Consider the following 72,089-nt stretch of genomic DNA (forward strand, 5'->3'; position numbering starts at 1 on the left):
TTTGGATTAATTGAAGTTCCTCTCCTCCCTTTTTAATTACTTGAGATGTGTACAAAGCCTTTAAAAAACAAAAGAGGGGAGGGGAAATAAAAATAGGGCCTTGAACAATGGGAGGAGTAGGAATACCTTGCATAAATCATTTGTTTGCTAAATTTATATCTCACATTTCTTCCCGAAGCTCAAGGTGGCATTCAGAATATTGCCTTCTCAGCTTTCCCCACAACAAAATCCCTGTGAAGTAGGTTAAAATGAGTGGGTGTGACTGGCCTAAAGTCACCCAGGCAGCTTCCAAGGGTGGATTGAAATCTGTGTCTCCCCAGTCCTGTTTCACATTGGTAGGTTATTTAAATGTTCATTGGCCATTAGATTCCCACCATTAGATTGGCTCATGTGCTAATGTTCTGTGGTGGGAACTTGGATCTTGAGACTGGAATTCATTAGAGGACTTTCCCAAGTAACTGTAAAGTGACTACCTCACAAAGACCAATCATATTCCTTTGTGTTCCCATCCAAAAATGCATGACAATTAAATAAAGAAGGTAAGGAACTTCTATAAGATACACAATTTCTGCCAGCTCCAAAACCATTTATGTTACCAGTACTATGAGTGCAAAAAGGCAAATCGAGGACTGTAAATAATAATTGCCTGTTACTGCTTTCAGAAGAAGGAAATGCAATAGCCATACAGCTGAAGCAGGATGGATTGAGAAAGGTATTTAATTACTCAGTTATCACATTTCTAAGGCCACCTGACTCAGTAACAACCCTGGACAGGGTACAATATTTAAAACAGGTGAAAATATTTTTAACTAGTTTTGATTTTTAAAAAATTGTAATTTTTATTTTTTAAAAAATTACAAAATAAAAGCAGTACAAATTTTAAAAAAAGAAAATAAAAGTAAAGTAAATGAAAAGTGATAAGAAAAAAAGAAAAAGAAAAAAAAGACAGAAAACAAAGAGACAAAAAAGAAAAAGAAAGATATAAAGGAGTGGCTTCCAGTCTTCTTTACAGCAGTTATAAATACATTTATATTTTATCCTCTCTGTCTAAGGTTACATTGTGGCTCCCTTCTTTCCATATTCTACCCTTCCTAATCATTAAACCCGTAATCACAAGTTCATTTTTTTCCATTTTCAGCAAAAAGTCCATAAAGGGTTTCTGGTCACTAACAAATGTAGTTGTTGTCTTTTCCTTAATCAAACAAGTCAGTGTTGCCATCTCAGCAAATTCTGTCATCTTCACCAACCATTCCTCCACTGTGGGTATTTCAGAGTCTTTCCATTTTTGTGCATACAACAATTGTGCCGCAGGTACCATGTACAAAAACAATCTTCCACAAGTCTTTTCTAGTTGTCTGTCCATTAGTCCCAGCAAGAAATGTTCTGATTTCAGTTGAATATTAGTATTCAAAATTCTCTGAATTGCTATAGTTTTGAAAATTTTGAACCCAAACATTTTTAGCTTTTTTACAAGTCTACCAAGCATGGTAAAATGACCCTTCCTGTTTTCCACATTTCCAACATAAATTTGAAGTACCTTTATACATGCTAGATAGTTTTTCTGGTGTCATATGCCAGTGGTACATCATTTTATAAAAGCTCTCTTTTAAATTGTAACATAATGTGAATTTCAGTTTTCCCATCTGTATATTATAACCAAAATTCTTAGCCCATTTTATCATACACGTTTTAACTTCTTCTTCTTCTTTTCAGATTTCAGTAAAAGCTTCTACATTTTAGCAATTACATGTTCATCATTTGCACATAATTCAGTTTCAGATTCTATCTTATGTTGTTCAATTCCAAATGTCCTTCTGTCTATTTTAAATCTTTCTCTTAACTGTACATATGAAAACTGTTGAAAACTAAGTGCGGTCAATTAATCTTTTGACCTCATCTTATATTCTCCATGTTCTTGTTCTGACAACTCTTGATATGTTAACCATTTCAAAAACAGTTGAAAACATTATAACCAGCAAAAAGGAATGGTAGACATCCATAACTAGCACCCATTTTTCATGAAATATAAGACATTCAGAGTTATAGATCTTTAATGAAAACTTGTGGTTTCCACTACTGTGAAGGGGATAAATTTCTTTTGGAATAATTTAGAATTGAGCTAGAATAAGTTTCAGAATTATAGTTACAGCATAGTATTATTACAATTTAAGGGGATGGGGTGGGGTGGGGTAACAGTTTAAGCAGTTTTTTTTTCCCCCTTCCTGCACCATCACTACAATCATTTCATGACATTCTGATGAGATAAGAGATTAAATGCCTATCCTGACCAAAGATTTTGAAAGTTATTCAATCATAGGCTCAAAGCAAAACTGGACTTCAAAAGAGCCTGACTGATTTTGGAAAAACAGAAGAATTTCAATATACCTATTCAATTTTGGCTACTATTGAGCCAACAAAGACTATAATTACCTGGTGAGTTTAGGGGTAGGAAATGCACTGATTCTTAACAGTCAGTTGCAACCTTGCTAACAGGAAACACCAGATATCCTTCAAAGAATGCAATTATGAACTACTGTATTGTGCACTGGAAAAATCCAGAGTAGAAAAATTTGCCTATTACTTAATGAAGAACTACAATTATAGAATTGAAGGGCATCTTAAAGGCCATCTAATCCAACCCCCTGCTCTGTGCAATATTCATTAGAACATTTCTGACAAATGACTATCCAGCCTCAGTTTGAAGACCTTTAATGAAGAATTCACAATTGTAGATGGCAACCTATTTCCCTGGTTCACAGTTCATACAGCCAGGAAGTTCCTTTTGATCTTGAGTTTAAACCTCCTTCCTTGTAGTTTTATGTCATTGGTTCTGATCCTGCCCTACGAGCAATACAGAATAAGTCCACTCCCTATTTTATGTGACAGTCCTTCAGATATTTGAAGACTGTTATCATTTATTCACCCAGTTGTCTCTTCAGTAAACTAAGCAAACCCTTTAAATAATTTCTTGTGGGCTTGGTTTCCTGTCCCTTGACCGTCTTGGTAGCCTCCTCTGGACTTGTTCCAATTTGCGACTGTCCTGTAGATCTGTGGTGCCCAGAACTGGATACATTACTCCAAATGGGTCTGACCAGGGCAGAGTAGAGTAGAACAATTACTTCCAGTTAATCTGAACTCTATTAATGCACCCAAGATAGTCTTTGTCTTTTAGCAGCTGCATCACACTTTTGGCTCTTATTTAACTTGTGGTCAACAAGGGTGTGAGATTTGCCCCGTTCGACAGAGAAACTCTCGTGACACGTGTGGTTCACAAAGAAGGTTTACTCATGCGTAACGTAGTAGTCACAAGCAAAGCCAGGACTGGCTTGGTACAATTGCATCACTTGTTATATTCCCCCCTTCCCGCGCTTTTTCCCGCCTCGTGATCGCGTTGCGGCTGTGGGCAATTAGGCCCCCCAATGTCCCCCCTGATCGTTCATGATGGCAGGGTCGGTCAGAGTCCATTGTCCTTGATTGCCAGTCCCCCTCCGGCTGGGTTGGCCCCTCCCTGCTACGTGCAGACCCGCGGGTTCTGTGCTGCGTTGCGATCTTGTTTCGCTGCCCTGCGGCCCCGTTCCTTGCTTGCTCGCGCCGTTATCAGTTCGTAATTAAAAGCTTCCGCTGCGGTTTTCCTGTTTAGCTGGCCGCAGGTGGCTCGTTAATTAGCGGCGCTTTCGGTTCCTCTTTTCCCCGCTAGCTACCGCCGGTGGATTCCGCGTGGTCTGGTTGCGAGCTTCCCTGCAGCCCCGTGCTTCCCTGAAACCTCGTGCTGACCGAACCTGACATGCCGCCCCCCTGACGACAACTCCCCCCCTCGGTCCTATTTCGGCTTCCCGGGGTATTTACTGTAAAAGTCCCGCACTAGGTCCGGCGCCCTTATGTGGGCTTTACTCACCCATTCGCTGTGGGACTTGGGGAAATGTTTCCATTGCACTAGGAGCTGGGTCTGCCCCTTGTGCCTCCGGGCGTCCAGTATCCGGTTGATTTCGAAATGCTGCTCAACCCCGACCATGATGGGTGGTGGTACTCCCTCCGCCTTGTGCCAGGCGTTCCCCGGCTGGTGCAACTTTAGCAGGCTGCAATGGAACACCGGGTGGATCTTCCCGAGGCTTTTCGGGAGCGTCAGCCTGACGGTCACCGGATTGATGATCTCCGAAATGGGGAACGGCCCCACAAACCTCGGGCTGAGTTTTTTCGATGCCTGGTGCGTCTTTAGGTTTTTGGTTGACAGATACACCTGGTCCCCCACTTTCCACTTTTCCTCGGGGAGCCTCTTGCGGTCCGCGTGCTTCTTGTAGTCGGCTTTGGCTCTTTGCAATGCCGCGTGCGCCGCTCGCCGGGTCTCGTCGATTTGGGCGAACCAGGCGTCCAGGGAGTTGATCTGGGATTCCGGCTGAGGCAGCTCCGGCATGGGGACGAATTCTCTCCCGGTGGCTACTTTGAACGGAGAGAACCCGGTGCTCTTGTGGACGGCGTTGTTGTATGCCACCTCCGCGAATGGTAGTAGCTCCGCCCAATCGTCCTGTTGGTGCCCCACGTAGCAGCGCAGGTACTGTTCGAGCCCCCCGTTCAGGCGTTCCGTGGCTCCGTCCGTCTGCGGGTGCGCCGCGGAGGATAGGGCTTGTTTCGTCCCCACCCGCTTCAGGAACTCCCGCCAGAACCGCGCGATGAAGTTGCCGCCCCGATCGCTGACGATACGTCGAGGTGCGCCGTGGAGTCGGTAGACATGTTGCACGAACAGTTTCGCCAGCCCCTCGGCCGTGGGGACTCGCCGGCACGCTACAAAGTGCGCTTGTTTGGAGAATAAGTCCGTGACCACCCAAATGGCGGTCTTCCCCTTACTCTCCGGGAGCTCCACTATGAAGTCCATGGCGACCTCTTGCCAAGGGCCGTCGGGTTCCGCTACCGGCTGGAGTAGGCCTCTAGGTTTGCCTTTGGCTCCTTTCGCCGTTGCGCACACCGGGCAACCCCCTGAGTACGCCTCCACGTCCTTCCGGAGCGTGGGCCACCAAAACTGCCGCCGGATTAAGTGGAGTGTCTTTACGAAGCCGTAATGCCCCGCGCTCCGGCTGTCGTGGGCTCTCTCCATGACCTCCCGTCGGCAACCCTCGGGCACGTACAGCTTTCCTTCGTGCCACCACAACCCCTCTTGGCCGGTTAGCGCCTCTCGGTTCTGCTTGAGCCAACCGTCCCGCTCCGCTGCCTCCGCGAACCCTTGCCTTACTTCAGACGCCGCGTCCCGTCGCTCCCCCTTGGTCTGGCTTCGGGTCACCGCCTTTGCAGCCAGCCTGCTGGCGGGGATGACGGAGTCCACGATCTCCTCCCGTAGGCTGGCGTGTTGGGGCATGCGAGACAGTCCATCCGCTAAGAAGTTGCGCTTCCCGGGGATGTGTTTCAGTGTGAACCTGAACCTCCCGAAGTATTGGGACCACCGTGCCTGTTTGGGGGATAGCTTACGCGGGGTCTTCAGGGCCTCGAGGTTCTTATGGTCCGTCCACACCTCGAACGGTTCAGTTGCCCCCTCCAGTAGATGCCTCCACGTGGCCAGCGCCCACTTGACCGCGTACGCCTCTTTCTCCCACACCATCCACCTCCTCTCCGTCTCGGTGAATTTGCGGGAGGCGTAGGCGCACGGGTGGATGGCCCCCTCCGGGCTGGGTTGGAGCAGGACTGCTCCCGTTGCCACGTCTGATGCATCCACTTGGATTATAAACCGCCGGTCTGGGTCGGGATGGCGCAGGATCGGCTCCGCGGTGAACCGCTGTTTTAGTTCCTCAAACGCCCCCTGGCATTCTGCAGTCCACGCGAGTGCCATGCTGGGCTTGGAGGGTTTCCCAGTGCCCTTGGTTTTTAGCAGGTCGGTTAGGGGAAGGGCGATTTGGGCGAAGTTCGGGATGAACTGACGATAGAAGTTCGCAAACCCTAGGAAGCTTTGGAGTTGCCTCCGGGTTCGCGGCGCTTCCCAGCCCAGGACATCCCTTACTTTCGCCGGGTCCATCTCAATTCCCCGGCTGGATATTCGGTAGCCGAGGTAGTCTAGTTGCTCTCGATGGAACTCGCATTTTGAGAGCTTTGCGTACAGCTGTGCCTTCAGCAGTCTCTGGAGCACCGTGCGCACCAGGCTCACGTGCTCCGCCAGGGTCTCGGTGTAGATGAGGATGTCGTCCAGGTAGACCAGGACGCCCCGGTAGAGTAGGTCGTGCAGCACCTCATTAATTAGCTGCATAAATACCCCGGGGCCCCTTTTAATCCGAACGGCATCACGGAAAACTGGTAGCTTCCGAGCGGGGTGTTGAATGCCGTCTTCCACTCATCTTTTGCGCGGATCCTAACTCTGAAGTAGGCTTCGCGCAAGTCCAGTTTTGTGAACACCCTCCCCTTCGACAGATGCGACATCAAGTCCTTCATCAGGGGAGGGGGTATTTGTACTCCGTGCTGATTGCGTTCAGCCCCCGGTAGTCTACGCACATACGGAGCGAGCCGTCCTTCTTCTCCCGGAATAACACCGGGGCCGCTAATGGTGACTTCGCGGGTTGGATGAATCCCCGTGCTAGGTTCTTGTCTATGAACTCGCGCAGGGCTCCCATCTCCCTCCTCGACAGGGAGTACATTTTTGGCTTAGGCAGGGTCGCTCCTGGCTCTAGCTCGATGGCGCAATCACTGGGCCGGTGTGGTGGGAGCTGGTCAGACTCCTTCTCCCCGAACGCTGCCGCCAGGTCTCGATACTGCCTCGGGATTCCGCCGCCCGTCGGGGTTCCCCGGGTCCGGCCCCTCGCTTTGCGGTTGCCTCGCCAGTCGCCGCTGCCTCCCTCGCCTCGGGATCGTGGCGGGTCTCCGGGGTCCCGGCGCTGCTGCTGCTGCTGCTGCTGTTGCTGTCGCCGCCCGGGTCTCGGGCCCCATCTGCTCTCGTCCCGTCTCCCGGTGTCCCGGACCCTCCGCTTGTCCGCCGGTGGTTGCGGCTGCCTCCGTCTCCGCGGCTCGGTCCCCTCTGCTCTCGCCCCTCGCCGGTCTGTCGACCCCGAACCGCACTGCCTCCGCCGTCCAGTCGACTCGTGGGTTCCGCCGCCGCAGCCACGCCAAGCCGAGTACCACCGCGTAGTCGGCCACCGGGACCACCACGAACCTCAGTTCTTCCCGGTGACTCCCGATCGTCATCTGGACCGGCTCGGTGTAATACTGAGCTGGTCCCCCCCCTGCCAGCGTGCCATCTAACTGGCTGAATGAAATGGGCTCCCGGAGGCGCCTCAGCTGTAGCCCGAGCCCCGAGACCACCGCTGGGTGCATCAAGCAGTGGGTGCAGCCCGAGTCCAGTAGCGCCCGTAGCTGCGCCTCCCCTCCGGATCTCACCCCCCGGACGTGTATCCTCACCCGGAACGGTGGGCAGTCCTCGTCTCCTATTGGGTCCGCGCGCCTCGACTCCCTTGCTCGCACTGGGACGCCGTTCAGTGCGAGCGCGCCTCGTTTCCCGCCGGCTCCGAGTCCTCTCCGGAGGATGCTGTCTCTGGGGTCGACCACCCCCCGCGTCCTTTCTCGGTCACCGCCGCCACTGCCCCCTTCCGCGGTCGGTCACCGGTCCTTTTCCCGTTCGCACGCGGGGTTTTGACTTCGGGCCGTGGTGGGGCGCCTTCCCGCTCCGTCGGGCACTGCGCCGCTCGGTGGCCTCTGCCTCCGCATCGGAAACACAGATTCGGGGCTCTGGTCGCCTCTCGCCTCCCGGTGGACTGCCGTCGACCGCTCCGTCTCTCCTCGGGGTCCTCTCCCTCGGCCGGTCCCTCGTCTGGTCCCGTCGTCTTGTGCTCTGTTGGATCTGCCGCCACGCCGATTCCGCCGTTCCGGCCAGCCAGATCCAATCCTTCACTGTGGCCGGGTCGTCCCGCCCCAGTGCCCGTTCCAGGATCTCTGGGTTGAGTCCCCTCTTAAAATACTTCACCTTCAGGGACTCCGGCCAGTCCGCGAGCTTCTCGGCCAACCCCCGGAACTCCAGGGCATATTCCGATACCGATTTGCCCCGCTGCCTGAATTGTAGGATGTCGTCCTCCGCCCGCTTGGCGCTCAATGTGTCCTCGAATCTGTCCCGGAGCGCCTGCATGAAGTCCGGGAAACTCCGTAGTTCCGCCGCGTTGGCATCGTACAGCCCGATCACCCAGCTGGCGGCTTGGCCATCTAGCAGCTCGGCCACGTAGGATACCCTGTCCTCGTCTCTAGCGAATAGGTGACCACCCCTCTGCATGAACCCCCTGACGTGCGTCAGAAAGTGCGGCAGCTGTTCGGGGTCCCCTGAGAACTTCCCAGTGATACCTCGAAGTCTCAGGGCGTCTGCCGCCCGTTGGTCCTCCGACCGGGGCGCCGTGGGTGGTGCCGGCGGGGGTGTCGGACCGCCCCCCTGTCGCTCGCCTCCTCGTTTACCGCCGGTGGCCCCACTCTCTGCAGTAGGGTCTGGAGCATCGCCTCCACGGCGTCTAGGCGTCGCTCGACTCTCTCCTCTAGTCGGGCGAATTTCTCGCTCCACTCTCGGTCCCGGAACCCCGAACCCCGGGTCATCGTAACGCCCGAATCGTCTGGTCCTTGATTCACGCCCATCGACCACCGCTCGGATGGAGTGCGCCCGGCCCTGGCCGCTGCCCCGTCGCTCCCGGGCGGCTCCGACCGCCCTTCCGCGAGCCTGGATCCCTCGCGCTCCAGCTGACCCACGGATTCCTCGTCGCTGGTCATGCCTGTATTGAGGAAGAAAACGCTCCTCGGTGGTACCGGGTAGCGCTGACGGGGAGTCCTGGCTTTATGTGAGATTTGCCCCGTTCGACAGAGAAACTCTCGTGACACGTGTGGTTCACAAAGAAGGTTTACTCATGCGTAACGTAGTAGTCACAAGCAAAGCCAGGACTGGCTTGGTACAATTGCATCACTTGTTATATTCCCCCCTTCCCGCGCTTTTTCCCGCCTCGTGATCGCGTTGCGGCTGTGGGCAATTAGGCCCCCCAATGTCCCCCCTGATCGTTCATGATGGCAGGGTCGGTCAGAGTCCATTGTCCTTGATTGCCAGTCCCCCTCCGGCTGGGTTGGCCCCTCCCTGCTACGTGCAGACCCGCGGGTTCTGTGCTGCGTTGCGATCTTGTTTCGCTGCCCTGCGGCCCCGTTCCTTGCTTGCTCGCGCCGTTATCAGTTCGTAATTAAAAGCTTCCGCTGCGGTTTTCCTGTTTAGCTGGCCGCAGGTGGCTCGTTAATTAGCGGCGCTTTCGGTTCCTCTTTTCCCCGCTAGCTACCGCCGGTGGATTCCGCGTGGTCTGGTTGCGAGCTTCCCTGCAGCCCCGTGCTTCCCTGAAACCTCGTGCTGACCGAACCTGACAAAGGGGACCTAGATCCCTTTTGCTTGTATTTGTGCCAAGGCTGGTCTTCCCCAACCTTTTCTTATGGTCATGTTTCTCCTACAGAACTTTACATTTCTCCCTGCTAAATTCCATCCTATTAATTTCAGTCCAACGCTCAAGCATGTCTACATCTTTTTAATGTTCTTTTTTTCTCCCCGCAGTTCCCCAGTTCCTTCATCCAAGTTGAGTAAAAATGTTGAGTAGCATATAGCCCAGGGCAGAGCCTCATGGGACTCCACTCAATGCTTCCATTCAAGCTGAAAAAAAGCCATTAATGAGCACTCTTTGGGTATGGTCATTCAGCCAACTGTGAGTCCATTTAAGAGTAGTATCATCTACCCTAAACTTTACTACTTCATGCAGGGCAATATCAGGAAGCACTCTTCCAAAGCTTTACTGAGCTCGGGTATACTATACCTATGGCTTTCCCCTGATCTACAGAGCAGTCTGTCTACCAAAGATGGAGATAAGGTTAGTCTGGAACACTTTGTTTGTGATCATGATTTGTTTAAATTTGAATTAAATTAAAATGAAATAATTTCATTTACTTTAAACATATTATTTTATAGTTAATATATCTTGGATAACATCTTGAATAAAATTCTTCAGAACCCTTCCAAAAACTCCCAACAGATTGTAATTTTTTAACATGACAGAAGAAGACATTCTTAAATATATGTGAGGTATTCATATTTATTGTCTGATTTAATGATGTCCTATTTAATTGAAATCAAATTTAATGCTTGTTCCTGATGCCACCTGTGTTTTGGAATGGAGCTGCTGACATGCCACTCAAAAGCCAAGTGTGGTGGCCCTTAGACCAAGATTGTGCATCTCTGATCTAGGCCCATAGATGCTTTGGCCTTTCAGCATTGTTCAGACCCAGCTACCCATACTGAATTTTGCTACAAAAATCCAGTTCTTCTTCTACAGCCTTCCAGAATACTATCCTGCATTTTCCCCTACTGGTTCTTATTCAGTCTGAAGAAAGAACATTTATCCAATGTTGTCTATTTGTGGTGTTCTTGTACTTATTGTAGTTACAAAGTGGCTAAGGTGGCTATCTAGATATTCCATCTTTCATTGCACAGTCATCTCTCCAAAAGTCTGCAGCCTTCCTGGTTCCTGATGTGCCAATTAAATTCCAAGTAAAAACTTAATGGGGGAACTTCTCACATTTTGTCCTTTCAAATTGAGTAATGTGGGCAACCAGGCAGTTTTAAACTGATGGAAAGATGAGTAATAGAAGACAATACCAGCAATAGCAGTCTCAGTTATCTCCAGCAATAACGGTAAAAAATACTGCCGTGAGAAATTTAAAAGAAATTCTCAAGTACACTAAGAATAAGGTTGGTTTTGTTTTTTTAAAAAGCATGTTTTTTGTTTTTTGCAGAGAAACAACAGTTTTAAGAAATTGCAAAGCAGAGTTCTTCAAGTAATGTTTTTTTTCCCCCTCAGTTCACTCCCATTATGAAGCCATCTGAGATGAACCATATTATCTAAACAATTCTTCTCCAGCTTTCCCTCCAATCAAAGCTGGAAAAGATGCATTCTTCTCTCAGCTACGCTCAATGCTTCCTCTCTCCTAACCTGCAATATTTTCGTCGTCTTTCCTGGATCTGCCATAATTAGTTTGGGGTTTTGTTTTGAAAATCCTGATGGGTTTTCTGACCTTTTAAGAAACTGTATCCTGGTGAGGTGAGCCTATTTCTTAATGAAGACCAGGTTATTTCAGCCATCACAACTTGTTATCAAATTCACTCCAAATAATAAAGGTTATTTTTTTTCCCACTAAACCAATTAAATTCAAGGTAATTTATCAAAGATAGCCCTTTCTAGTGAACTGTTGTCAAAACTGAGTAACTGATTTTGAATGTCATATTAGAACCTTCTTATTTGTACTTGAAAGTTCAGATTAAATCCTTACATTTCAGTCAGGTTTTGGCCAACCTGCAAATTTGCTTCAAATTCAGTCCTTGGGAGTTGTCTTGCTTTGAAGGACAGGTTACACAGACACTTAACTGGAGGCAGTATATTACAGAGGGAGGCATAAATTCACTGACTCATAACAAGAACAGATCTTTACTGATCTGTCCCAATGGCCTAGTGATAAATGATGAAACTAATGATTAAGCAAGCCATCATAATACCAATAACAGCATATGCAGGACATAAGAGGAAATTACTCTGCTTCATTTATTTAACAAGTAAAGTTTACTTTTAATGACCTGAAATCATTAACATCTAGTTAAATGGTCAAGGTTCTGATAGATCTTCATATACTACATCAAAGCTACGTCAAAAAAGCCTGTCCCAGATTAAATCAATATAACAGTTTTGCAGATTCCTTACAGCCGCTGAGGAAATAATTATGACCATTACTTTAGGGAAAAAGAGAATGTGTGTTTCACTTTTATTATTATTCACATTCATTTTTTTTTTTTTTTACTTTGGCTGAAAAGCAATGTCATCTAAAGATTATAGTAGCAAAATACCCATCATAATAGAGTTCAGAGTGGAATTAGGGTTTAAAATCTAAGGGGAAGAATTTGAATGACACAGCGTATTACCAATTCATTAAGGCCATGTCAGTGGTCACTCAGCGTCAGGAACAGAAACTAAGCTTTAATTCAGGGTTCCACAAAAAGTTGGTGGAGTTCCATGGGTGAATAAGGGTAAAAGAGTGGACTCAAATTCAGCCAATTCTCTATCACTAGAGCTTTGCCTCTTGATCAGAGGTTCCGGGAAATGTGCTTTTAGCTAACAAAATTGGTGACCTGAAAAAGTTTGAAAAACCCTGGTCTAAGCAATCATTGACCCATTACCTTAATTCAGAAAATCTATCATGTATATTATGCACAAATTAATTTAATGCCAATGTTATATGCATGTATGTTAAAGTTAATATTACTCCTTATGTATTTAATCATTTTCCCTTTCTGTAACATTAACAACTATACAGGTAGTCCTTGTTAGCGACCACAGTTGGGACCTGCAGCTCTGTCATTAAGCAAAATGGTCACTAAGTGGGAAATCACTTGACCATGGCTGTGCTTTCCTTTTTCCCACTCCCCTGCCCTTTGGAATGCTCACCCCAGTGCTGGGATAGCCTGCTCGAAACTGACAGGACTAATGAGTTTCACACCTTCCATTTTTGTTTGCCTGCTATCATCCCCTGCCCTTTGTAATGCTCATCGCAGCTAGATGCTGGGATAATTAACAAGGGAATTAATGTTTGTATTTACATTCATTGCGGAGGACGGGATTGCAAGAGAGTAAGCAGGCACCCAATGGGGTATACACTGGGCTGTTTGCATAGCATTGTAGTGGCTGTCAACCCCAGAGCATTGCTTTCAATGTGTATTCTCCACTGGGTGCCTACTTACTCTCTTCTAATCCCTTCCTCTCTAATCTCTCCACTCTGCAAGGGGGGGAAAAAACAGGTCAGGCACAGGACATGCATACTGACTATAATGGTGATCATGTGACTGAGAGATGCTGCAAAAGTCAGAAACACAGGATTGGTCATAAAGCTATTTTCCAGCACCACCATAACTTTGAACAGTTGCTGGACAAAGCAGTTGGTAAATGAGGACTACCTGTAAATTGACAGCAATATTTCAAGAAACTGTTGGAAATGCATTCTAGCCTTGACAAGGCATAGGTTGTGGGTAGCCTTGCAGTAAATACTAATGACAGATCGATGATAGATAGATAGATAGATAGATAGATAGATAGATAGATAGATAGATAGATAGATAGATATGCTTAATCAAGAGAGCAAAGGGAGGGAGGAAAAAATTATCTAAGGGATATCCTCAAAGTAGACCATAAATGACTAAACTCAGCAGGAATGAACTATTGATTGATATTGGGGGGAGGAAGGAGAGGATGAATTTGTATATCCTGGAAGATGGCATGTTTGTGGTTGAGCTGAATATTCAGTGTTATTCAGTTTGAGGAGTTTGAGTTAAATTTTCAATTGTCCTGACAGAGGATGGAGACTAAACTTTTTCTGAAATTAAAAAAGAAGAAAGGAAAAAAGAAGAAAAAGCTTTTTCTTCTTTTCACACCCCCATACTATTATCTGACTAATTTCATCCTAAATATTAGCTCACTGGTTGTCACCAGTGGGAATTAGACATAATAATAGATACGTATTTGAGGCATTTTTTTTCTCAGTTTCCCACTACTGCAAATTCCCAAAAATAATTCCGTTTTTCAGTGGTGAAATATGTAGTAAACCCAGCTGAATCCATCAGCTTTTGTCCTTGCTCTTGTCTGAGTGCTAAGTATTGGCAATCTCAAATAGGTAATATCAATGTTTTAGATATAAGGTGAATCTGTCAAACATTCCCTTCCCTTTTCTTAAAAAGCTGATTTTGCATGATATATATTCACTTAGCTTATTTTACTGACTAAGGATTAAAAACTCAGCTGATAGTTTGATCCCAGGAGCTATTATCTAATTGGATCTTCAATATTGACAAAAGAAAGTACTTTTTCCTGCATAACTGATGTATGGAATTCATTTCTACAAGATGATATAGTGTCCATTAGCAGAAATGGCATCTTGAAAAGCTAAGTTTATATAGGATAGGTGTATTTTTGACTATTATCCATGACATTTAGGAAAAGTTAGGGGCTGAATCACCATATATTGGGAACAAAGAGCAAATTATTTTAGTGTTGTATATTGAGAGAAATTAGCCCATGTGGTTAGTTCTTGGTTCAAATGTGTCACGGGTCATGTGAATCCAGAACATTATGTAGAATAAACCATCATTCAGCTAATCATGGTTAAGCATATTGTGCAAGCACAGCCAGAGAGTTCACAAATTAATACACACATACACATGTATAATTTCACTCCATATTTCAATATTTAAGCTTCAAGCAATTAAGCAAAAGCCTCTAATTGGGGCATCTGTTGCTAGATAGATCCATTCTAGAATTCAGATGAGAGCTTAAAAGCCAGTTAAGCCTTCCCTGGATCAGGTTCTTCCAGATGCAAAAGCTTTTGCCATCTAAATTCCCATAAATTCTAGCCTTGCTGATGATACATCCAAAGTATAGCAAATCCAAAATGCAAAACATTTCAGGGAAGGCTGAAATTCACATAGAAAACCAGCATGTCAGGGACAACATTCCACTATTTTCTCTCATAAGGAAGTGTTTTATTTGCTGGATTTATTTATTCTTCACTAGGGAGATGCAGAGATTGCCAAATTTTAAAGTGGTATTACTTACCAGCAGATACATCAGATACCAGTTTATTGGCTGTAACTCTCAACTACTCAACATACAGTGAAAGATAACTGAATGGGTGAAGGTTTTCATTCCCTGGAATGATGTTGACGTTCGTGTTGAGAAGGTATTGTTGAGGTTCGTTCTGTAATGGCTGTTTTCCCACACAAGTTGCCATTAAGGATTAGCTAACTCAAGAAGCTCCTGTATGTTAGCTGCATGAATAAATGGCCCCACCTTTCTGTTCTTCCTTAAGGCCTTGAAAAACTGATACTTCCTCTGAGCTTTAGGCCAGAATGCAGGAGGAGCCTATATAGAACGAACAATCTGAGGTTGTCCTCTGTTCATTCTGTTGTGTTGGTTATTTCTGTTACTCTGTTGTTCTCTTGCCTGTTTGTTGTATTCTCTTTTCTATTCTTTGGTTTTATGCTCTTATAAATGGTAAGCTGCCCAGAGCTGATTTTTGTGAATTGGGTGGCCGTATAAATCCAACCAACAAATAAAATACAAATAAGTCTTACTTATCAAAATCTGAACCAGCTTGTCAGCCTTTGACAAACCAATAATTTTTCACAGTAGGATCAGTGAGTAAAGAGGCAAGGACTTGTTTGAAGTACATGATTAGTGGATTCTTCTCTTACACAGACCTCAGGATGTTGTAGGCAGCGGAGGCTCGGCATCACAATCCAATTCATAAAAAGCAAAATCTGTTTACTCTTCTGTTCCACATAGATAAAAGGGGAAATTTGTCAAATAAATTATTCACACACAAAAAAAATCCAGCCCGCTTTTGTAGTAAATAGCCTAGAGGAACTGAAAAGGCAAGGAAAGCAGTCAAGCCACAAAACCTAATTTGAAATATGCTTTGAAGTCTGGAATCTCATGCCATAAAGCACCAAAAATGGCTGATATGGATCTGTGCAAAATAAAAATTAACTAAAATGTTAATAAGCAACAGATCCACATGAATTACTAGTACTGGAACATTGTACTACTGTGTCAACAGAAGGATGTAGGTATTAAGTAGGTCTCCATCCAATTGTGAGTTTTAGTGTAAATATTCAGTATTAATAACAGAGTATTTGTACAACAAAGAACATGCATTCACAATGCATTCATGTTTGGAAAAAAATATAGCCTTCTAAATATATTTTCATTCAGCTAATTTTCTCTACCTGCATTCAGCAACTCTCTCACTCTCTCTCTCACACACACACACATGGTTTTCCAAACTTTGCTTCCAAATTATCTTCCACATCCCCTTTCCATTTGCCTTAGCATTTCATACTTTGAGTGATCTCCACTTGCTCTCCCCTCCAGATTACACCAACTTTTTTATGGACTCCAATGAAGTAGTAATAAGAATAACAGCCAGTTGGTGTAGTGGTCTGACACCAGGGTAGAAACTGGGAGACTGTGAGTTCTAGTCCTTCCTTAGGCATAAAGGTGGGTGAACCTGGGCCAGCCACTCTCTCTCACCCCTAAGAAAGAGGTAATGGCAACCCACTTCTGAAAATGCTGCCAAGAAAACTGCAGGGACTAGTCCAGGCAGTCTCCAGGAGTCAACACTGACTTGAAGACACAAATAAATAGGTAAAATAAAGTAATAAGACTATGCCGGTTTTAAGATTATTCACTTCTGTGAAAAAAGAATGTGAAAGAATTAAGGGGTAATATTTTCATTCTTTTTTTTTTTTCATTCTGTCTTTCTCATTAAGGAAAACTCTTGCTCCCCCTCCTCCAATTTTAATGATGGGTTCTGTGAAATGTAAGCTTAATGAGAGAAGGATGAAATATTTCCAGAAGGAAGGTTTCATTAGCCATCATTATATATTTGAGTACTTTGAGTGGTAGGCTACCTCAGGTCCTCCCCGGGTGTTAGACCTCATCACAGCGCGAAAGCACCAGGATCACTAAGGTGGTTCTAATGTGATCAGAAATCAAAAGTGATTATAAACATGCACAGGAAAAAAAAAAAAACAAGAGTTGCAATGACTACAGGTAAACAGGAAATATTTAATAGAATACCGTTTGCTGGAACACATCAACCAAGGATGCTATTTTCTTCATATTTTATTTGTTGCTTTCCTTTAAGCAGAATGCTGGACTACAGAAGCCTACAGAAGTTCCAGTTAGGCTGCTGCTATATTCTGAAGCATATGATTCCCTAGTCTGGCTTAAAGCTTGGGTGGGTTTCATGAGGCCCTCAAGCCTGGGGCCCTTGGACTATTATATTCCAATAGTTCCAATAGAAGAGAATATATGTAGCTCAGGATTGAACTGTGGAGTTCTTGATGCTCTCTGAGCTTGGTTGTTTGCTTGTGGACATTTCATTACCCAACAAGATAACATCATCAGTGAAAATACTGAGGATGTTACCTAGTGGGGTAATGAAATGTTTGCAAGCAAACAACCAAGCTCAGATAGCATCAAGAGCTCCAAGTTCCGACAGTTGGCAGCAAAACATTGGCAGTTTCTGTTAAATGTTGGCAGCAAAGAGAAATCATTGTGTTAAGCTCTAGTTAGGTATGACTTACCCACAGTAATAAAAATTCTCCCCAGGCATGTCACCTTTCCTCTTCAAAACAAACATGGGGCAAAACAATCTGATCTTGTTGTCCCTCCCTGGTGTTGGATATATCATTTCCATCCACCAGATTGTTTCCCACATGATGCAGAATAGAGAAAGGATAATCTGTTGTCTTCTATTTTCCATCTCTATTCTATTGCCATTATGAGAGGGTTAAGGCTGGAATAAGCAAGAGCACCCCTCCTGGGACTATCCAGGCTAATTATCCACAGTATTATTTCCAGTGGCTCTGGAAAATTATGTGTCCTTTGATACAGATACATAAATGATGTAGCTTGTCATTATTAAGCCCTCTGCCCTTTTTATCTCTTGCCTGTAGTTCAGGTCTCTGTCTCCTTGCTTGTGCCCATTTTTGATAATTAACTGATTTTTGATGTTTGCTGATGTTTAATACATAAACTTCAAGCTATGTATTTTTGCTAGCTACAGTATATTGACTGGTGCAGTTGCTTGCTCTGATCTGGATATAGGGATTGATTGGGAGTGTTCTGGGGGCAAGCAAAACTGGAGATTACCCACCGTCTTTTTCCCAACACCTGGCACTAGGGCCTTCCATCCCAAGTAAAAGTGTGATCTTTGCCATCCCTGGGCTAAATGGAAATGGTGTACTTTAGATCTGTGGTGTGGGTTCACCCAACATATTGTTTGCGCTGGCATAAAGCTAAGAAGTGAATATGGCTGCCCCCATCCCACCTTTCATATTTAAGAGCCAGTAACTGGATTCATACAACGTAGTAATCCTGGACACAGGTTAACTAGACTGATCTGTTATGATCTCATAACAGTATCCAAACCAAATAACTATAATATTGTTTGAGTTACTATATGCCCATAAGGCTAAAATAATGGCTATGTTTCCACAGCATGGTAAACCAACAAACTACTCAAGCACATTTTAGAACAGGTGCCAAAATTTGGAATAGCAATGTGTGACCTTGGAACTTATCTACAATGTTTGTGTGAACCAGCCAGTTTCTATTTCTTTCAATATTTTAGGATTTTTTTTTTTTAATAGAACTATGGTGAATGTCATCTCAAGAATGAGGAAAACATCTGATTCTACATAGGCCAAAATGGGAAGGCCTATGTCTGGAACAGCTGAAAATCAATAGAAGCGAATATGTGTAGCTCAGGGTTGAACTGTGGAGGACAGACAAGCAGAAGACTAGGAGAGTGCATCCATGAGCACCAACTAGCAGTCAGAAGACATGATGAAAACTCCTTAATCTCACAACACATGGTCAGACAGAACCATAGTTTTAACTGGAAAACTGTCAGCATTTTAGACCAAGCTAAATCCAAAAATGCAAGAGAATTCTCGGAAGCTTGGTATTCAGACAAGGCAGCAGTTAACAGATGCATAGAGATAAACAACATCTACATACTATTCAAAAGAGACAAAAGGCCAGAAGATCGCCTCACCAGCAATCATCACCCAGATAAGCAAAGGTTGCCACCAGGCACACAATCAAGCAGTAAACAAATGCTAATCAAGGAACTACCAGAGGAGCAAAGGAAAACCCCTACCCCCACCAGCACTGACAAGGCAGGCCACAGCAGATAAATAGAGAGAAAACCCCATCCCATTTTAGCATTGAAGACGTTACCTAGCTGGGTAATGAAATGTTTGCAAGAAAACAACCAAGCTCAGAGAACCCCAAGGACTCCACAGCTGAAAATGATTGTTTCCCTCATAGGATATCTTCCAAGGGACTGGACATTTTGTTAACCAGGATTCATTATGTACTTTCAGAGATTCTAAGTTGATCTTAATATATCTTAATATTCTTGTTCACAGAAGCAAGCATAAGATATGGCATCTGTGCATTTGGAGTACTGTAAATTCTTAGCCAAAATGAGCTGATATTCTCTGCTAAATCCTTTTTTACAACTGTATTATACTGAGCTTTTCATAACTGCAAATCTGATAGGAAGGATGAGAAAGGAGTCACAAAATCTGGGACCTCTGTAGGAAATATGGCTGTGAAAAGCGAAAATGCAGCTTAATATGGCATATTCAGCCACCAGATTTTGAATCCTTTCACTGACACGTTTTTTTTTTTCAATCTCCAGCTTTCATTTGTACTATTTTTATATTCCAATGGGATCCAAACCCTGCTTCTTTACTCTCTTGCCCATTTCCCATCTTAATAGTTTATCCGGTCATATTGATTTTAAAATGTTCAGCTTGAATAGGTAAGATTTTATATTTCTGTAATATGAAAGAATGTGCTATAGGCCAAAGAACACAGTATCTATCTATCTATCTATCTATCTATCTATCTATCTATCTATCTATCTATCTATCTATCTATCTATCATCTCCCCTTTAACTTCGGTGGGCAACAATATTTACTTCACTGATTAAGCTTTCTGATTGTATATTTTCTTTTCTTTTGATTACTTACTTCATCATTGCCAATGCACTGGATATATGTAGGTGTGCGTGTGCACACACACACATTGTCTAATTTTCTTTAAAGACTCTGTGCATTTTTATCTTTAGTTTTAGAATATTTACATTCATATCAGATAATTTTTTTTTAGTTCCAGTACTTACTTCCTGAAGGATTATTCATTATTTTGGCATTCCAAATGTGAACATTGCACAGCCTTTCTCCCCCACAGACACAGCATACTCTTGAACTGCAGTGTTTAATCTTTAGATCTCCTGAACAGCCCACAAAAAACTGAGATATTCCTCTGACCACATGCAAAGTGTTTCTTTCCTCAGTGCTGAGAATCAAACCCAGAGCTAATGTATCCATGAGCTAACTCAGAAAGTGTGGCAGAAATCCTGTCTTGACTCCTAGAGCCCCTCTTTTCTATATCAATTATTGCATCCCTGTCTAACATTACTGTACCTCCTGACCATTCTATGATTTAAGATTAAAAGCGCCACTGTTTCTTGATGGAAGACAAAATGTTTTCATCTACCTTCAGTGTAATTGTTTTCTGTAGCTTACAGCTAACTAAGTGAGAAAAGACAGTGTGGTCACAAATCACAGGAGTAAAGTTTCAAGAGGACCAATGAGGCAACTTTGTTTTTTGCTTTACGGGCTGTTGATAAATCTGCCGGATATTTTCTCTGCACAAAACCATTTGGTTGAGGTAATAAATGCTCCTGGACTTGGACAAATTTCAAGGGCAGACAGAGAGATCTGAAACAGCTATAAAAGCTCCTCCACTTGCTATATTATTGCCATCAGCCAAGCCCAACCAAAAACAAGAAAACTCAGAACACTTTTTAAAATAATGTGTTTAAAATCTTGATATGGTAGAACAGACATTCTCTGTCAGAGAGAGAACAGGGTTGTGGGCAGAATTATAAGCTGCTTCTTGATAGACTAACTTCCTGCTTGTAGAGAATAGATTTTGAAATGAAGTGAAATTTCTTTGTTATGGTCTTTGACCAACATTACAAATGAAAGAGATACACTGGGTTAAAGGGGAAAAAAAATCAGGATATTCAGATATCTCTGTTAGAAATATATATGTATTTGAATAATATTTGTATTAGATAAGCATATATAGAATTGTAACGGTGGGCTATTATAATGGTATATTAACTTTTTTGTTGTGTTTTTTTCACTTTTATGTTAAAGCACTTTTATGTATTTTTTCCTCTTTTTTTGGTAATTAAAAAAATAATAACAAGTAATTAAAAAAAACAAAAAAGAAAGAAAATAGAATCCTGCAGCAAACCCATTACCAGGAAATTATCATAAAACAGCAGAACAACACATCTGAGTCAAAGTTTTGCACAATTGTAGGGCCTTGTATATTTGGAAACTGGGAACGTGAGTGAGGAGTTCACATTGCTTACAAAATAATGAATATAAAATTTATCTGTATAACCCTCAGATATGGAAATAACTGGGAACAGCAAACTGTATCTTGGGATATCATATAAGGGTCACCATCAGAAGTTGTGAGCAAGAGTTTCTATCTTGCTAGAACCATAAGGGCAAAGTCTCATAAAAGGAGTCTCATAAAAACTACCCACCAATAGTGTGGAAAGAAGAGGCTCTAGAAAAGAAAAAAAACCATCTCTATTTACTCAGGGTTAGAGTGTGCAAAAACACTGCAACAGAGGGCTTGCAAGGGTCTCACAATTGGTGATAAAATTCAGGAAGAGTGGTGAGATCATTCTGACAATCCATATCCCCAGATCTGTTGCTTTACCATTGATTTGGCCTCCATATGGGTTAATTGGCCTATATACTCAGGAGAAGGGGCAAGACTACATAATTCTTCTAGACACTTGGCTCAGACCAAGCGTAAAGGTTTGTGGGTTTATCTTATGTTGCTGCGGATGGCATCCAGGCTTGAAAAAGCAAAATGGAATACATATTCTCTATTTAAAAATAGTTTTTTAAAATTATTGACAGTGTGGACAAAAGCTTTTATCAACTGCTTGTAACAGAGGACTCACATTCCGGGGGGGGGGGAATCTCCATAGTAGCATTTCTTAACCTTTCTAAGATCACAGACAATTAAACATACTTATGTCTGCTTCTTTTTAAACATTTAAGGAGATCCTGCAGAGCTTGGTTTGTTCATTCTTCCCAGGCGTATTCCCACCAGAAGCTATAGGCGGGGTCTGTATTTTCTTCAGTGTAACAAAGGAATATGTTGCATCTAAGTGTGTTTCTGCTTCCCCCTTTCCCTGGTTGTCTCTGGGGGTGTTTGTGTGTATGTGTGCAGTGGGAAGTACCAGGCAAGCTGTTTATTATTCATGTTTCTACTCATGTTTCCATGTGACCTGGAAAGAGAAAAGGGGGCTTTGAATGGGGCAGCTGGAAACATTCCAAGTGGCTGTCAGCTCCCTTTCTCATAAGGTTGCAGTGGGATATAATTTTATGGATTTTTTCTTCCACAGCCCCAAGCCAGATTTGGCCATTTTTGGACTCACTCTTTCTTTTGCCAGCAATCCCCCTCCCCTCCACAAACCACATTTGGTCTTACTCTGTTGTCTGGAAAGTTGTATTGCTGATGGACAAAGACTTGATTCCTTGTACATAATTTATTTCCAGCAATTTGTGGGGTTGGAAAGAATAAAAAGAGGAGTAAAAAAGGAAAATGGAAATAAAGCATGTTTTAATAATACCCTCTATTTTCCTTTACAGGTAATATATTGATTATACATCTTAATGGGATGTATGAGCATGCATATTTCATCAATGGCTGGAATAAGATTTGTTAAAGAAATCTTAAAGTCAGCATAACATTCAGCCTGTTTCAATATTTAGTCTTCGTAGTTATGAGTGCTGAAAAGACAACTCAGAAAAAGGATATCAATACCTACAACATCTTTTCACTTAAAAGCTCATATTCTGTGCTAACTTTTAATTCAAGCCTCTTCTAATAATATCTATCTATCTATCTATCTATCTATCTATCTATCTATCTATCTATCTATCTATCTATCTGTAGTATTTCAATGTGGCATTGGAGAAATGATCTGTCAACATCTCCACTTATTTGGCGAATGAAGTTGAACAGATTCCAAACTTGGAACAGTTCATGGAACCCCGACATCTATAATTGCTTGGATACCACTGAAATACAGTTTCAGAAGCCATGCCATACAATTAATTTGTGAAACTTCAGGCTGAAAGATGGCCACTAGCATAAGAGCTTTAAAAAGGCAATTAGATGATTGTTCTTTTGGTTCTTACTCAGAATTATATGCAATCTCCAGTTTTTAAAGGCCTGATATCACTGAATCTTCAGCTGCTTGGAAGGCAAGTTGTGGACACTCCTGTTGGAGGCATCTGATTGGCCAATGCAGGAAATGGAAGATGGGCCACATGGATCAGTGGTGTGATTCATTAGTATTCTTTATATGGATTTTATAAGTTTCTCTTAGGTGAAAAACATCTTTTTTCCATACTTCTTCCACCCGTTTGAATTTCTGCAAAATGTTACAGATTGGGTTGTTCTCCCAAGCCTTGGGCTAAAATATGATTGAACCCCTTTCCTTTTTGGTTATGTGTTTTGGTCAGCTATTTTCTTTTTTATATATATGTTGTTTTCTTTTAAATTTTTTAATTGTAAGGTGCCCAGAGAGCCAGTTTGGTGTAGTGGTTAAGGTACCAGGCTAGAAACAGGGAAACTGTGAGTTCTAGTCCTGCCTTAGGCACAAAGCCAGCTGGGTGACCTTGGGCCAGTCACTCTCTCTTAGCCCTAGGAAGCAGGCAATGGCAAACCATTTCCAAAATCTTGCCAAGAAAACTGCAGTGGCCAGAAGTCAATGCTGACTGAAAGGCACAAATACTGTATATGTTATCCCCTGCCACCCCTATGGGTGATACATGTCTTCCTCAATCTCAGGTCTTCTACCAGAGGCCTGGGAGTTTGAGGGTTCTGCACAGTATCTTAGCTGTTCCTAGCACTGCACTCTTCTGGACAGAGAGCTCTGATGTTCCTGGGATCTGTTAGAGCCCCTCTCCCAGCTTAGGAGTCACAGCCCCGAGTGCTCCCACCACCACTGGGACCACTTTGGCCTTTACTTTCCACATCCTGTCTAGATCTTCCTTCAGGCCCTGGTACTTCTCCTGCCTGTCTGTCTGGATCTGGAAGTCCCACAAGATCTTAGTCCTGTTATTCTCCATGACCTTCTGTGGAATCTTCCATCTGGACTTGGGAGGGTCTAGCCCATACACTGTGCATCTGTTCTGTATACAATGTCAGCTACTTGGTTGTGCCGTTTCAGTATATGTTGTTCCTGCCTGCATCTTACACCCTGCCACCATGTGTTGGACTGTCTCTGAGGCGTCAATACACAGTCTGCACCTTGGGTCCTGTTTAGTGTGGTAGATTCCTGCTTTTATGGATCTGGTGCTCAGTGTCTGTTCTTGTGCTGCTATGATCAGTGCCTCAGTGCTGTCTTTTAGTCCAGCCCTTTCCAGCCTCTGATAGGATTTCCCAATGTCAGCCACCTCAGCTATCTGTTGATGGTACATCCCATGCAGGGTCTTGTCTTGCCATGGCACTTCCTCCACTTGAACTTCCTCCCATGTCTTCCTCAGGCATTCTCTCAGCAGCTCATCTTTGGGTGCCATCTTACTGATATACTCCTGGATGCTCTGGGTTTCATCCAGGACAGTGGCTTTGTCACTCACAAGAGCTTACCTGCCCTCTTTTTGGCTGGTGTACAGTCTCTGGGTGTTGGACTTCAGGTGGAAACCTCCGTACATTGCAAGAAGCTTCCGAGTCTTCACACTGGCAGCTTCCATTTCCTCCTTTGGCCAGCTCACTGGTATCTAATGATTGGCAGGGTGTACATGTTGATGGCATGGATCTTGTTCTTTCCATTGAACTGGCTCTTCAGGACCTGCCTTATTCTTTGGTGGTACTTGGATGTTGCTGTCTTCCTTGCCTCCTCATTATGATTCCCATGCAACTGTGGGATACCAAGGAACTTGTAGGTGGTCTGCATGTCTGCTATGTGGTCCTCTAGTAGTTCCACCCCATCAGTCTTAACTACCTTCCCTCTCTTTATTACCATCCAGCCACACTTCTCAAGTCCAAATCACTTCCCAATGTCCTCACTGTAGATCCGTGTCAAGAGGATCAGCAAGTTGATGTCTCATTCACTCTTAGCATAGAGTTTGATGTCATCCATGTAGAGGAGGTGGCTGATGGTAGTTCCACTCTTGAACTTGTATCTGTATCCAGTCTTTGTGATTATCTGGCTGAAGGGGTTCAAGCCTATGCAGAACAGCAGTGGGGACAGTGCATCACCTTGGTATATGCCATACTTGATGGCAACTTGTTCGAGCTGTCTTGACTTGACTTCCTGTGTTGTTTTCCATAGCCCCATTGAGTTCTTGAGAAAGGTCTTTAGTATCCTGTTGACTTTGTATAGTGGCAGGCATTCACAGATTCATATGTGTGGCATTGAGTCATAGGCTGTCCGGTAGTTAATCCAGGCTGTGCTCAGATTGGTCTGTCTAGACCCTGAGTCTCGGGCAACTGCTCTATCTATGAGCAACTGCTGTTTTGAGCCTCTAGTGTTGTTCCCAATGCCCTAGAAATTGTCCATCTATTTTCCTATCTTTAATAAATTTTCTACAATGGTTCACAAATTCATCTATTTACTCTAGTTTGAATATAAGAACAGAATTTCCCCTTCTCCAGTCCTCTGGCTCCATGGTTTCTCAAACAGCACAGAAAGGGGCTTGGAGATAACATCCTCAAGGTCCTTCAAAACGCTTGAATGTAATTGGTCAAGTCTCCTTAAATTTCCATCACCTTGGTTTATGTCTCCAACCTTTGGTCACCTGTTTTTCTCATGGCCCTTTGAACAGAGTTCCCTTTGAGAGAGAAATCCAAAGCAAAGGAGGACTTAAGTTCTGCCCTTTTCCCATCACCTAGTACCATTCCACCATTTTCTCTAAGCAGCAGGCTTACTCTTTTCTTTTTCTTCCTCTTAGTAGAGACATTTTTGGTGTGTTTGGTGTGAATGCAAGGCTAAGTTCATTTTGTGATTTAGCCTTTCTGATTGTTTTTCTGCAGATATTAGCTACTTTCTCATATGCTTCCTTGGGGATTACACTCATCTTTAATTTATTATGCATGTCTCTTTTAACTCTTAGTTCAGTCAAAAGCCCCCCGTGGTTTCCTCTGTTGCTCTCCATTTTTTTTTCCTTCTCACTGGATTGATATGCAGTTGTACTTCCAGTATTTTCTTTTTGAGAAGGTCCAAATTCTGCTTTCTGTAAATCAACAAGTGTACAACGAACTTTATTTCTCATATTCATAGATTTCTGAATGACTTGCTAAAGAGAAAAAATCAGGTTTGCACAGCATATTCATGTTTTAAATTCAGTTTTCAATCTATATGCCATGGTCATCAACAGATGTACCCATATATATTGACCTCTGCCAGCCATTACAGTTGGAGTCAGTTTTGTCTTTCATATAATGCTTCTTAGCAAGATAGAGAAAGAGTAAAGTATAAGCCTTAGTCACATCCATGCATCATGCACCATTCCCTGCTAACAATAAGGACAGCATTGTGGCCAGTATGCCAGAAACACAATGAAAGTCAGTTTTATTCCTCTTGATTGACTGATTGATTGATTGATTTGATTTATTAGTTTCTCAATCACTAAAACAGTCATAGGCAATGTACAACAATATACAGTAATAGAAATAAAAACAAATCCCACAAAAAAACAATCCAACAATAGAACAGAAAAATGAGTCATGTCACTACTCTATGCAAGCTTGGATCTACAATCTAGAGGCACACTGTTTGTCTGCATCCTACCAGTTAGGAGGTACATATGGTCTACTGACACAGGATGCTTTCAAAAAATTCATATTTAAAAATATAAATTTCAAAGAAGTAATTACCTTTTTGTTAGCGTTAAATTGTTTCTTTCATCTAGAAGTACAAAAGTCTTAATATTGCTTGGCTGGGTCTTATAAGCATAACACAGAAGAAAGACCTAATGCTATCAAGCCTCCTAAAGTTCAGGCTACAGAATAATGGAGTTAAGTTACAGAAGGCAGATTCTGAATGAAAGAAGGAATCCTCCAAATTAATATTATTCAGATGGATCCATTTGAATGAGAACTTTTAGATTTATCTTCTCATCACTGTTTACTTATGCACAAGAGTCCATATCCACATCTACTCGGCTTTTGTCCTGCACTGATAATAGTTTGCTCCCATCTTTAGATGCCATGTACAAAATCTCAGCTGTTTTTACCTCTTTAGTTATGCCACTCTATCACTCAACCATCTTGTGATATCACTGCAATGCCATGCTGGGCTTGGACAATGGGTGAGCAATTGTTACCGTATCTTCTCTGCTTGTACATATCAATGGATAATTAAAACTCAACAAGGTTGAATAAAGTTTCACAATTATAAAGCTGCCCTTAACATGTAAGTCCCATTTCTGTTGTTCCATGTGTTCCTTGTGATGTTAGATAGTTATTTTTAATTCATAATAAATAGAACATGTTTCTATTATCAGTTCAAAAATAACTCCTAACGCTAGGAAGTAACTTTGGTGTGAACCTTAAGACATTTAACACTTTAAACACATTCCAGAAAATAAAGTAGAACTATCACTCATAAAAATAGAAGAGACTATGAACAATTAATAATTTTGCTGCCACAGGTGAAAACTTTGGAAGCAGCATTAGTGATGAAAATGTTTCAAAGAGAATTAAAAGAAAATGTTTCAGGAAAATAAATGATTTGTAAATACTGAAATTAATTAAACTGAGATGACTATCAAAGGCTATTTCTAATGTGATATTACTAGCTGACAAAATGAAAATTTCCAAATGTTAGGTCATATGATATTTTAATCCGGATTAAGGAATTGTTTCAGTATTAGAAAGCAATATGGTTTCTAATCACAAGGTATTTTTTAAAACACATTAAGTTGTTGTTGTAGTTGACAATGATGATATGTATTCTCTTCTGAAGAATGTTCAGCAAATGGTGGTAGTTTAGGATCAATTCAAGCTTTATCCAAAAGCCTAAGAACTATTCAAATATCTCTGTCATATTGATATAGTTTCAAAGAAAGTTGTTTTTTATAAACGGAATGTCATGAGTACAAATAATCCTAATTTTTTCAGCTGTTTTTACATTTCTACTTTTTAGCTCCTAATACTCCAATATCTACGGGAAAAACGTTTGCCAGTTTATTCCATAATCTCACTATTATGGAATACAAAGATTAAATTCTGATAAATTACAGTCTTTTCCAGTTCCTTTTCAGCTACTCTACTGACATTTTCTATTGCCACATCTATCACTAAAAATTGGTTTTCTTCAACCGTTGTGATGTCTGATGTGTTGCATTCTTGTTGTCAGTCCATCTGAATTTGAAAGTCCCATAGCATTTTTACATCATCTTTCTGGAGCACTTTTTCAATGTTATAGTTATACTTTGAAGTATTAAATCTATACTTTTTGCCTAAGTTCCAATGTATCATTATACCACACAATCATGTTTTGTCTTATAATATGCCTGGGCAATTCTTCCACAGCTGTTTATTGGGTGATCAACAGTTTCATCTTTCTGTCCACATTATTTAAATTAGCTTTCATTTCCAGTGTTTTGGATTTTCATTTTTATGGCATTTGCTGCTAGTGCTTTTTCCCATAACATAAATATTCACTTTCTGTTTTCTTCTGGATGGATCCAAACTTAAGCCATTGCCAAGTTTTGTTACTGTTCACCTTGCCTTCAATTTCTTTCAGATATTGACGACACAGAGGTTGGCCATCATTCTATTTTTTCATTTCCTGTTGTAATTGTTCAGTTTTGTTTGTCCCATTATGTTGCATTTAAAATGTTTTCCTTGCAGACATTTAGTAGGATTTTCTTTTTGCTTGCTTTTATGTAATTAAATTGTTTGATTTTATCTTCCACTGTCTGCTTCACTTGGAACAAACTATGACCACTAATTTTCCTTGGTAAATACAAATTAATTTTTGGGTGTAATACATGATGGGTTCTGGAAAGCTTTTGGTTCTTGTGGCCTTAAGCATCTACTCCTACTTATATCTGGTCAACAATATTTTCTGTGTAGTGTATGACAAGAACAATCTAAGTGTTAATAGCTTAGATGATATTATTGCTATTCAGCTTTGATTTTAAAGCTCCTTCTCCTTCTTGCTGCTGCTGCTGTATTGTTTTTCCTGAAGAAGCCCACTGTGGAGTACAAATAACAATAAAAAAAACCTGGTAAAAAACAATCAAGCCATAAAACAATAAAATGATGAGAGTATAACAATTAAATCAGAATTCATCTGTAAAGGCAATCTGGTCTGGAGCAAGTTTTATCCTTCACAGCTACCCTTTTATAAGTATCTTCTTATAAAATAATCTCTTCTTCTGCAAATAAACCTTATTTATTATGTCTTTCATTTTCATTCACTGAAAAGATTCCAGTCAGGTTCATACATACAGTAAATAACCACGTGTTTTAGCTTTTTACCTCACTCAAGTTGAGCATCTCTTCCGAAAGCAATAACATTATGTCTTTCCTCACTCCTTGCTTTCAGAATTATTATTTTTAAATGATGTATAATTAATTAAGAGTGATGACAGAACATTTGCTGGACATTTTCCTTGCTACCACATATTTTGTTCTTGCTATATGAACTTTTGAGAAAACAACCTTGCAACTTGAGCATACAGTAGAGAGCAGTTCTACATAAAACCTATTTAATTCCTTTTCAAAATCCTCAAATAATAAGCACTGTAATTATGCAGAAAAATCCTGTGACCATAATTTGAACATGAAAAAAGAAAAATAGGATTGTCAACATATTTAAAAGTCAGCAAAGAAAAAACACACATGGCAATCATCAACTGCATCGTATAAAAATGTGCCTGAATCCATAGTTGCCCCAAAAGGTAGGAATGTGCATGAAATAAGAAATGTATTTGGTTTCGAGCTAAGGAAAAAAAAAAAGTCTCAAACAAAAGTTTCAGACCATTCCAAATTGATTGTATTTCAGTGGAACAAAATGCAAGACGATTCAAGTTTTCAAGCCATCGGAAACAATGGGAAGCTGCTTCTCCTCATTTTTTATGGTAAGACCACAAAAGTAAGTAGGAGGGTGATCCATGCTGATATTTTAAAAAAGTTTTGAAACCATTAAAAAAGTCCCCATAGGAAAGGATGGGGGCAATTCTTCCATTTTTCTCTCTCCATAAAGGTTTTATTATATTTTCTTAAAAGGGGGGGGGGGAAATCCTTCTGGCCATTTTTAGAGCAGATTAGATGGTAGATAGTAGTCAACAAAGGTAACCACTCAGCAGCTTAGCAAGTTCAAGCAGTATTTTTAGCACACCTTTTTTGCAATCTGTCTAAGTAGTATAAACTCAGCAACATTTTATTGTGTTCATCGTTTGGCAGGGGGAAAATCAGGGCTCCTCCTGGTACCAAACAACTGCTTCTCTTGCTGCTAATCCTGCCAGTTCTGAAAGCAGATTCCCAGGTTGGCAGTGGGATGGCAAGAAACATGTGTCTGTGTTTGTGTAGAGGAAATGGAAGGAACTGTTCAGCTACTACTTTTCCTATCCCATGGGTACTGTCAGAGGAGAAGAAATAGGGGGAAATAGCTGCTACCCTTCATGGTAAATCTGCCCACTTAGCCCCAGTGGAATAGTTATAGCTCAATTCACTGAACTTCTTGGAAGACTACTGGGCATACATCAAAATTGTATCCCACCTGCCAGTTAGGTTCAGCATCTGATGTGAATCAGGGCGGCAAGGGGGGAAATAAGTCTTTGTCTACTCAGTTCTCTAAACCCCCTTCTCTAACTTCACCCTCTTTTCTTGCTGGGGGTGTGTGGATTAAATGGCAGAAGGGAAGAGAACCAGGGAACAGCTCCTTTAATACCAGTCCTCTGATCTTCCCACCAAGTGCTCACTTCATGGGATTGAAGACCTGGTGCCAAAGAAGCCATTCATCACAATTTCTCCTTTATTTAATTTTTTGAGTTATATAGATGCCCATCTCACATATGTGACTCTGGGTGGCTTACAGTAAAATAGATAAAACAGATAAAATGCATAATATAGAAATAAAAACAGAGAGAAGCCAAGCATCATAAAATAACCATCAACAAAGCCAAAAGATGGGCTCTATCACACATCTGGGGCCCCAGGCCTGGGCACAAAGCCAGGTTTTTAGAGACTTGTGAAAGGCCAGCAAAGTCAGGGCTAACCTAATCTCAGAGGGAATGATGTTTCACAGGACAGGTATCACGGCAGAAAAAGCCCTCCTTCTGGGCCCCACCAGCCAACACTCCTCAGCTAATACCACCCACAGCATGCATCTCCTGCTGGATTGGGTGGGATGGGTAGAAACAATTGGGGAGAGAAGGCCCCATAAGTAGCCTGGCCCCAAGCCACAAAGGTCTTTAAAGGTGTTTACTAGCACCTTGAATTGCACCCAGAAGCACACTGGGAGCCAGTGCAGCTTGTAGAGCAGTAGTATCACATGCACCAAAAAAATGATGCCATTAACTTCCTACACCACTGCATTCTGCACCAGCTGAAGCTTCCAAATGCTCTTCAAGGGTAGGCTCATGTAGAGTGCATTGTAGTAGTCCAGTCTGGAGGTCACAAGGGCATGAGTGATCATGGAGCAGCTAGTTTTTGCTGCACTAAAAAAAAAAAAAAAACCTACTTCTCCCCATGCTGTACAGTACAGCTGAAGAGTCTCTTCTCCCCCAACTTCCATTTCTACAAGGGAAAAAAAGCTTGTTAGCTGCCCCAGTAGATCGGCACCCTATTAGGTGCAGGGTCGGAAAGCTGATAGCAGAAGACCTGCAGGTCACTTACACCAAAGAACAGAGTCATTGCCTAGCAGAGTAGTGATTGAAAGTCTGGGTAGCACCCTCCCATACCAATTCACAGACCGATGGAAAGTACTTCCATACTGCAGTCTGGAAGTGCTCATTGAGAGAGGAAATAAAGAGAAAGAGAGAAAAAAGTGTTCTTGATTCAACATCTTCTTTGGCAGACTTAGACTTAGCAATGGAGGTGAATATGGTAGCTCAGGGTTGAACTGTGGAGTCCTTGGGGTTCAGTGCACTGAACATGTTACCTAACCGGGTAATGAAACGTTGGCAAGAAAAGAACCAAGCTCAGAGAATCCCAAGGACTCCACAGACTTAGACTTACTAACCTAACCACAACACAAACATATCCTGGCACCTTCTTTGTCCTGCCATGCCCCCAGGACTTAGCTTTCATCTCATCTCCAGCGCTTGAGGGTGACAACCTTAAGTCATCATTAAGTATCCTGATATTAAAGTAGTATTTCCCCCTTATTTTGACTCTGTCCAAGAGTAGCCAAGCCAAGTGACTGCAGTGACTTGAAACAGAGGCAACAGAGTGTGGAGGGAAACAGACTGACAACAGGGAAGTAAACGTCCTGCAAGAAGAGTTTTCTGCCAACTCAAGAATGGCTGAAGAGTACCATATGCCTGAGGAAAGACTTGCAGTTTGCTGTTAAGGTTTTGGTCACTGGTTTCAACTGGTATATGTGATTGCTTTTTATGTATTTATTCTGTTTAATTGTCGTATGCCACCCAGAGTCACTTTTATGTGAGATGGGTGGCTATATAAATATGATAAATAAATAAATAAATAAATAAGTAAATGGATTCTCTCTCTCTTTTTCCAAAAATATGATGTCAAGCTAAAGTTATGTTTGGAATGTGGGGATTTGATTTCACATTTCTGGGAAGTGTTCCTTTGTAATCAATATTTAACAACTAACCTACATTCACTCCAAAATGCTTGTGATGTTTGCTTATATGAGCAATTGAGGAGAATGTAACACTCTGTGCTTTCAGCTGATGCATAAAATTAAAAGATAGTGTCTGTTCACACCTATTGTTCCTGAATTATCATTGCCTTGGTAGCATTTCAGTTGTTACCTGAAAGAACATTGTTTGCACCTTTTTTCAACCCCATTGCATGTTCACCCAGCTTTAAAAGACACTTTTGTGCAACCCCCTCCTTCACTGTGCTCCAAAGGCTTTTGACTTGGAAAACTCTAAATAGAATGTTAAACATCTCATGTTGAGGAGGCCCATGCAAAGCTTCCATGGGGTGATTTAATTTGCAGATTATTCCATTGACTCACCCCACTGAAAAGCAATGTAGGTTATTTACATAGCACATCAGAAGAGTCCTGCTCCTTCTTTGACCTTCAGTGGTCTGCTGAGTATGCACAGTGTATGCGCCGAAGTCACTTGCCTTGCCTTGATGTTTCACAAGGTGGAACCTATTGTCTAGCACTTTCTGTGAAGCACCAAGGCCAATCACGTCATTGCTGAAGCTTTTAAGTGTTTTGAAAAAATAGCATCTTTCAATATTCACATTTCTGATTTGCTGCATATACGTTCAGAATAGATATTGGAATCATGCAGAGCTTCAAAGGAGTCCAGCCATTTGGCAACACTTCAAGGGAATACCACTTCAAACTGAAGTAGGGCTTCCCTTCAAAGCGCTGAATTGGAATGGTTGCCCCACTTTGATCCAGGCACTGAAAGGAGCTTCTGTACGTGTGCAAGGGGGCTTTCTACCAAGAGTTGATTTTCCATGGCAGAGTACAACCTCACACCAGGTCGCTGTGACAGTCTGGATCAAGGTGATACTTGAAGGCAAAAGGTAGGTGCTCTGCACAGGTTTAGTGGATATTATCCCATGATAAATCTCTGGGTGTTCCTGGGGAGGATGCAGTTAATGACACATGAATCATGAAATTATCCTACAAATGACAAGATGTAGATACTGGCACAACTATATCACAGCATGCTTATTTTGATGTCTTTGTAGCTTGTTATAGATTCCTGCACAAAAACAAAAAATCTGGAAAATCCAATATAATTCAGAACTATTAGAGGACGGGAAAAGAGACAGGGATTTTCCAAACATACACATTGTTCTTCTCCAAAGTACAATGATGTTTGGCTGGTGTGGGTCTTCCGGGCTGTGTGGCCATGTTCTGGAAGTTTTGTTTCCTAATGTTTCACCAGCATCTGTGATTGGCATCTTCAGAGGGCAGGAGCACAGACAGGAGCCCTCTGAAGATGCCGGTCACAGATGCTGGTGAAAAGTTAGGAAACAAAACTTCCAGAACACGGCCACACAGCCTGGAAGACCCACACCAGCCATCGTATTCCGGCTGTGAAAGCCTTTGACAATACAATGATGTTTATTGTTATAGTGATATTCAAGTAAACAATTAGTGCTGTTTTCTATTATATTCAGTGGCCTTAGCTTAACAAACTATGTATTTATGTACATATATTTCTATATGGAACTTTTTACAGTTTCTTAAATGTCTCCCTCAGTCCCTCACTTATCCAGGCAGGTGTTCCTTATCTCTTCTGTGTTCTCTCTGATATATAGTAACTTTCATTTCTGGGCTTGTTTTTAGCCAAGACAGGAGGAGGGAAAGAGGAAAAAAGAAGTCATTCCTGAGTCTCTTGAATTCTCGCACCTTGGTCGGTCCTTTCCAAATGCCTTAGTCCAGTGTTGTCCAAACTTGGCCACTTTAAGATGAGTGGACTTCAACTCCCAGAATTCCCCAGCCAGCCATGCTGGCTGGGGAATTCTGAGAGTTGAAGTCCACTCATCTTAAAGTGGCCAAGTTTGGACAACACTGCTTTAGTCTATTCCACAGAACTCTTTCTGATCCTGCCTCCTCCTTCTGAGTTGCAGATTCCTCTTTTCTCCAGAGATCTCCTCTACCAGCATTCCTTGACTCACACAGCACTTCTCATCCACACAGCACAAATTCAAGATTAGCAACTATCTCTTACAAATCTTCACTAAAAAGCAGAAGTGCCTGCTTACTGAAATATTCATGAAACAAAAAGCTACTAGGTGTCTACATGATGCTTATCATGGAGTTGGCATACAGAAAAAAATCTCTAATCTTGAAATCCGTTTGCAATGCCCATGTCTGTCAGATAGTTCAGCCCGCCATGTCTACTGAGCAGATTCAGCTATTTCATCTATTAACGGCAGGGTTAGAGCTGAGTGCAGATGGACCTTTTGACATTTACCACTAAATCTGTGGGTAGATGAACTGTCATATATTTCAGTTATAGACTAGACAGTAACAAAGAAATGGATGGCTACCTCCAAAACAAACAGTTCAAGTAATAAACCAGTTATATAAACATGTGTTTTAATAAAATTATCTGTTGAGGGTACCATCTGACCTCTAATAACCATGGCACTGTCACAAAATTTGGCAGTGTTTCTTATATACATGATGCATTTAAATCTGCCAACAATAGCAGAGTATAAAGGGTCCAATCTACATGGGAAATTACATATTATGGGCGTAATTAATCTATGATGAATGCTTTTGTATAACAAACAATATAATGGCTCACACTTATGATGGTTGCAGCATCCCACAGTTATGTGATCGCCATTTGTGACCTTCCCTGCCAGCTTCCCACAAGCAAAATCAATGGGGAAGCCAGCAGGGAAGATCACAAGTCACTCCTGTAAATCACTCATATTCCCGCAGCTCTTTCTCCCAAAGAGCCTGGCTACAGAGAACGAAATCCTGGGGATCTTGCACTCCATAGCATGTTCATACCTGCATCACCCCCACAGCTGTGGCGGCCACCTGCACACCCTCCCTCACCCAGCAGCAGCCACTTACCTGTCTGCCAGCCTGCTTGAAAGCAGCCTGGGATTTGCGACTTCCTGCAGGCTACCTCATTGATTTTGCTTGTGGGAAGCCAACAGGAAGTTGCAAGGAGGTCCTCGCTTAAGGACCCATGATCCTCACTAAACAGTGACAGGGACTGCGGGATTGCCATGCTAACCAATGCAGTCATATGATGTCACGCTTTAGGACCACGTCAATTAGCAACAGAAATTCCGGTCCTAGTTGCCGTTGTTAAATGAGGACTACCTGTAAATTGAAGACCCATGCAAATCTTTATCCATAATAAAGTAAATCAAGTGCCTTATTTTCATGGTTTTATCATTCAGAAGACTTGAACTATTCAATGAATAAGTCTCAATGTTGGCAGCCATGACTATGATTGATCTTCTGATCATAATAAAGTTATCAGACCTGTAGACCATTACAAATCAGATTAGCATGATACCTGTACCCCAGAATGGACACAGAAGGTTAATTTGAGGAATATTCATCACAAAGCATAGCCAATTGCCTTAAGAAAACCTTGACCTTCTATTAAAATCTATTTAACTTTTTATGGATAATTTCTACAGCTGTACTGGGAATGTAAAGCTAATAATTTAATTGTGCACTGGGTATATTCAGCCTGAATTGCTTTTTTCCTCAAAATGGGGTTTATATATTACCAGTGGCAATTCTTATAAATACTTCATTGCCCTATTACAGATTCTAGTTGTAGATATTCTAGACTCTTTCCAGAGGTAGATAGTTAAGTGCTATTGAAGTACAATAAGTGTTCTTGAGTTATGACTTCAGTGGCTGAGTTAATCTTCAAGATAATAAACTGAAGCAAGCATTCTAGCAGAAACAGAAATGGAATCGTTTTAGAAATATCAAAACACAAATGCTTGGCCAAAGCATCCAACTCCTTAATGGTAATGAAATTGGTAGCTATGGAAAACACAGATTTAATGTGAGAGATTGCTGATGTATGAGTCTGTGAAGCTGCCTTACATTGAGTCAGACAATTGATTTCTTGAGTATTTTTAGTTTCTATTCCTACAGGCAATAGATTTCTGGAAACTCAAGGAGATCTTTGTAAGCCCTATTACACTATTATAGCCGGCTGAGATTTTCCATCTAGAGTTACTTGGGGCAGAACTTGGGATATTTTCCATGCAAAGCCTATAGTCTTATCAAGAGCTCCTATTACTAACCTTCCCTGGAAACACAGATAGAATTCTGCAAGGTTTCATACTGAAGTCCACCACATGAAGGCTGTAATTCATGTTTGCTGCAGGATATATTCCCATCACTTAAAATTATATATCAATTATATTGTTTCATTAGTTTGCATAATATAATTATATTTAGAAAATCAAATGTATGGCAGCAGATGCAAAGCAGCACTGGTGTAATGCAAGGACCCCAAAACTATTGCTTTGCATTTGGGGCACCAGCATTTTTCCTCTTTCCTCTGTTTCTGTATCAGGTGGAATATGCAGTCCAGAATGTTTCACTAGAGCTTTGTGTTTTATTGGAGAGACTAACCACCCGTTACACCCCATCACCTTCCAGCTGTCATTCCACACTCATTCAGCCAGCGGTAACAAGCTCCTGAAAAATGTTTGCAAATTCAATTAAAGAGGATAAAGTGAAGGAAAAGAAGGTCAGTTTTACAGTGGGTTGTTAATGGCTTGCAAATCAAACAGGTTGTGGTATGGCTTTAAATGAGCTTTCATCATTTTCTCATGGATGTTACTGACACATCTTTCACAGACCACTCAGCTGAAGGCAATGAAACAAGTTGGGAGATTACTGGAATGCAGATGACGGATGTTTCATCCCGAATCTGATTGAATTCTAGTGAGAGTTTATTAATGAGTTTATTTTATGAAGGTGGTGGAGGCAAAAAACATTTTTTCTCCTCTACCATTGCCTCTGCATCAACCAGTGGAGCTTTGCTGAGTGGCCTTCTGGAGTCTGGCTTGGCTAGAAATCATATAGAACCTTTAATAGCTCATTGAGACATTTGGCTAAACATTCTGAAGGCAACATTGATCAAACTCATAACCACTTACTCTGCAGCTTTGGTAGTTCAATCTGTAGGAATATGCAGGACTTTGTCTACTCAATTTTTTTGAATGAGTTCCAGTTTTTAAAGCTTGATGATGCTTGGCTGAGTGTGCCCACCACTTAGTTGCTTTCCTTTTATCCCTTATGGTTTGTTATATATAATAAGCAGGAGTTCAGCTGGATTCAAGATATTATACATTCCTTTCTTTAAGGAGTGGTTCCAGTTACATTAAAGGAAACTTCAGCAAGGACACTTCTAAAAAAAAAAATGGACCTAGATGATCTAAATAAATATTGCCTGTTGATTAATGTCCCCTTCCTGAGCAAGGTATTCAAATATGTAGTATCTGATCAGGTCCAAACACTATTGGATTAAATGGATTTTCTAGATAGATTTCAAGAAATGGTTTAAGCCTGACAAATCATGGTACCTTTCTAAACAAATTGTCTAAGTTTGATATAGATGGACCTCCCTTGAAGTGGTTCCGCTTACACTTGGATGGCCATCTCCAGAAGGCTGTTCTGGGGGATTTCTCCTGAACTCTATGAATTTAGGCTGTGAGGTTCTCCAAGGTTTAATTTTATTTTATCCCCCATGCTGTTCAACATCTAGATGAAACTGTTAAATAACTTGGGAATTGGGGGTAAAGTACATGCTAAAGACATTCAGCTGTACCGTACCTTTTCATCTGATTCAGTTGAAGGAGTGAAAGTGGTAAACCAGTGCACGGCTTTACTGATGGATTGGATGAGGATAAAAAACCCTAAATCTCAGTCTGGACAAGACAGAAGTACTACTAGTGCATGGCTTGCCCATCCAGGTAACTGACATTCAATCTGTTCTGGATGGGGTTGAGCTTTCTTTAAAGGATAATGTTCATAACTTGGATATGCTTCTGGATCCATCCTAGTCATTAAAGGCCTAAATGGCCTCTATCAGACAAGACATTTTTCAGCTGCTGAGGTTCTTGTACCACCTATGGCCGTGCTGGGATAGCAATAGATTTGGTACAGCAATGCATGGCCTGATAATTGATTATTTAGGTAACTGCAATGCATTATACATAGGGCTGCCTTTGAAGATGGTTCAGAAACTTTTGACTAACTCTGGCATGCTGGGGCAAGATTTACTGATTGGAATAGAGCAATAGGAACCTTTTATACCAGTACTTTATGATCTTTGCTGGGTCCTAGCTCATATCTAGGCCCAGTTCAAGGCAGTTGGTTTTTAACCTAAACCCTTTTCATATTTTGGGACCACAAGGTCAGAAGGAATGCCTTTTCCCATATGTTCCTACCCCTACCCTGAAATTTTCTCTGGGAGGCTATGCTCCAAGGGGTCCCCATGTAGCTGCCCAAAAATTTTTCAGTGATAGTTCCTCAACTTTGGAATGCTCTCCTCAGTGAGGTATGATCGATGCAATCCTTATTGCCTTTCCAGAACAAGGCAAAGATATTTTTATTTTCCCAGGCTCTTTTGTAGGCTAATAATTTTGATGTGATTTTTAACTGTTGTTTTCTTTTACTTTGTTAATGTTTATCTTCCTGATTTTGTTTTGTATTCTTTTATGAAGGAGCCTAACATATGCTTTTAGTAATGGCTTTAACCTGTACTTTTTAACTGTAAGTGTAATCTTGAAACTATTGCAACTGTACGTTGCTTTGAGATCTCTTTTACTAGGGACCAGAATGATTGAATGCAGGAAAGTAGTATGCGGTGGCATATTTTACAATTACCAAAGATAGTAGATTCTGTATGTTTTCCATTCTCCTTTCCCTTGTTTTTTTCTGTTATAAATTTGAAGAATTGGGTTCAGAAGATACTATGGTTGAGCTAGGAGGAATGCCCTCGTTTTAAAGTTGCACTGCTATAAATCTCATCAAAATTCTCATTCTGTTTCAAGCCCATAAGACTTCATAGGCTGGTCTGGTTTCAGCCTGTAGGTATTTCAAATGTCTGTTGCTTAAGGAGGATTCCATTACTGTATGTGTTCACACACATGCATTGAACCAAATTCTGATGTCCTCTTTCTTAGGTTCTAAAGCCTGAATGGGGAATTCTGGGATCTGAATTCCACACATCTTAAAGTTGCAGTTTGAAAAACACTGTTGTAAACTATCTTCGTTTCTACCATGTCCATATATCATTTAATACATTGCCTTTTGTTCTTTAATCTTCATACCTCTATCTTTTTCAGGGCCTCAGTTCCATTCAACCATGACTTTTCAGTCTTCCTTCCTCTCAATCCATTCACTCTTCATTGATTGTTTTGTGTTTCAGTCTGATTCATTGTCTTTGTATGACCAAAACAGCTCAACAAACTTCAACCTGAGCACTCACTTTTGTATTCAAAGCACATTCATTCTTGGCTCTGTCTCTTTTTGTTTGATCAGATACTTTTAAAATGTCCCATTCTGACTGCATTTAACTTTTTTAACATTTCTCCTGACATACCCAACTTACTTCCATACAACAGAGTGAGGAGAGTCACACTGTTCTACTCAGCCATTTTTTGCTTCTTTCCACAAACATTTATTCCTCAGAATGGACCTCAAACTAGCCACTGCTTTTCTACCAGCATTTATACAAATTCATCTACTTGCTAGAAAAGGGAGCTGGAGGTTCAGGAATCTTTATAGATTGACTTGGAAATAAGCTGTTTCTTAAATCTGAAGACAATATTTCAACTTCATCTGAGTTAGTCCAGACATTGCTTTTCCTTTGCAGCATTTCCTGGAATGACCATGTGGGAAATGATTCTGCATTTATATATGAAAAGAAAAAAGATCCAAGAGCCCCAGATACCATATTTTCAAAATGACTTGGATTTCTTTTCCCCTTCCTGCTATCATTTTTAATGCTATGAATATGCTGGCTTTGAAAAATAACAAATCTGTTCCCAGCAGGATCTTTAATTATTATTTTGTAATCTTTATCCCGTACAAACATTCTTACCACAAATCCTGTTTCTAATATCATTGCATCAGGTTTTGCTGTTATTAACATACATGCTCAGAAACATGTTTCAATTTTTAGATCACCTCCTAATGCAAATTTATAATTTAGTTGTTATTATGTGGTTTGATTTTTTTTATTTTAACCTTCTTACTGTAAGAGGGCCTATAAACTGCTCAGAGATCTTTTGGGATTGCAGTAAGTAAATAATTATTAAATACTCAGTAAAGGATCTTTAAACAGTAGCCAAAGTACATTTTATGAACTGTACTCCAATTACACACAAACAATTATCTCATACAATTTAAAGGTTTTTTTAAAAAAATATTATTAATATACATCAAGCATATGCAACTAAAATATTCATGTAATTTCTTTGGGGAATAGCAAAAATAGCAAATGAACGTTTTAAAAAATCTAGTGTACTAGTTATTGTACAGGTCATCAGAGCACAGATATTCCCTGGCAACATCTATTTTCTGCCATATCCTCAGGACTTCATCTCTTCATACTTACACGACTGCCTACTCCAACCAGGGTCAACCTGACCCATTAGAACATCTAGGAACAAACTACTTATAGTTCCACATTTTCAAGAGGTTTGGGAGGCTGAAGGTGTTCAGAAAATGGTGTTCCTTTTCTATGGCAACACCAGTGGTTTGGAACAGCCTCCCAACAGAGATCAAGCTGGCCTCCTTCTTGCTGGCTTTCCAGAAAATATTAAGAACAGAATTATTTTGGAGGCCCTTTTCTTAAGTTTATACTAGATGATCTCTTGTTTTCTTGTTGCTTTCTGTGTTTTTCTGTTGTTATCTTTGTATCCTGTTTTTTTTTTAATGTTTTTGCCTTGGGGTTTTATCGGGTTATCATTATGGTGATTGTTTTCCCTTGACTGTGGATGTTTTTCATTCTTGTTTTATATATACTGTAAACCACAGAGTCATTTTGATTGCAGGAGGGTAGAAGGTTGTTAAGTAAATAAACAACCAAACAAATAAATCTCATTTCCAGCTCACGAATGGGGCAGACTCATGTCTTCCTTAGCTGTACCAGTGTTAAAAATACCATTTTCCACCTTATTCCAACAGCATCCAGAAGCAGCCTCAAGGTGTGTAAAATCTATTAGGTTTTGTCCTTGAAGGGCAGACAGTGATTACAGGCAATAGAGGTAGGATGGGAATTGACAATGGAGGCAGTAGAATTTATGTTGGTATAATTTTCTGATGACTCAGAGATGGGTGGACTTCAACTCAGCAGCCAGAAAAAACCCTCTCTTCCTTTCCCAGGAAGGAAAGATTGGGAGCAAGGAATGAGCTCTGAAAGATGCACTTGCTTTGGCTAAGAATATAGGGTTGCTGAAGCAGAATAGATGGGTGAATGCTAAGTTGCTGGTCTTGGCAGGCTGCAGTAGTCGAATTAGCAGCAAAGAAACAAAGGCAGGAGCACATCTTAGTTGGCTTTAAGCCACCAGAGCAACCAGACATCCTAGAAGGATGATATTGTGAGTGTACAGGAAAAAGAAAGATAACTGACCTTAGTTTGATTGACCCATTAGCTGGGAAGCCACTTTTGAGAGAGTCAGAGTATGTCTAGAAGGGTGGATAAAGCTTGTCTCTTTTTATGAAACCATTACTTCTAAAGAAATGTTAAAATGAGTAATAGTTTCATAAATAACGTCTTTTGATTCCTAGATTCAAAAGACTAATCCTTTCATATGTTGACCACCTGTCTCCAGAATAGGGAGCATTACTTTGAAAATCCCAGTGTTATATCTGAGTCCAGTATTGGTACATGCACGCCAAAAGAACTCCGTAACACTGGCTAGCCTATTCTTTAGCATATTTGCAGAAGACTGCAGGCTAGATTTCTTTCCATTGCTTTCCCTTTAAAAAGGAATTTACTATATCCAAAGGCATCTCTTAAAGTACTTCTTTTCAGAGGTCTTTTATAACTCAGACTAATACAGAGTGAGCATTTTATGCGGGATTGCTCTGCTGGAAAGACACAATTGCATTACAGCTGGCATAATATCAAGCACACCGAGTTACATGAATTGTGCTTTTCTTGCACATGCATGTATTAAATGAATTTCCAAACCTATGCGCAGTTTGAAAAAAATTATGCACACAACAAAGAAGCTGGGTATTTCCTTATTTGTATGTCTCACTGATTCTATCATTTTAACAAAATGTGAATACAGTCATGAGGGCATCATCTCCATCTTGATGTCAAAATGAGCTACACAGAGCCATCAGAAAATGCCTCAATCTCTGCTTTTACTGACTACGGTGACAATGATATAATATCACAGAAAGAGGATTTGACTGGAATAAAGCCTTTCTTCTGTGCTACAAGGAAAGAATGCCATGAACAAAATCTGTTTTTGTTTTAAGGAGAAGGGATAGAGATTCCCATCTTTAACAGGAGACAAAGGTAAAATAATGTTTCATCTTGGAAAAACAAAAAGGATGGCTATGAGCGTAGAGATTAGCTAAAACTGCAAATAAGGCTGATGCAGAAAACAAAGGAATGTCCTGCATTGTTCTGTTCAAAAGCATCTTGGCAGATCATTCCTCTCACTGAACATTTCCCTAAGACAGGGAGGCAGAGGGCACAATTAACAAATCGCCATCTCGCTTCCAAAGCTTGTACATGATTCACTTTGCACCCCTCCCTTTTAGATGCAATTGCATATGTGCTTTTCGTTCTTTGAATCTGCAGCTTGCATATTTCTCACAAAACTTGAATTGCATTTTTAAGCACTACAAAAACCACCTAGCCCCAACATATTAATAGATGCAGTGATTATTCAAGATCCACATCTTCTCATGTCTTCTCTGTGACATTGTATAACCATGAACGTGGAGAATATGCATGAGAAGATGTGGAATTTGAATAATCACTGTATCTATTAATATCCTGGGGCAAGATGGTCTGGTGAGAATCACATGGCTCATTGGCCAGGCAATGGTCCTGATCTGGAATTTCCCTGGGCAGACTCAACATTCCTTCCTTTAATCCAACAAAGTCAGTGGAACTAAATCAAGGTACTTTTTCAGAATAGGATATAGTCCATGCTTGGCTAATCACATTTTTTTTTAAAGAAGACATTATCCCATTATGTTCTATTAACCCCTATAATTGTAAGTATTGCAAAGGAGGACAAGGGAAGAAGCAGGAGCAGCAGCAAATATCTGCTGTTGTTTGTTTGTTATTTATGTTTTCAGTTCCATGAAAAAAGTATTTTCTGAATTTGGAAAATCTGAAATGGGCAAATACTTTCAGAGAAAAACTATATTGCTCTTCTCTCAGAGAAGCCTGGAGTTGCTTACAAGATATTTCACATAAAATACTGTCATATAAAATCATCACAATAATACCAACAATGCTTAAAAATAAAATACACACACACACACACACACACACATACATACTACAAGGTAATTTCTAAAAAGCAAAACAGAAAAGCAAAGTAGCAGGCAATCTTGGAGCACCTATTATTTCGTATAAATTCCTGGGTAAATAGACATGACTTCTGTTGCCTTCTGAAAATAGGAAGCGTGTGACTCAACTGAAAGATCTTCATAATGGAGTACTACCACTGAGAAGATACTACTCCTGGCCTCTTCAGATGAGATCATAAGCATCTTAATGCACAAGTTGGATGATACTGGTGAAAACGATTTTTTAAAATATATGGATCCAAAACTATTTAGCACTTTCTAAACTCATGTCAACACCTTACATTGAGCCTGGTAGCTCACAGGCAACCAATGCCACACTTTCAGGATCAGTATCCTGTGGTTGTATTTAGTCATGTCCCTGGAAAATCAATCAGACATGTTCTGAGTTGTAGCTACATATAGAGTGCATTGCAGTAATAAAACTGATAAATTATTAGGACATGGATTACTGAGGCTAGGTCATGGTGTCATAGTTGGCAAATCAGCCAAAGATAAGCATAGACTATCCTCACTACTAAGGTTCCTGTACTTCTAGTGAAATAAAAGAGAGCCCCAAGTAATATACCTTTTTCTTTGGAGACAATACTACCTCATCCAGGACAGGCCTATTTACTGAACCTTTATATTTTATGGATTCAGCTTCAGTTTGTTGGCATTCATCCAGTCCATCCAAGGCAGTAGCAGAACTTCTCTTAATTCAGAAAGAAAGATGAGATACAATGAAGTGTCATCACCATACTGGTGGTAACACTAGACTACCAATTTTCTGAAGACTATCTCTTTAGATATTGAACAGGAGAGAAAAAATACAACTCTCTGGGATCCCACAACTGAAACACCATGGGACATATCTCCCACTGTCACTTTGTGGTGGCTGTTTTCATAGCAAGGAATGAAGTACTATGTCTCCATTTCCCAACACACTGAACTCTTCTAGTAATATAGGAATATCAAAAGCTGCTAAGAGATGCAGGAGAATCAACATACCAACAGTCCCCATGCCTCTCTTTTAGAAGAGGCTACTGATCAGGGCAACCCAGTCTGTTTCTGTGTTATATCTGATCTGAAGTCAGACTGAAATGGAGATAGATAACTTACTTGTTACAAACAGGCTTACAGCTGAATGGCTACCACCTTTTCCACCACCATGCCTGAGAAGGGAATCTTCAAAACTGGTAGGTCCCTAAACCTTCAAGAACCAGGGAGGGGCTCTCCAAGAAATGCTGCATTATTATCTCCTTCAAGGTGGCTGGCACTACTCCCTCGGGTATTGAGGCACTGAACATTCCTTGGACAACCTAGTTTGATCCTCCCTTGTGTACCTAACCAGCACAACAGGAAAGGGTATAGAGTTGGTCTAATCATCTTAAAAAGCTATTGCCTACTTCCTCTGGTCACAAAAAGTTTCTGCCTTCATTAAAGTAACCACGTATTTCCTGCAAAGTGTCTGTCTGAAGGGCTGTTTGGTCTGAATGAATTTTGTGATGAAAAATGCAAAAAGTCTAATGAATAAAGTTTTACTAACATGGGAGGGAGGGAGGGAGGGAGGGAGGGAGAATTCTCTCTCTCTCTGTCTCTCTCTCCCCCCCCCTCTCATTTATTTATGAGTATACTTGGCCAGTTTGTGTATCATAATCTTTGGCATGCAAGGCTTTATTTACCCTTCTATGTTTCAATCAACTGGAGATTTATAATTGATTGCCAAAATACATGGATCTCATTCTACTTTTGTTTTAGCTTAAAATAAAAACCATACATAAGAACTGGTGAAAAATCTCTCTAACCACCTTTCCGTTTGTAAGGCTAATTGTGCATATAAGGGGGGAAACAAAAGAAAGAATTTCAGAACTGTACAACATGCAAGTTGTACTTTATCATGCCAAAGGTTTGCACAGGCCTGTCTTATTTTATATATCACTGAGAAAGTGGCAATTCACAAAGAATAATTTCCACAGCTTAATACATGAATGCTGCATGTTGTATATTTGATTGAAGATATTATGGAACTGTCTACAGGTGGGTTTTTTTGTTTGTTTGTTTTGGTCAATATAGTACTTATTTGCCATCATCTCAGAAGCTACTAATTTTCTTCCTGGCTTCCTTATTAGAAATGGAAGCTCATACTAATATGCTCCCCTCCCCATCAATTCAAATTGGTCCATTCAAAATACAGCCCTTACTCAACTTTCAGTATGCATTTAATCCAACAGTGTTTGCATAAGTAAGCATTAACTGGTAGCATAAAAATGAACTCCATAATAATAATAATGTAATAATAATAAAAATAATAATAACTGAAGCTTATGAGGTAGAAATGCAGCACATTTCACTAAAGAATCAAATATGAGTCCCTCATTCTGCACTGTTCTTTTCTCGCTTTTTGATTCCATATCCATCTGCATCGCTGTTTCCATTCATTAGATGTCATCATATAATATGATTCTATTATTATATATGATCAGTGAAAGTCTAAGGTGGGAGGAATGCAGAGTGATTGAATACCAGCACATTCAATTCTGCCACAGCAAGGTTGTACCAATTTTTAAGCTGTAGGCTACATGTAGCCTTCGAGAAGAATCCTGCGTGTGTGTGTGTGTGTGTGTGTGTGTGAGAGAGAGAGAGAGAGAGATAATCCAAAGTAGGTAGAGCCAGGCCAAAAAATTAGGCAGAGATGGGATGAAAATAACACTGGTCAACAACAGTTTTGTCACATGGATTGTAATGGGTGTTCTAAACAGACTTTTTCATGCTGGATTAAAAAATGAAATCAGTTGGTTGTTTTGTTTTTTCTTATCATGTTTCATTTTCTTGTGACCCCGTCTTCTTTATTCTGTTAATTAATGACATTATGGTACTATGTTTTAACTGTAGTAGCATATTTGCTACAATCATTGAGCAAAATCTAGTTGTTATTATTGTCCTCTAGATAAATAACCCCAAGACAAAGATAGAAGCCATGACAGCCAACACAGAAGAGCCCATGGGGCAGGTTGAATCATGTTTGGACGCGTGTAGACAGGATCTCAATCTCTGCCTGGAGAATTCCTTGTCAGTCTGGTGCCAGAGTTTACAGTGTAACAGTTTAAGTATATAATCTCTGTATTCAGATTAAATGTTAGATTGAATGTAATAGTATTGTCTTATCTACATACTGTTCTCATGCCAGAAAATGGTGCAAATCATCCTGATGCTTTCTGCTATGTGTAGGGTAAATTAACATTTCAATCTTAGAAACAAAACTTCATCCTGCTTGTCAAAAAATGGTATGAACTTTATTCTGGTTGTAAAGTGGGTGACCAAGTTAAGAACTGGGTTCCTCAAATTTGATGGGTGCCGCGTTAAACTTCTGATAGGATGGTTAAAGAGTTCATGCTATATACTATTTGCCATTCCAATGATTTGGAGGGAGCCCAAAGACCATTCATCAGATTGTTTTTTGTTATTTCCTCCTAACAAGCACAATGATGATGAATTTAAAGAATTGTTCTCCCAGGAAGATGTTTTGTAAAGATGTTTGTTTGGTTATGGAGGCTCTTGGCCATGAACACAATGTAAATGAGTGGCACTTGTTTGTTGAGTTCTCAAAAGTGAGCTTGAAAGCTGTCGTCTTTCATAATCAAAATAAATTACTATCTGATTTGTTAGCCCATGCTGTGAACATGAAAGAGTCATATAAGAATGTGAAACTAGTTTTGGAAAAGATCCCGTATGAAAAATATAAACAGAATATCCATGGAGATCTGAAGGTCATTGCACTTCTGCTCAGCCTACAGCTTGGGTACATAAAGTGCAGTTACTGTTTTGTGTGTGACTAAGACAGTAGGAACAGGGGGGAAAAATCAGAAAGAATGGCCAAAACCTAATTCACTTGTTCAGGAAAAAAGAATGTGGTAAACAGCCCACTTGTCAATTTTGAAAAGGTTTCCCTTTCTCCTTTGCACACCAAACTTGGGTTTATGAAAAACTTTGTTAAAGTGATAGATAAAACAGGAACTGGATTCATGTACTCAAGGAATAAATTTCTCAGGATTAGTAATGCCAAGATTAAGGAAACCATTTTTGTAGGTCCTTAGATAAGAGTATAGGGGGACACGGTGGAGCAGCGGCTTAATGACGCTGAAAGTTGCCGGCCAGAAATGGTCGATGCTTCAGTGGTTCGAGTCCAGCCTTCGCGTTAACAGGGTGAGCTCCTGTTTCCTCCCCAGTTCCTGTCAACCCAGCAGTTCGAAAACTCATGTGAGTAGATAAATGGGTACTCTCACTCCGGTGGGAGGAAAAATGCTGGCGGCGCCTTGCAAAAAGGAGTTGGGAGCAGTTGCTGGTAAGCGCGAAAAACCGCACACACCCGAAAAGGGCGCAAAGCAACGAAAACCCCGCCTCCTGTGCTCACCAGCTGGGCTCTGCTCTAGGAAGGAGGCACTGGCAAACCACTTCCGAAACACCTTGCCTTGAAAACTGCAAGGACTCGTCCAAGCAGTCACTGCAGAGTCGGTAACGACTGAGCGCAGATTAAAAAAAAAAAAAAGATAAGAGTATTGATAAAAAGATGACAAATCTGATGAGTTAAGTTGAAAAAGTTGCATGGCAATCATTCAAAAGCCACTGCAAAACCTTTTTGGGAAATCATAAAGCAGGAAACTATTACAAAATAGAAAGTGATCTCCTGAAGTCGTAGCAAGCTATGGAATGTAACATGAAATTGAAAGTTCATTTCTAGGACTCGCTTGGACTTTTTCCCTACCAACCCCAGTGCAGTCAGTGATGAGCATGGTGAATGATTTCACCGGGTCATTTCAAACATAGAAAAGTGGTACCAAGGCAAGTGGGGTCCCAATATGCTGGTTGACTACTGATGGACCCTTAGGAGAGATATTCCTGAGGTGAAATTTGGTGAAATATCAAATACGGCTTCTTTTTAGGTAACACTTTCATACTTTTAAGTAACTTGTAAATATAGGCTACTATCAAAATAAACTTGTCTCTCGCTTAAAACTCTAAACTGATGGAAAATTTCTGAAAACCTATTTGAATTAATATAATTATTGCATATAGAATTTGTATACAATAATTTAATATCTCATACTTATTTAATGACTGATATTTTTCATACTTTTCCCATGCTCACCTCATTGCAACTTTGGTACAACTTTTGAAGGGGCTACACCCAAGATTTTGGATTCTGCATCAAGGCCCAGGCTGAACTTTCTGAGCCTTTCTATGTCCATCATTCCTAGTGTTAACAGTCGTCCAGCGAAAGAAGGACACGTCCTCATGTTCTCCATCTGGCAGGCATAGCCTTAAAATCAAATACTGTTTATCTCAAGCTATTTCTTCCTGAGCAGCTTTTCTCTGTGGTGCAGCCTTTCCTTAATAAGTGCTAACTGCAAGTTAACAAGCTCTACTCTGTGGACCTTGATCAGTACCTCCAGCCAACTTGCGCTGCTCCCTGAAATTGACAAGACCTTAATCAGTTACAAGCAGAAGGCTTTTGCCTCCTAACCTTCCATAGTACATTCCTGCAATTGAAAAACCAGTCTTTCTGATGCTGGAAAAAGTAATTTCATATACATATAGGCCTAAGTACCTTCCCCCCCCCCCAGTTTTTCACTGTAATTTTTGCCATGGATATCAAGAAAGTTAAACAGTTAGTGTGTCTTCCTTTTCCCCCAATTTGTGCTCCTTTTCAATTGTCCGTGTCCTCCTTTGCCTGTTCAGATATCTGATAACCCTAATCATTCCTCAGCTGTCCTCTGACATTTCTGTGACACCAATATTCCAGCCAAAGGACAGGGACCTAAAGAGTAATATTAACTGACAGCCTATGCCAGGCTCCATTCATAAGACAGAGCATGTCCACAGGAAGGATCTGTAAACCAAGACTCATGATTCTTCTCTTTAAAGTGGATTGTTTGCATAGGCCTCAAATAGAGGTCATCATCAGACTGACAGAAGTCCTTCATTGAGTAAAATGCTTGAACATACTGAATACAGATGTTTTATTAAGGATTGGTCTCATACCATGCTTCTCATGCTAAGAAGCTGATTAGTCTTCCCCTGATAATTGAACATTGTTTTAGATCAACAGTCAGAGACTCAGTACTTGCAAGGGCTCTAAAGCTCCAAAGAGTTTCTGCTAAACCCCAAAATTAAATATATATTTTAAAAATAACAATTAAAAATGCTATAATCTTGTGAATTCACCAAATATCTGCCAAAAACTCAGAAACCAGATGAAAATCACAGCATAAGATTTTGTAATTGTATAAGATCTTGGCAGTGAGACTGGCAAAATTTCAGGAGATATGGAGATGTTATGCAATTGTGGCTTGCTCATTCATTCATTCATTGAAACATGGGGGTCCTGGAACCTGAAAAGTTTGTTGATCTCTTTTTATGAGCACAAGGAATGAAGCTATATAGTAATGACCTTTAATAGTACAACTCAGTGAATCTGAGGTCTTCATGAGATAACTTATTGAACCAGCTAATTTAATTAAGAATTAATGTTTAAGACAAACAGAAGGGTAAGTAAATCTGGTTCACCATCTTTAAGTTTTAGGAAGAAGAAAACATATTCAAATAATATATGTGACAAAAGCAGAGGAAAAGAATAACATTTAATCAAATGAATTGACATTTCTTCGGTGGGAGAGAAGAATATAATCAGAAGGCAACTTACTTTTATATTATACTAGACAACCCGTGGGTCATTATTTCAGAGATATTCTCTTACTTAAACAGAGAAACAGAATGACCAAGGGCAAAAAAAGCAGTGGGAGTATGAACAACTTACAATTTGCTGCCAGCTTCCCCATTGACTTTGCTTGTGGGAAGCTGGCAGGGAGCATCAGAAATCTTCCTTCCTTCCTTCCTTCCTTCCTTCCTTCCTTCCTTCCTTCCTTCCTTCCTTCCTTCCTTCCTTCCTTCCTTCCTTCCTTCCTTCCTTCCTTCCTTCCTCCCTCCCTCCCTCCCTTTCCAATATAATGTAGGCTTGTGCCATTTGCCCTCCTCTCACAACCCTCAGGAGGGCCTGGTAAAGCCGCCACCTCCTCCTCCTCCTCCTCCTCCTCCTCGTCCTCCTCCTCCTCCTCCTCCTCCTCCTCCTCCTCCTCCTCTGCTGATCAGTAGAACTGCCTGCCACTTTGCTGGAGGGAGGTGCAACAAAGGGAGCCGCAGACCATGAGGAAAACTGCACCCTTGGTTCCCATTCTGGGATGTCCCCAAGGGCCCTTTCCCTCAAGGGAAGAAGAGGTCTCACCTGTTGACCACTGGCACCCCCCAGCTAGCCCTACCTCCCCAGCCGACATCCAAATCACTCCCTCATCCTTCCCTCAACACCCACTGCTGTTAAGAGATTTAAAATTTCTGCCTCATTTCCAAAGCAGCCAATCACCACTTGCCCATTGGGCCTTACCACCAGCCAACTGGGTGCAGGAGACAGAGGGAGGTGGAAAGAGTTCAGGGATATGCCCATGACGATCATGTGACCTGGGCTGACCATGGCAGCAGGGCAGCATAGCAGTGCTGAAGTGGCCACAAATTTCCCAAATTTCAATCCCACTGGAGTAATGCATCCTGGATTTTGGACACATTCTGTAAGTTAGCCCATTTGAGGTACCTTGGTTCAAAAATTGTTGCCCTATGATGCACCATTTTGCCCAGTTGAAGATTACAGACACAAGAGTTTTAGTAGTATATAGATAGATTATATTTTTCCAGGAGATAGTACTGTTTATGCTATGCTTCCACTCCATTGCTTTTTGTACTTTTTATCTTTTTTTTTTAAAACTTGCTTTTAAAGTTGCGTATGCTTTCATATTGTTTGTACTTGTATTTCTTTTCCCTTATCATAGTTGGTTTTGTATGGCAAATGTTTCTTTTAATCTCTCTCTCTCTCTCTAATCAGGGAAGTGAAAACATGTCACAGTGTGATGGGGTTCCCTTTTGAACTGGAGGTGTATTGTTTTGCATGGGTGGCAATTGACACAGAAAAACAAGACAGTGGAGGCTTTTATGCATTTTACTATATACAGTGACATCATTTACAGCAGGTATTTATGACAGGTATATACAATACACTACTGATGTTTACCCAGTGTCAAGTTTCCTTCTAAGTCTCCCTCCCAGACAGTATCCCCCTCTAGCTCTCCTGCTTTCTCCTGCTTTCTCTCTGTCTCCCTTTCCTGTTTCTGGGCTTGACAAGAGAGAGAGAGAAAAGAAGGGAATGGACTGGGATGTATTGTTGTGTGCTCAGCATGGCTTGACCTTCTTCTGGAACCACTTAGCTGAACATCTATTGTTTTTCCCTTGGGGGAAGAACCTCCCCCAGAGACCAGGGCTTCTCCACCAACAGCTGATCTCCTTTCCCTCTTAGGTCTTGAATGAAGCCACCACCTGTAGCCAGCCTGGGTCCCTCCTTCCATTCTTGGGTCTTGGGTGGAGCTGTCATCCCTCTGGGTCTTCACTTCTCTTCTTCCAGGAAAGCCACCCTAGGACCTTTCTTATCCCTTCCTGGCCAGGAACCAACAACTGCTCCTCACACTTAACTTCTCTCTCCAGCCTTTCTCTCCAGTTCTCTGTTCCCTCTGCACACAGATTTTTTCTCTCCTCTCCTTTTCTCTCTCCAATGTTTAGATTAGACCCAGAAACTGAAAAGATGGGTGTCCTCCCGAGGCTCTAGTCCCCATACACCAGGCTGGACCAATGGGGCTGCTGTCCTAACATCTCCCCACAACAGCTTGTGAGGCCTCATGACAGCACAGCTGCCCTTCAAGGCCAAAAGTTAGCTTCTTTTCCCCTTTTCCTCACTCGAATGGCTGGTTCACACCAACAGAACAGCAGCCAGGTCAGGCCATTAAAACCCATATGCCACAATATGGTATTAAGATCTGCTAATTTTTATTTCAATGTTGCAAAAGCCAATACTTTGACTCTGAGAGCTGCACAGAAAAATATCAGTTCATAAACTGGAGAGATATGTGACAACTGCCTCTAGCTTCTTAGAATGTCCCATAAAGTCCATATTGTGAAAAGTGGTGAATCACATTAAAAGAATTACAATAATTACTTAACTATTTCCCTTACTAAATGCTACTTCAGTAACAGAATCCACGATTTCACCCTTTTTAATAGGTTTTGTTATTGCAGAAGATAGCATGACTGTCATATGGCAAGCTGCTCAAATGTCCATAATCTGGTCTAAAAATTTAAATACTACATTGCAGAAACTATAGACTAGCTTCCCATTTATTCACTGGTACTTAAAGGATTTCAAGCAATAACTGGAAGTAATGGCTAAATTTATGGACCAGAAAACAAGGCTGGTGTTCCAATTACTAGTAAACAATATAAACCATCTCTAAATAAAGCAGATGCACATAAAGTGGATAAGGCACCAAAAACTGATTAGTTCAACCTGAAAAAGGAATACACTGCTTTGTATGGATTTGAGGATTTACATAATAGAGCATAATACAGAGTTGTGTTTTGACCTTTGCCAACATGAGTGTTGTGGCCTTTATAGAAAACTGTTGTTGTCTTCATTATATCCATATGTGGATATTATGGAATAAGATGCTCTAATCTTATCATTATCATTATCATTAATCCATATTCATACATACATACACACAAACACATACAAATTTTGGTCAACTCAAGGTGTTGAATATACCCAATACTCCTGCCTCCTATTTTCTCCACAACAACAACCCTGTGAGGTGAGTTGGGCTGAGAGAGTGACTGGCCAGCCAGCTTGCATGACTCAGGCAGGACTAGAACTCACAGTCTTCTGGTTTCCAAGCCAGCACTTTAACCACAACACCAAACTGGCTCTCTATTACATTAATTATATTATATAATATTAAAATATTATTTCTGATGGAAAAACTGCTTTAATTAAATCAGCATAATGGTTTTATATGCCCCTCAGTTATTGTTGTTTTGAAACCTTATGAAAAAGGGCTCTCAGTTTCTCTCATCTTTATTTCCTTACATTTGGGGAGCCAAGGGATGACAAGGAAACAAATGTTCATGGACCTTCACATATTTCTCTCATTTCTGTTATTGTTGAAAGACATTGGGCAGATATCCTGTCTCCTTAAGTGTCGAGGCCATAAAGACATGGGAGGAAGTGACCCCAATCTGATAGCCTTCAGAACACCCTTTAACTTTAACACCCTTTATATCCTTGCAGGAGGGAGTGTTTCCAGCTGCTTTTAAGGAGGCATTGGTGCACCCCCTCCTCAAGAAACCCTCCCTGGATCCTACTGTGCTGGACAATTTTCGTCCAGTCTCCCACTTCCCCTTTTTGGGGAAGGTGGTTGAGAAAGTGGTGGCATCACAGCTCCAAAGGGTTCTGGAGGAAATGGATTGTCTGGATCCCTTCCAGTCAGGTTTCAGGCCCAGATATGGAATGGAAACAGCATTGGTCATACTTATGGATGACCTCTGGCAGGAGTGGGATGGTGGAAGTGCAACCATCTTTGCTCTCCTTGATCTCTCAGTGGCTTTTGATACCGTCAACCATGGTATCCTGTTGGGACATCTCAGGGAATTGGGGGTGGGCGGCATGGTCTTGTGCTGGTTCGCCTTCTTTCTCCGGGGCCAATCCCAATCGGTGGTAATAGGGAGCGAGAGGTCCTATCCTCGGCCCCTCCTTTGTGGGGTGCCGCAGGGTACAGTTCTCTCTCCGCTCCTTTTCAACATCTACATGAAACCGCTGGGCAAGATCATCTGTCATCATGGGGTGAGGTATCATCAGTATGCTGATGATACGCAGCTATACATCTCCATCCCTGGTGAAGTAAGTGATGCTGTGGCCACCCTTTCGTGGTGCCTGGAGACTGTAAGGGTCTGGATGGGGAACAACAGGCTTCGGCTGAACCCTGGTAAGACGGAGTGGCTGTGGGTTAATGGCTCCTCTGTATCCAGGATTTTGTCATCTTTGGTGCTGGATGGGGTGGTGCTGCCCCAGACAGACCCAGTGCTTAATCTGGGGATCTTCCTAGACTCACAGCTCCTGCTTGAAGACCAGATGGCAGCCGTGGCAAGGAGGGCCTTTGTACAACTTCGGGTTGTGCATCAGTTACACCCTTTCCTGGATCGGGATGCCCTTCGAACAGTCACTCACACCCTTGTTATCTCCCAGATAGACTACTGCAATGCACTCTACATGGGGCTACCCTTGAAGAGTATCTGGAAGCTACAGCTGGTCCAGAATGCAGCTGCGCGGGCTATTGTTGGAGCCCCAAGGAGGCCCCATGTAACGCCTCTGCTCCGCGAGCTGCATTGGGTGCCAGTTTGCTTCTGGGTCCAATTCAAGGTGTTGGTTATCACCTTTAAAGCCCTACATGGCATGGGACCAGGTTACCCAAGGGACCACCTCTCCCCTATGACTTCAACCTGTCCCACCCGATCACACAGAGGGGGCATGCTTCGGACCCCCTCAGTGAAAGAACTTCAACTGGCGGGGTCCAGAAGGCGGGCCTTCTCTGCGGTAGCCCCTGCTCTTTGGAACATCCTGCCCCCGGAGGTGCGATTGCCCCCCACACTCCTGGCCTTCCGTAAGGCTTTGAAGACCTGGTTCTGCCACCTGGCCTGGGGTGGGGAGGGAATACCTCAAGCATGGGGATGGCTAGCCCCATAGAGGCCTTCTGCCTTCAGCCTCAGATTTTTCATCCTCTTGGTCTCTCCTTCTTCTTTTTAGTAATGTTTTTAATTAAGGTTTTATGTATTTATATATTTTATGTTTTTAATGTTTGTTGTGAATCGCCCAGAGTTCCCCCATTGGGGGGAGATGGGCGGGTGAGAAATTTAATAAATAAATAAATAAATAACTGCTCTGCCGATGCCTCTGCATTCCATGAAACAATAAATATCAGAAGATCAAAGGGGGTGCCCCGAACTTTGACTAGCAACAAGTGGGTCATCGGGAAGATAAGTTTCTCCCAATAATAAGGAGGATCCCAAATTTATGCCAATTTTAGCCAATCAATTTGTTAATTGTTGTATCTCTGTGTAAGAAACGTGTATACAATCTTCTTCTTTGGGTGTGATCAGGGTGCTTCTCTGCCTTAAGGGGAGACCCCAGCTGACTCTATTGGGCTGCTTTCAATAAAACTTTAAAATCTCAGCTGGCGTTTTCATGTCTGATCTTCTGCCGGACTGAATCCTAATTGGGGAGAGTCAGAAACTCTCAAATTTTGCTAACAGTTTCAGCTGGTGGCAGCATATGGCTGAACTTATCTGGACTCTACTAAGCAGTCAGGTTAGTACTTGGATGGAAAACCACCAAGGAACATTACAGCTGTTTACTAGACTGAGAAGTAGTCAGTTCATAGGTGTTTTTTTTTCCTGACAAAACTGAATGGATGAATGATCATAATCACCTTGAATTGACTCAACGGGTCTTCATTTATATTTATAATTATCACTACCCAAAGTATTCTATCAAATGCAGCATGGGAGTTATTTCAAGGTTTTGTGATGTTAAAGAAAGATACAGTGTCTGTCATGATTTAAATTATGTAAAAAACTGTTTAAAAACAATTTATAACAGATTACTGTCACTGAAGAATTTGGAGATCTAATATGTACTGCATAGCATTCCTATTCCATTCAGATAATCACCAATGCCCTGGGTTTTCATGGTTCTCCTTAACCAAGACTGCAAACCATGTTTGGATTGTTTAACTTGTAAGTGGAGAGAGGGTAGTAGAGAAATTCATACAATCTGGGCTTCATGATTATTCAGTGTGTATATGGATATTGATGATTTTGAGAAATCTGTATTCAAAGTGAACTTTATGGATCTATGTTCCTGGATTAATGTACAGATAAAAAATGTGGTGCAGTTCTTGCCTCAAAAAGTACATCAAGATGTATATAAAAATGTAGCTTTTTTTAAAGTAAATTGTACCTGTAGAAATGCTTACTTTGAAGAAAAAATATCACTTAAGTAATTATGGAATTTGATGCCATTTGGGAGAGAAAGCTTATTGGATCATTGGTGCAGTATTTGCTTCATTGAAGATAGAACAATATGGTCACTCCCACCACCATATAATACCTGAAAAGGATTGGAAACCTCTGGTCAGTAGGACCCCAACTGATGCTTTAAAGTTCCTCCTCTTTTTTATCCATCTGAGGAGTATCTTTAAGTACGAACTGCTTGGTGTTTCACTCATCCTGCCCTTCAATCCCTTTAAAAAGAGATAGGGTACATGAAATCAGATCCCTAGCACCTGATACTTAAAAATTGGAAGCACTGTCAGATTCTGGCTCCTAAGGATTAACTTGAAAGCTCCAGGTACCTCCAACATCTTCTGTGGGATCTGGAAAGTATCTGTGTGTGTGGCGGGGGGGGGGACATAACATTTGTTTTGGCCCAAAATTGGCCCTTGTGGCATGAGACCTGTTTCTCACTCCTGATCTACTATAAAGGACCATTTAAGCTTAGAAATTATACCAAGGGTCTTTCCCTACTTTTCATCACTGACTGGTTTGCTATGACAAAACATGCAACTACTTCATATCAACATAATACAGATGTTTGAGAGTGAATGAGGGTTTTCACAAATGCACAGAGTTGTTCACACTGAAGGGAGAAAATTGAAATGGGCTAAGAGCTGGCAGGATGGAAAACCTGTTGTTGGTGTTTTGGAGGCAAAGAAGATGCCTGACAAACTATGTTTGATCTAGGCAGTCTTGGCTGTCGAAGAACTGCAGGTTTCAGGGTGAGTTGAAGACCAGTAAATGATCACAGAAGGTGGCAGAGAACCATGGTTTGAGGGAGAATCTGCTCAGAAGAAATCTTGTCAAGTGCTCTGGCTGTTCTCCAAATCCTTGTTGTTCACCATGATGGTTGGCTTGGTGGGAATTGAAATTCAAAAGTTTGGAGGACTTCAGGTTGTCTTTCCCTCTAAATGTTTCTTGAAAATGTCCCTGCTTTTAATGAAAAATCATTATTTTCATCTTCTACTAGTTTTCTCTACCTTTAATAAATAAATGAGCACTGATTCCAGATATTTAAGAACAACTGTCAAATATTTTTTTTAGAAAAGTACATTTTTTTCCTGTTCCTTATGATCCTGCTTGCTTCACCTTTGATCAAAAAGTATGTGTAAGGAAGAAAGAAAGAGAAATGCTTCTGTTGTGCCATCTATAAGGGTGAAAAATGGCACATGATATTGTACCTAGCAGATATGATTGTAACTGTTATTAGAATTCAAGTTGCAGTTCTGAAACCTTGCAAAAATCACACATAATAAATGATCCTACCAGAAAGATCATGGGGGACAACATTTCTCATGTCTCTAATCCTGACCAAAGGTTAATTACCAGGCAATGGAGCACATGGGGGTGAGGATGAAATCACATACGGACTTGCTCAATTAATCCACACATTTAAACTGTGGTTGAGAATAGTGAGAATTATAATGGTGGGTGCGAAGTACAAGAGGCAGTAACGTGCTGCAAGGAGAGACGTTGTACAAATGTAAAAACAAGATTGTAAAACAGGACATTCAGATATTTTTGGATTACTTGTGAAATGGAGTTGACACCTAACTGCAGGATAGTCCAAGATGGGCCCAGGCTTAGTTTCCCCACCTCTCCCATTATCCTGATCCTAGTAAGGGATTACTCCATTCCATGCTATCCTCTGGCTATTTTTTTCCTTCAATCAAATGGAAATTTTAAGTATCCATTTAGTAGGAAGAAACCAAAGCAGGCTTTGTACCCATTCCCAAGTAGAAGTTGCTGGAGAAATGGACAGGTAGCTGAAACAGAACTGTTAGTTGTACTTGCTCCGTTCTGAAGGATTTCTGAGCAACAGAACTTGTTAGTGAGAGGCAGGGATTTCCTAATGCACAGCCCTACACAAAATGTGCAGTCTAAACCAGACTTGTGCAGTTGTAATGGGAATTTTGTGCAATTCTGCATTCATAGTCATATAAAGTAAAAGAGATTAAACAAAAATCCATTAGACATGATGAAACAGACATCATTGTGTTTCTACTGCTCCTCAAAAGGACTGAGTTTGGAATTTTTGTTCTTCCTCAGAAATCTCAAGTTCAGATTCTAAAAAAATGTCCGGTAGTACTAACTTTAGGGAGACAACATGAATATATGGCTACCCTTTGTCTTTTGACCCCTCAGAAACTTGATGAGATGGTGTATTGATCTAGGATTCCACACAGGCAGGAATCACAGGTTGAGTAGATTTACAGAGATATTCAGTATCTAATTGCATGCTTAGTCTGCCTAAAATCTTCAGAATATTATTAGTGCTGATCAGATGTTCCACAACTGCAGTGTGCCATGGCAGCAAGAAGGCAAGCTAGGCCGAAGTTCACAGTTTACAGGTAGTCCTTGCTTAACAACCATTCATTCCCCAACCATTTGAAGTTACAATGGTGCTGAAAAAATGGACTTACAACTGGTCCTCACACTTACCACCATTGCACTATCCCCACAATCATGTGATCAAAATTCGGGCGCTTGGCAACCATCACACATTTATGACAGTCACAATGCCCTGCCTATCTCCCCCCACATCTCTGCCCTTTTGGCCACCCTACACAGCATGGCCAAGATGGAGGCCACTGCATTCTGCCATCGTCCTACTTCCTCCTACTTCCTCATCATCATCCAGGGGTGGTAGCAGTGGCAAGGGGTAGGGACAAACCCAGCACTAAAACAGCCTCCATGCATCCCCCTGTCACCACCACCACTCCCAGCAGAACTTCCTCCTACTTCCTCCTCCTTGTCATGTCAGGGGTGGCAGTGAGGGGTGGGAGCAAGCCCATTGCTGACAGAGCCCCCATGCTGCCCTGCCACTGCCTTCCCCCACTCTGTGTTCCCCCGAAAGCATCCCTTGCCTTGGAAAAACACAGGCTCAGGGTTGGGAGGGACCAAGCCAGGAATGGCTTGGATTGGGGTGGTCCTAGTGGGATTCGCTTAACAATGGCCACTGGGACTGCCGGGAGTGCTGTCACTAAGTGGCATGGTCACATGATGTTTTGCTTAATGACCACTTCACTTACTGATGGAGTTGTCAGTCCCAGTTAGGGGTCATTAAGTGAGCATTGCCTGTATGGTATTCTGAACAAATCTTTGAACAAGGTCTCTGGGAAGCATCCTGCAGAATTTCTCCACATTCCCTACGTCCATAAGGTCATGATAGCCAAGATTCACCTGTTGTCAGCCTTGTGGGGCACACCAGACAGGAAACATGACCAGATGAGCTAATTCTACTTTATTATAAAGCTACTTTGACAGACTCTTGCAAGTCTGAAAGTACATTTTTCCCGCCATCTCCTTTACAACCTGAGAAATTAGGGAGGGTCTCTTCTTAGCCTCCTGCCCACCCCACTATCCAGCTGCAGACTTACCTGACCATTCCCTTGGCAGCATCTTTTTGCCCAGTCTCCCAAGGTCTTTCCCACTTTCCATTACATCACCCTTCCCTTCAGACTCACCCCCCCCCCCCCCAAGTTCACAGGGGAAACTGATTGTGGACTGTGAGAATAAAATGCAGCTGTGTCTCTCTCCTCTTCTGCCAGTAACTCCCCGAGATCACATGAAGCGTCCTGTAACTCAATGGTACCTGTAGAGGGGATCGCCACTCCATCAGGAATCTGTTGGTTCCCCCTCCCCCATGTCCTATATGCCTGATGTGGATGGAGCTGGGTCATTTCCCATGCCCCTACTTGGTCTCTTGCTATCCCCAAGGAGCCCTCCACCCCATAGAAGGACCCATACTGCTCATTTTGGTCAGTGCCAAACTCCTGCAAGGCTGGTAGTTGCTGAGGATGGGGTTATTTAGGGTATTGGTCATAAAAGTGGTGCGCCAATTGGAATGCATGCACATCTTTTGCTGCCTCCCATGACATCTCTGACTCTGGATAGCCTTTCAACCCGCTTGCCTCTACATCTAGAATTCAGCTCCACTTCCACCTTGTACTCTTCTTCCCCATTTACCAGTATGGGGGTGGGGGTGCTGCCTGTGAACATGGAGTGCAGGGGCGTGCCTCCGTCACTAGCAAAGACCGATGGAATACAGGGTGAACATCCAGCTTCGGGGACCCCAATACAACGATGCTCTTCATCAACAGCAAACCTTTCAGTTAAAAATGTTAAAAGAGAATTCATTATTTCAATTTTGATTCCTGAAGTGTCTGAACAGTCTGTTACAAACTGTTGCTGCCCCCTGAATACAATGGCTTGCCTGGATATTAGCACTGCACTCTGAAACTCTGAAGTGACCATCACATCTCCAAAAACATTGGCAGCCTTGTCAGGTTCAGACTATCAACAGCCACTCATTGGAGTTAACAGGTACAAAGTCTTGACTTGTGCAAGAAAGAATACACCCCAATCAGCTGTTGAAAGAAATGACACTCCTAAAACTGAGTCATTCATTGTCTGCCATTCCAGACAATGACTTAGGTACAGTACACCAAATTTTGAGAAGAAAGCAAGCTTCATCCTTAAGCTTTCTGCATTGTGCTTTCCGGTTTAGTCTGCGTATTCACGTAGTGGTCACTTGCTCAATCTGTAACTAGAGCAGACATGTAAATGATCATCTTTTCTGGTTTTGCTAAAGTACTGGAGCGTGCAGATTTCATGGTAGCACATTATGCCCAAAGTGCCTTACTCTTTTACCTCAATAGTGCCAAGGGAATACTACTTCCTCTCTCCCCTGTTTTTGTCGCCACCCTTGTCATCCCCCTGAGATGAGAGTAACCTTGACTATACTGATTTTCCAAAAATTCCTTAAAACCTGGTAGCATCAGCAGGCTTGGGGATCCCATGGAAGTGGGAAGCCCATGAAATTGCTATATTGTATGTAAGATCTTTACATACAAAGAAGTTTTACATTCATGAGATGGGCAGCTATATAAATCTGATAAATAAATAAATAAATAAATAAATAAATAAATAAATAAATAAGACATCTTAATTCTGAGAAGCTAAAGGAAGCTGCTGCTAATAAACATTTTATTCAGGTCTTCTAACTTTAAAAATATCATTTTTATCCTATTATAATTTATCTAAAGTAAATGGTGACATTTTTAATTGGTCCTGTTTCCACTGAATTGTTCAGCAAAGCTTGATGAATTTTAATTTACTATTTATTCATTAGTTTTATTATCTCACCTTTTGTACAGAAACCAAACGTCAGCTATCAATGTTGTTTAGTTTGTTTTCCCTCTTGTTCTTTGCTTCCATGCCTCCCCTTTTTAAAACATTTATTCCAGGTTCATGACACACATATCATGTGGTCACACAATTATGCGTGTTGCACAATTGGCATCATTTGTGTGATGATGTCATGACATATGTCACATGACGGTGGCTTCTATTAGACACCTGTGTCCAGAATTTGAGTATATAGTGACTAAATGCACAGGGGCCAGGAAATGCTTACATGTCTTCCTTGCACTGGGCTGAAGTTATCTCTGGGGCTACCAGAAACAGGATGTGACTAGATCAGAAATGAGAAAAATACTCATGCACTTAAGGCACTCTTCCCCATTCTGCATAAGTGCTAAGGACTATCAAACTCAAAGTCCTCTGAGTTTATTCTTCCAGTCTGTGTAAATTTTAAAATATCATGATATGTGAATACAGGTAGGTCTCAATGAGTGTGGTTAATGAATCCCATGAAAGAGTCACATTATTCAAATTCTCAGTATTCAAATTGAGATTTCTATGGAAAATATGGTAATTGCTTCCAGCTCAACGGAAATAGGCAATGAAAAATTTGAAACATAATTTTTTTATATGCATATTAATGAAATATTACAGTAAAGGATAAAAAGAATATATTTATAATTTCAATTTATGGTTAACAAAGTCACAGGAAAGCAAAATAAAAAAAAATCATAGATTCAGGCATTCCAACATCTTGTCCTATTTTAGCATTGCTACGGCCACCTTCATGTCGTTCAGTTACATCAAATTTGTGCTGTAATGTAATAACATACTTCTTTTTTAAACTTTTACTGTTTTACTCTAACAGAACCTTCCTTTTCTCCATTTTGCACACAGGAAGATTAGCAGCATCTAAAACCCCAAAGGTGCACATGTTAGCCTCACAACAACTGAATTTTGGGTCACATGAAACGTGACCTGGTATCGATTTACAATTCACCCTAAATCGAATACCACATTATTCAAACTCCTGCTACTCACAACCTACCTGTATTAGAAAGCAGTAAAGTGTGCATGCACTCACAGAAAACGTGGCATGCAAAAATAAAAATAAATCACGGTATAATGCAGCTCTACGCTGCGGTATTTAGGAACATCTCTAGTGAGAGAAGTAGACATTTTGAGACTGGAAGTGAAGTTCTCAGTTGAGACCCCAGGGTTTCCCAATGTCAGACAGTGCCCTGCTCATTCATTGCCATCCATACCATAGTCTTCCACATTGTTTTATATTTATTGGTTCATTTGGTATGGAAACAATTGTGGGGGGAAAAGAGAATCTGAACCGACTTAAGTGTTCCTGCTCTCAGAAGGAAATTTTTTTTTTTTTTTGGCCATTCCCCCTTCTACCATGGCTTACAATGCGAAGATTATTACAGGGAAAGGTCATATGCAACACAGGTCATACGTGAAAACCAAATTGCTCTGACTGATTCTAACAAGTTATGCCACATTCTGGCTATGTGTAGATAAGACATTCAGCCTGGTTTCTGACTTAATCTATTCCATGGGCTTGCACAATATTCTGAACCAAAGACTAACCAAACAGTCTGGGCTTGCATAATACGCTACCTCTCTTTCTCTCTCACACACACAACTAACCAAGCTTAACATACTGCATGAATACAGGCATCAGCTCTTTAACTGACCTGATGAATTGTATTCTGACCCAGCTTTGTACTATATCCCAAGTAACTTGGCACAATCACAAACAGTCCCCACAAGAAGGAAACATGGGAGGAATTTAAAGAAGCTGGAGTAGATACATGCAAAGCTTTGTACAATGCTGAAGAGAAAAATGGGCATTTACAGAAATGGAAGGGGGGTATCATAGCCAAATAAGAATGCAAGTCAGTCTCCAGAAACTATATGAACTCTGTTCAGAAAGGCTAAAGCTCAGAATGAGTTGAGGTTTGTGAGAGATACCAAAAATAACACAAAAGAGTTATTTGGGCATAAATGGAAAGACAATGTTGATCGACTGTGAGGAGAAAATGGTGAATTGATGATGGGTGATAGTGAGTAGCATAACTCTTAGTTTGTGCCTGTCTTCTCTCAGATAGGAAATTTAGCCACAGCTGGTTGTTGCTATTCTACTAGAGAAATAAGGGAAATGCAGTTTAGGACAGACAGTAAGAGGGAAGAGAACTTAGGTAATTTAAATGAATTTGTCTTCAGGACCAGATAGTTACATCCTAGATTGCTGAGGAAACTAGGGAAGAACATCAAAGAACCATTCCCAGAGACTGGAGGAGAGCAAATGTCATCCCCACTTCATAAAGGGGAAGGAGGAGGACCCAGGATACTAAAGACTTGTCTGTTTGATGCCTGTACTGGTCAAGATCCTTAAATAGATTATCATGCAGCAGGTGTGGGAGCTCTTGGATAGAGATGCTACAGTTAACAAGAGCCAGCATGGGTTTGTCACAAACAAATCATGCCCTATTAACCATGTCTTCTTCTCTGATAGAGTTACTAGCTTAATAGATCAGGGGAATACCATAGATCTTGTGTACTTGATCTCAGTAAAGCTTTTGACAGAGTGCCTCATGATATATGCTTCTTAATAAAGTGGTAAAATATGAGCAAGGTGATACTACTATTAGATAGAGTCAGAGCTGGCTGAATGACTACACCCAATGTCCCTGAATGGCTTCGCTTTAGCTTGGAGCAAAGTACTGAGTAGAGTGCCGCAGGTCCCTGTCCTGGGCTCTCTGCACCGCAACATTTTTATCAAAGATTTGGATGAAGGAGTTGTCGGAGCACTTATAAAGTTTGCAGATGACACAAAGCTAATAATTTAGAAGAAAGAGAAGAGAATAAAAAAAGATGTAGACATTCTTGAGCAATGGTACCTCTCTCAGTTCATTGGCCTCAGCTCAGCCAACTTCATTCAGTTCCAAATAAATGTGACTGATTTTATCTGCAAGTTGCTTGGCAAAAGTTTCATAGTGGCCTGTTAGAAATTGTTCTGCTCCATAATTTGCCAGTTACTCTTTTCTGCTTAAGAGCTCCAAGCATCAGGAAACTTGTCCTCCCACTATCTTTTCTTTTAATTACAACTTGTTGGTCCTTGTCCTGCTCTCTGTTTCAGCAAAGAACAGTGTTGCCTCCTTTTCCATATGGCAGCCTTGCAGGCCATTATCATATCTCCCTTTAGTCTTTTCTTTTGCCCAGTTCCTTTGACCATTTAACCATTCCTCCTAGGGCTTGATTTCCAGATCACTTTTCAACCTGGTAACCCTCCTTTGAACTTTTTAAACTCTTCCATGTCCCTTTTACTGAATGGTACTCAGAAATGAATACCATATCCCAAGTGCAAATAGGGCAAGAAGAGCAGAAAACTACCCTCCAATTCATGGAGGGAAGGGGTACAGTGGTAGAGGAGCAGCCAGAATGCTTCAGTGTGAATGGGACTTCACAATGAATAATATCTTAGGCCCTTTCTAGGAATTGATGACTCTATTCCTTGCATGACATTTTACCAATCCCAAAACTGTTTTTCTGCAAAACACTGTCCCTTCTTGCTTTCTCCTCAATTAAATTAACTCTCCTTTCTTTTTACTTCCAGCTGAGTAGATTAGGAACCTCCCTACTTCCTATTTCCTGAAACAGAGGTTTCAAGAGAGGCCCATACAGTTATCTTATCTCCCTCTCTGCCAGCATGACTCCATGGAAAGCAATATTACTTTTAAGCTAGAAGTCCACGAATGCCTGAGCCACATCATAACTGGCATTACAGTACACAGTTGGGTTTCCCACTGGACAACTAGAGGAAGAATGTATTTGTGTTTCAGCCATTATTTAAAGAATGGCTGCTTGCTTCTTCGATCATGTGGACCAGCGTTTCTCAACCTTGGCAACTCTAAGATGTGTGGACTTCAACTCCCAGAATTCCACAGCCAGCATGGGTGGCTGGCTGGGGAATTCTGGGAGTTGAAGTCCACACATCTTAGAGTTGCCAAGGTTGAGAAACGCTGATGTGGACAATCTAGTTTATATTTTAAATGTTTACTTACAGGGCTTCTAAGCTTATTTATTTACAGTCCATTTAAGCTTAGGACTGTTTGGGCAAATGCAGCCACTAGTTTTCACCTGGTTAAACACGTTGTGTGAGCCATTACCACCCCTGCATTGGGTATTGATAAACTCTGTTTATTTAAGTATATTCTTTTCTGCTATAGTTAAATTTTTCATCACTATTTTTAAAAAGGCTTCTTAGCATTAGGGAACTAGACTTCATTCCATAGATCTCCATTGTATTTATTTGTTTACTTGGCTGATAGGCTGCCCAACTCCATTACAGCTCTGTTTCTACTTTGTTAGGTGCTAATATAGTTCAAAAAGTCCAGTTTAATATAACACAGATTTTTTTTAAAAAAAGCTCAATGTAACTTATTTCAAGATTGTTTAATAAGCTTTATAGATTCAAAAATCCGCATCATGTTATGTTCTAAAATATCATAAAACATTGTGCCTGCTGTCAGTATTTTTTACACCAGCAATTTCTAACATCACATCTGGATATTTTTAATCACAGTTATTTGCCAGTGCTATTTGTTAACAGAGATGGGTTGCAGATGAGTAATTTACAGTCTGCTTGCCCTTTCTGGTAACTCTGTAGATCATCATAATCTTGATTGCCCATAAATAAGTAGGTACATCAACTATGATATATATATTTTTGTCTGTGAGTTTAAAATTAAAAAATGTATATCAGTTTGAAACTTTAAAAAAATATATATAAAGATAAATTTTGATCAGTAGGAACCTGTTTTTGTCCATGTTTAGAGTGCTGCATTAGGGACTGAATCATTGAAAAGTGCCTTGTAAAAAGAAAATAGATGGAAAGTAATAATGTAAACACTGCTTTCAAGCAGAACCAGAAGAATAATACAAAGATTATCTTTTTTTTTTTTTTTAGAATACCCTTTTTTTTTAGCCTTGCTGATAACTAGATAGTTCAGGGAAGATTTTTGTCCCCAAGAAAAGTTTCCTTTATTGCTAAAGAAGTCCCATGGGGATAATTATATGTGTTTAATCAAGCTGCCACCAGAGGTCTCTACTTCTTTATGCAGAAACAAATAGGACTGTATAGTTTAAACATGCTGTCACAACTGAGATTGCCCATAATTTTATTTCATACCTTGGATCTTGGCTATTATGAAGAGAAAGAGGGAGGGAGGGAGGGAGATGGAAAGAAGATGGAAGGAAGATAGATGGAAGGATGGATGGATGCATGATTACAAGCTTTCTATAATACTCCAAATTGCAAAGTGCCTTAATTGCTGCTCTTATTTCCTATAGAAAAGGATTAGTAAGGAGTGGTAGTTGACTGGAAGAAGGAAATCAGGACAAATATTATTATAATTATACATATTGCTCTTCCCTACCAGGTGAAAGAGTTTGTGAATGGGGAACTGATGACCCTCACCTGGTTCTGGATGGGACAGATTAGAAAATACTTCTTCCCCAGGAAGATGCTTTTAAATGCATGGCTCCAGGTTTCCCTTTTTTTCAACCAGATTAGTAGGACTAAGCAGTTTTGGAGTGGAGAGTGCTAGATTTCAAACCCAACACTGGAGTGCTGGAGTAATCAAGATAAAGACTTTTATTTGCAATAAGTGCACCTAAATAAAGGCATAAGAGAATAGTATAACTGGCACAAGTTACAATGGACCAACATCTGCATTCCAGAGCCAGGATTTAAGGATCTGTAAACAGAGTAGGCAAACAAGCAAAAAGAGAAAAACAGAACTGGAGCAGATATAAGACCGTCTCAAACTGAGCAAGTCAAGACTTAAAAGAAATTTAATACATGACTAAATAAATATATCCTGCCAACTCTATTTTACTGGTTTCAATTGTCCCAAAGCTTTTTAGACTTTGGGGGTGAATTGCATGGAATCATTTTTCTCCTAGTCCTTTTAATTATTGTCCTGTAGCTTTGCATATTCAATCTGAGAGCTATGAATATTTCCTCCCATCTCCCAACTACAGAGTTTTCCCCAGTTTCTCTCTGGGTATGATACTCACCAGCAATTGAAGCACGTATTGCTTCCTCTACCACATCTTTCTTTCATCCCAAGTTCCACAAAACGTAACCAGGACAGAAGAAAAGGGGGAAAGAAAGGAAATAGGAGTAGAGATTGTTCTTCAGGTTCCACATTAGACCACCCAATTTTTCCAGGCAAGCATCCCAGCATCGTTTGTGGGAACATGATACTCTTCACATCACGTTTAGTTTGGTTTTATTATTTTTTTCCTAGCCATGATGCTCCTGGAGAGGCTTCTGGGGATGGTAGTTTCAGTGTCATTTCTTGAGAAATTGGACACCATAATGTAAAATTGGAAAGTCTGTTACCTTTTCTCCTGGGGTGGGGGTGGGGGGTGTTCAGGGAAGAAATGTACTGGATCTTAAGGGAAGGGATAGGATCTCAATACATGAAATGTGTCAGATTCAGCCGGCATGGCCCGGTACAGCGAAGGCACCGCTCAGCTTCACCTAAGTCAGTGTTGTCCAAACTTGGCCACTTTAAGATGAGTGGACTTCAACTCCCAGAATTCCCCAGCCAGCATGGGTGGCTGGCTGGGGAATTCTGGGAGTTGAAGTCCACTCATCTTAAAGTGGCCAAGTTTGGACAACACTGGCCTAAGTCAATTTCGCCGCCCAGGCGCGAGCAGAGGAAAAGGGGGAGTGAAACCGCAAGCGGATGCTCTGCTGATTGGCAACAGGTGGTGGCGCTTAACTCAAAACCACAAGCGGATACTTCATATCAGCGCAGCTTCCCTCGGGCGCTGCAAACCAAGGAAAGCGCAGAGCCTCAGAAGCGAACGATCAAGAACTCCTGGCTTTGCGTGCAAGCAGGCAAACCCAGAAAAGCAAAAGCACCGGACTGAATCTGCCATTTGGGCGAGGGGGGATTGCTGCGGGTCATCTGTAACCAAGCAACGGGTAAAGCACAGGAATGGGGAGGCTATAAAAGACCATGTAAGCTATGCCAAGCCAACCCCGGCTTTGTCTGTACTTACTTACGTTACACTTGAGTAAACCTCTTTGGAGAACACACGTGTCACGAGAGTTTCTCTGAGACGAACGGGGTAAACCTTACAAAATGAGCAAGTCCTGGGTGTAGAATTGAGTCTGAATTGGATTTTACGACGAAAAGAGACTGATTTAATCCCGAAAGGAGAACATCTTAATTCAAGTGTAAGCTTAAATAGAAAAAGTTGATGCCCTCTGCTTGGGAACTGATTAGCAAAGAACTAAAGAATAATGACTGATTCTTAGACAAGCCTAGTTGTACAAGCCTAGTTGCTTTGCAATATTATAAATGCATAGTTCACTTGCAAGGACATGGACATTAATGTTTGAACTCTAATATATATTGGGAGTTTTGTGAATCATCTAAGATCTGGTTCAAATGTACAATTCTGTTTGACTTTGTAATTCAATTTGATTTCACTGTTATTTCAGTTTGTTACAAGTGGAACAAAAGTCCATTAAATCTTCAAACCAGTTCAAAAGCACTGATTCAAGGCATTGATTCAGTCTGATGATTTGATTTAAGGATTTGGTTTTTGAAGGGCTGATTTGATCAAATTGCTTTATATTTGCCCTAGTATTGCAGAGTCTGATTTTCTAGTTGCAATTGAGAAAGTTGCCAAGTGCTGTATCATCTGTATCATTCTTTTGCTTAGACGTTTATTTGCAAAAGAGCGACTGAAGCATTCAGCACCTTCAGAAACCAAAACAACCTTTGCACTGGCTGACAATAAAAATGCAAAAAGAATAGTGTCTTTCTCTTCAGACAAATAGGGACTATTGATCTGCATTGTTTTGAGGTGGGTTAAATTAGATTTCCTGTGGATTTAGCTTTATATTTGCCCTTGTTGCATTGTTTTGCATTCAATGAAAGAAATACAATTAAAATCTTTGCAGCTTTTATTCCAATTTAGCCAATAGGCTTCACACTGACCAAAGTTACATCGACTCACTTCACAGCTGCACATAAACAGTCGAACAAATATGCTCACACAAGTTAGAATTTTTGGTCAAGTTCTCAGGATTTCTGGAATAATCAGAGATATATTGAGATCTTAGGGAGAGAAAGAACCAATTATTGCATTAACATACTGTATGTGCAAAAACAGGTTACAGTATATGGGAGAATTTGTGCTAGAACCAGACAGAGGATCAATGTCCAAAGTACATTGTCAGTGTGTTTATGTATAACTTATATATACTTGTACAATGCTGGCCTGTCAAATTATAAATGCAAATCAGACCAATTTTAGGCACTTACACAAAGGGTATTAGAAATTAAAGAATACTGAATAATACTCCAGGTTTTTAAATATTAAAGAAATGTGGAGTGAAATTGATATGTTACACAATGTACTGAGGTGAAAGAAGTGATGTTTGGATGTTCTTGGATGTTCTTGAGTCTAACTTACCTTGCAAGTTTGTCATGAAGATACATTCCATGCCCATTCTAAGTATCTTGGGGAAATGACAAGAAAGTAGCCTGCAAATGAAGAGAGGCAAACCAGGGGAGTTATCTTAATATTTTTCATCTTTACTCTTTTACTTGTGGCTCTGTATGCAAGAAAGCTAGACTCTGATTTAGTCCAAATCTCATCACAATTTGTTGAAGGCCTGCTTGTATTGAACTCTACAGTTATGGGGGAAATAAACAATATTCATTCGACATCATTTGCTGTGAAAGAATGTGCAGTGTGACAAACTTTAAATTTGATTGAGTTCTGCTGAAATTTCTGCTTAGCTTTGTCATTTCTTTCAAGCTATTAACCACAGTTGTCAAGTTGCCTTGCCACTAAACAAGGCTTCATCTGCCAATCCCCAGTTAATTTATTGCATGGGCTCCTTTTTTAAAAAGAATTGCGCTGATTTTTGTGATGGAAATGATTGATGTTCTGTACTTTCAGTCCCCGCTCCTCCCACTCTTTGCTGATTCAGTTTGACTGGCTTATTTGTTTTACAAGTATAGTATAGTACTGTATGGCATGCTAACAAAGACAGAGTGCTGGGCTGGCCACTGGAAACGAATAATTTACAAAACTATAAAATTGTTCAAAACTGCCAAAAGCCTACTTTGCTTAACAGTGGGAGTGATACAATAAAACCTGTACATTTTAGAGACAGAATGGAAATTCACAGTCAAAAGAGTTTCTTCCTTGCTCTACTGATGCAGATATGCAGGGAGGTAAAAGCTGATCTTCCAGCAGAACACAAAGAATCAATGGAGAAGAATCACAGCATGCTGAAATGTTTGAAGAAATTCAACTTTAATGATTAGAGATGATGTATGATGCTTAGTGAATCAATATATTTTACTGCTGATGTAGGAGTGACCGAAGCAGATTTTTTTTCTGGATCAGGCATAAGTCTGCTGGGTGGGAGGAATCCCTGCAAAAATGATATCTCATGCTCCTTAAATACATAGGAATAGGCATTCTGGATCAGGCCAGGACCTATCAGTTGCCAAACAGATGCCTTTGAGGGGTTTGCAAGGTGGCAATGGAAACATCTCTCACCCACCATTTTCCTTTGATTATCAGTAAGCAGTACACAACTGGTTTCATTATATCTGGAACTTGTCAGTTATACAGTGCCGCAGATCTTACTATGGGGTTCAAGCCCCTTAGCAGGAATTGAACTCATGGCCCCTTGCACTTTAGGTGACTATATAAAGTCCATTAACTTTAGGAGCTATCCAGGTGCTCAGCAATGTTGCAGGAAGAAACAAATAGCATCTGTTTTTAGAATGGTATATACAATCCATCTTTTTTGCATAAGCTTTCAGACAGAGAAATCTAGGTATTAGGTCATGCCCTCATTTTATCTGTAAAATGATATAACATCTATACTTTTCTTTCTAGAAGCTTATGAAAAGGAAGGTGGACTGCCTATAACATTCTAAAAATAGAACCTTTGCAGTTGGTATTTGGGGGCATGCTGTTCTCAAAC

Source organism: Python bivittatus, unplaced genomic scaffold (assembly GCF_059951505.1).
Source record: "Python bivittatus isolate LINGU-HERP-01145 unplaced genomic scaffold, Pbiv_v1 ctg000700_np1212, whole genome shotgun sequence".
NCBI lineage: Eukaryota > Metazoa > Chordata > Lepidosauria > Squamata > Pythonidae > Python > Python bivittatus.